This window comes from Pleurodeles waltl, chromosome 9, assembly GCF_031143425.1.
Source record: "Pleurodeles waltl isolate 20211129_DDA chromosome 9, aPleWal1.hap1.20221129, whole genome shotgun sequence".
In the NCBI taxonomy this organism is placed as follows: domain Eukaryota; kingdom Metazoa; phylum Chordata; class Amphibia; order Caudata; family Salamandridae; genus Pleurodeles; species Pleurodeles waltl.
This window is the reverse complement of record NC_090448.1, coordinates 593,406,822-593,478,910: the sequence shown is the minus strand read 5'-3', so window position 1 is coordinate 593,478,910 and position 72,089 is coordinate 593,406,822.

Here is a 72,089-nt window from a genome sequence, read left to right as displayed (position 1 = left end):
CAGAAAAGAGGGTTTGGCTACCTAGGAGAGAGGATAGGCTAGCAACACCTGAAGGAGCCTATCACAAGGAGTCTCTGACGTCACCTGGTGGCACTGGCCACTCAGAGCAGTCCAGTGTGCCAGCAGCACCTCTGTCTCCAAGATGGCAGAGGTCTGGAGCACACTGGAGGAGCTCTGGACACCTCCCAGGGGAGGTGCAGGTCAGGGGAGTGGTCACTCCCCTTTCCTTTGTCCAGTTTCGCGCCAGAGCAGGGCTAAGGGGTCCCCTGAACCGGTGTAGACTGGCTTATGCAGAATTGGGCACCTCTGTGCCCAACAAAGCATTTCCAGAGGCTGGGGGAGGCTACTCCTCCCCTGCCTTCACACCATTTTCCAAAGGGAGAGGGTGTCACACCCTCTCTCAGAGGAAGTTCTTTGTTCTGCCATCCTGGGCCAGGCCTGGCTGGACCCCAGGAGGGCAGATGCCTGTCTGAGGGGTTGGCAGCAGCAGCAGCTGCAGTGAAACCCCAGGAAGGGCAGTTTGGCAGTACCAGGGTCTGTGCTACAGACCACTGGGATCATGGGATTGTGCCAACTATGCCAGGATGGCATAGAGGGGGCAATTCCATGATCATAGACATGTTACATGGCCATATTCGGAGTTACCATTGTGAAGCTACATATAGGTAGTGACCTATATGTAGTGCACGCGTGTACTGGTGTTCCCGCACTCACAAAGTTCAGGGAATTGGCTCTGAACAATGTGGGGGCACCTTGGCTAGTGCCAGGGTGCCCTCACACTAAGTAACTTTGCACCTAACCTTTACCAGGTAAAGGTTAGACATATAGGTGACTTATAAGTTACTTAAGTGCATTGTAAAATGGCTGTGAAATAACGTGGACGTTATTTCACTCAGGCTGCAGTGGCAGGCCTGTGTAAGAATTGTCAGAGCTCCCTATGGGTGGCAAAAGAAATGCTGCAGCCCATAGGGATCTCCTGGAACCCCAAAACCCTGGGTACCTCAGTACCATATACTAGGGAATTATAAGGGTGTTCCAGTAAGCCAATGTAAATTGGTAAAAATGGTCACTAGCCTGTTAGTGACAATTTGGAAAGAAATGAGAGAGCATAACCACTGAGGTTCTGATTAGCAGAGCCTCAGTGAGACAGTTAGTCACTGCACAGGTAACACATTCAGGCACACTCATGAGCACTGGGGTGTGAGAAGGTAGCCTCTTTCTAGCCTTGTTACCCCCACTTTTGGCCTGTTTGTGAGTGTATGTCAGGGTGTTTGTCACTGTTTTCACTGTCTCACTGGGATCCTGATAGCCAGGCCTCAGTGCTCATAGTGAAAACACTATGTTTTCAGTATGTTTGTTATGTGTCACTGGGATCCTGCTGGTCAGGACCCCAGTGCTCATAGGTTTGTGGCCTATATGTATGTGTCACTGGGACCCTGTCACACAGGGCCCCAGTGCTCATAGGTGTGCATGTGTATGTTCCCTGTGTGGTGCCTAACTGTCTCACTGAGGCTCTGCTAACCAGAACCTCAGTGGTTATGCTCTCTCATTACTTTCAAATTGTCACTGACAGGCTAGTGACCATTTTTACCAATTTACATTGGCTTACTGGAACACCCTTATAATTCCCTAGTATATGGTACTGAGGTACCCAGGGTATTGGGGTTCCAGGAGATCCCTATGGGCTGCAGCATTTCTTTTGCCACCCATAGGGAGCTCTGACAATTCTTACACAGGCCTGCCACTGCAGCCTGAGTGAAATAACGTCCACGTTATTTCACAGCCATTTTACACTGCACTTAAGTAACTTATAAGTCACCTATATGTCTAACCTTTACCTGGTAAAGGTTAGGTGCAAAGTTACTTAGTGTGAGGGCACCCTGGCACTAGCCAAGGTGCCCCCACATTGTTCAGAGCCAATTCCCTGAACTTTGTGAGTGCGGGGACACCATTACACGCGTGCACTACATATAGGTCACTACCTATTTGTAGCTTCACCATGGTAACTCCGAATATGGCCATGTAACATGTCTATGATCATGGAATTGCCCCCTCTATACCATCCTGGCATAGTTGGCACAATCCCATGATCCCAGTGGTCTGTAGCACAGACCCTGGTACTGCCAAACTGCCCTTCCTGGGGTTTCACTGCAGCTGCTGCTGCTGCCAACCCCTCAGACAGGCAGCTGCCCTCCTGGGGTCCAGCCAGGCCTGGCCCAGGATGGCAGAACAAAGAACTTCCTCTGAGAGAGGGTGTGACACCCTCTCCCTTTGGAAAATGGTGTGAAGGCAGGGGAGGAGTAGCCTCCCCCAGCCTCTGGAAATGCTTTGTTGGGCACAGAGGTGCCCAATTCTGCATAAGCCAGTCTACACCGGTTCAGGGACCCCTTAGCCCTGCTCTGGCGCGAAACTGGACAAAGGAAAGGGGAGTGACCACTCCCCTGACCTGCACCTCCCCTGGGAGGTGTCCAGAGCTCCTCCAGTGTGCTCCAGACCTCTGCCATCTTGGAAACAGAGGTGCTGCTGGCACACTGGACTGCTCTGAGTGGCCAGTGCCACCAGGTGACGTCAGAGACTCCTTGTGATAGGCTCCTTCAGGTGTTAGTAGCCTATCCTCTCTCCTAGGTAGCCAAACCCTCTTTTCTGGCTATTTAGGGTCTCTGTCTCTGAGGAAACTTTAGATAACGAATGCATGAGCTCAGCCGAGTTCCTCTGCATCTCTCTCTTCACCTTCTGATAAGGAAACAACCGCTGACCGCGCTGGAAGCCTGCAAACCTGCAACATAGTAGCAAAGACGACTACTGCAACTCTGTAACGCTGATCCTGCCGCCTTCTCGACTGTTTTCCTGCTTGTGCATGCTGTGGGGGTAGCCTGCCTCCTCTCTGCACCAGAAGCTCCGAAGAAATCTCCCGTGGGTCGACGGAATCTTCCCCCTGCAACCGCAGGCACCAAAAAGCTGCATTACCGGTCCCTTGGGTCTCCTCTCAGCACGACGAGCGAGGTCCCTCGAATCCAGCGACTCTGTCCAAGTGACCCCCACAGTCCAGTGACTCTTCAGCCCAAGTTTGGTGGAGGTAAGTCCTTGCCTCACCTCGCTGGGCTGCATTGCTGGGAACCGCGACTTTGCAGCTACTCCGGCCCCTGTGCACTTCCGGCGAAAATCCTTCGTGCACAGCCAAGCCTGGGTCCACGGCACTCGAACCTGCATTGCACGACTTTCTAAGTTGGTCTCCGGCGACGTGGGACTCCTTTGTGCAACTTCGGCGAGCATCGTTTCACGCATCCTCGTAGTGCCGGTTTCTGGCACTTTTCCGGGTGCTACCTGCTTCCGTGATGGCTCTTTTTCTTGCTCGACGTCCCCTCTCTCTGCAGGTCCAATTTGCGACCTCCTGGTCCCTCCTGGGCCCCAGCAGCGTCCAAAAACGCCAAACGCACAATTTGCATGTAGCAAGGCTTGTTGGCGTTCTTCCGGTGGAAAAACACTTCTGCACGACTCTCCAAGACGAGAGGGATCCGTCCACCAAAGGGGAAGTCTCTAGCCCTTTTTGTTCCTGCAGAAACCTCAGCTTCTTCTGTCCAGTTGAAGCCTCTTTGCACCCGCAGCTGGCATTTCCTGGGCATCTGCCCATCTACGACTTGCTTGTGACTTTTGGACTTGGTCCCCTTGTTCCACAGGTACCCTAGATTGGAAATCCACAGTTGTTGCATTGCTGGTTTGTGTCTTTCCTGCATTATTCCTCTAACACAACTCTTTTGTCCTTAGGGGAACTTTAGTGCACTTTGCACTCACTTTTCAGGGTCTTGGGGAGGGTTATTTTTCTAACTCTCACTATTTTCTAATAGTCCCAGCGACCCTCTACAAGGTCACATAGGTTTGGGGTCCATTCGAGGTTCGCATTCCACTTCTGGAGTATATGGTTTGTGTTGCCCCTATCCCTATGTTTCCCCATTGCATCCTATTGTAACTATACATTGTTTGCACTGTTTTCTAATACTATATTGCATATTTTTGCTATTGTGTATATATATCTTGTGTATATTTCCTATCCTCTCACTGAGGGTACACTCTAAGATACTTTGGCATATTGTCATAAAAATAAAGTACCTTTATTTTTAGTATAACTGTGTATGGTGTTTTCTTATGATATTGTGCATATGACACTAGGTGGTACTGTAGTAGCTTCACACGTCTCCTAGTTCAGCCTAAGCTGCTCAGCTAAGCTACCATTATCTATCAGCCTAAGCTGCTAGACACCCTATACACTAATAAGGGATAACTGGGCCTGGTGCAAGGTGCAAGTACCCCTTGGTACTCACTACAAGCCAGTCCAGCCTCCTACATGGGGCCCTGGGTTACCAGGGTCCCAGTGACACATACAACTAAAACAACATATATACAGTGAAAAATGGGGGTAACATGCCAGGCAAGATGGTACTTTCCTACACAACCCCCCCCCAAACGAAGGACAATAAGACTAGCCATGACCTGATGAGTCTTTATTGTCTAAGTGGAAATATCTGGAGAGTCCATCTGCATTGGAGTGGCTACTCCCAGGTCTATGTTCCACTGTATAGTCCATTCCCTGTAGGGATATGGACCACCTCAACAATTTAGGATTTTCACCTTTCATTTGTTTTAGCCAAAGTAGAGGTTTGTGGTCTGTCTGAACAATGAAGTGAGTGCCAAACAGGTATGGCCTCAACTTCTTCAGAGCCCAGACCACAGCAAAGGCCTCCCTATCAATGGCAGACCAACGCTTTTCTCTAGGGGTCAACCTCCTACTAATAAAAGCAACAGGTTGATCCTGGCCCTCAGAATTAAGTTGTGATAGGACTGCCCCTACTCCTAATTCAGATGCATCAGTTTGGACATAGAATTTTTTAGAGTAACAAGGGCTTTTCAGGACAGGTGCAGAGCACATGGCCTGCTTCAGCTCCTCAAAAGCTTTCTGACAGTTTGCTGTCCATAATACCTTTTTAGGCATTGTCTTGGATGTGAGGTCATTAAGAGGGGCTGCAATGGAGCCATAGTTCTTAATGAACCTCCTGTAATACCCAGTGAGGCCTAGGAAGGCTCTTACCTGAGTCTGAGTGGTAGGGGGAACCCAATCAATAATTGTTTGGATTTTCCCCTAAAGTGGTGCAATCTGTTCCCCACCAACAAGGTGTCCCAGATAAACCACCTTACCCTGCCCTATCTGGCACTTTGAAGCCTTGATAGTGAGGCCTGCCTTTTGCAGGGCCTCCAAAACTTTCCATAGGTGGACCAGGTGATCATCCCAGCTGGAGCTAAAGACAGCTATATCGTCCAAATACGCTGCACTGAAAGCTTCCAGCCCTTGCAGGACTGTGTTCACCAACCTCTGAAAAGTGGCAGGTGCATTTTTCAAACCAAAAGGCATTACAGTAAACTGGTAATGTCCTCCAATGGTTGAAAATGCAGTCTTAGGTTTAGCATCTTCTGACAATTTGATCTGCCAATACCCTGCAGTCAAGTCAAAAGTGCTTAGATACTTGGCAGATGCCAGTGTATCTATGAGCTCATCTGCCCTGGGTATAGGGTGAGCATCAGTTTTGGTTACCAAGTTGAGACCTCTATAGTCTACACAAAACCGCATTTCCTTCTTTCCATCTTTGGAATGGGGTTTTGGTACCAGTACCACAGGAGAAGCCCATGGACTGTCAGAGTGCTCAACCACTCCTAGTTCTAACATTTTCTGGACCTCTTGCTTTATGCAGTCCCTGACATGGTCAGGCTGCCTATAGATCTTACTTTTGACAGGTAAACTGTCTCCAGTATCTATAGTGTGCTCACACCAAGAAGTGGTACCTGGCACAGTAGAGAAGAGTTCAGAGAATTGATCTAGGAGGTTTATGCAATTGTCTTTCTGCTCAGCAGTGAGACAATCAGCCAAAACTACACCTTCCACCAGAGCATCTTGTTCTGTGGAAGAGAAGAGATCAGGTAGAGGATCACTGTCTTCTTCCTGTCCCTCATCTGTTGCCATGAGCAGGGTGAGATCAGCCCTGTCATAGTAGGGTTTCTGTCCTGGTTGGTACTGAACCAAAACAGCCTTCTGATCATGCCATTGCTTCTGGAGCTCTTGGCTGGCCTGAAGGTTTTTACTGGCCTTTTTCATGTACTCAGCCATCCTTGATCTGAGGCCAAGTACATAATCCACAATATCCTGCTTAGGAGCTTTTAAAGGTTGTTCCCAACCCTCCTTTACAAGTGTGAGTGGACCCCTAACAGGGTGTCCAAAAAGAAGTTCAAAGGGGCTGAAGCCCACTCCTTTCTGGGGTACCTCCCTGTAGGCAAAAAGGAGGCATGGTAGAAGGATATCCCATCTCCTGCGGAGTTTTTCAGGGAGACCCATAATCATGCCTTTGAGAGTTTTATTAAATCTCTCCACCAGTCCATTTGTTTGTGGATGATAGGGTGTTGTGAACTTGTACGTTACACCACACTCCTTCCACATGGCCTTTAAGTATGCAGACATGAAATTGCTTCCCCTGTCTGATACTACTTCCTTTGGGAAGCCCACCCTGGAAAATATTCCCAGGAGGGCCTTTGCCACTGCAGGTGCTGTAGTGGTCCTTAAAGGAATAGCTTCAGGATATCTTGTGGCATGGTCCACTACCACCAAGATAAACCTATTGCCTGAAGCAGTAGGAGGGTCAAGGGGGCCAACTATGTCAACCCCTACCCTTTCAAAGGGAACCCCAACCACAGGCAGTGGGATAAGGGGTGCCTTTGGGGTGCCACCTGTCTTGCCACTGGCTTGACAGGTTTCACAGGACTTACAAAATTCCTTTGTGTCCTCAGACATTCTAGGCCAATGAAACAGGGGAACAAGCCTGTCCCAAGTTTTCATTTGTCCTAGATGCCCAGCTAGGGGAATGTCATGTGCCAGTGTTAGGAGGAACTTTCTGTACTCCTGAGGAATCACTAATCTCCTGGCAGCTCCAGGTTTAGGATCCCTATGCTCAGTGTACAAGAGGTTGTCCTCCCAGTAAACTCTGTGAGAGTCACTGACATCCCCATTAGACTGTTTGACAGCTTGCTGTCTTAGACCCTGTAATGTGGGACAGGTTTGCTGTGCCACACTCAGCTCCTCTCTGGCAGGCCCCCCTTCACCCAAAAGCTCAGCAGTGTCTGCTTCCAGCTCCTCTGGTGTAGGTTCTGCAGAGGGAGGGAATTCTTCTTCCTCAGAAGTAGAATCCACTGTAGAGGGAGGGATAGTAGGAAGTGGTTTGCTTCTACTAGCCCTAGCTTTAGGGAGCACTTGGTCCATTGTTCCAGGATCCAAGCTTCCCTGTCCTTTTTGCTTCTTGGCCTGAGCCCTTGTCAAAGCAAAAATATGCCCTGGAATGCCCAGCATTGCTGCATGGGCCTCCAACTCCACATCTGACCAAGCTGATGTCTCCAAATCGTTCCCTAATAGACAGTCTACAGGTAAATCTGAAGCTACCACAACTTTCTTTGGACCAGTAACCCCCCCCCCCAGTTGAGATTAACAACAGCCATGGGGTGGCTAAGTGTGTTGTTGTGAGCATCGGTTACTTGGTACTGGTGACCAAGTAGGTGTTGTTCAGGGTGGACCAGTTTCTCTATGACCATAGTCACACTGGCACCAGTGTCCCTGTAGGCCTGAACCTCAACACCATTTATTAGGGGTAGCTGCTTGTACTTATCCATATTAAGGGGACAAGCAACTAAGGTGGCTAAATCAATAGCCCCCTCAGAGACTAACACAGCCTCTGTGGCCTCCCTAACAAGGCCAACCCCAACTAAGTTACCAATAGTGAGCCCAGCTACTCCCTTGGATTGGCTATTAGTAGGTTTGCTCCCACCACCACTGCTATTAGTAGGGACACTAGGGGTAGCAGTAGGGGTTGTAGTGGTGGAAGAATTGGTGCTTTTCTTTGGACAACTGGGATCTGTTGTCCAATGGCCTTTTATTTTACATAAATAGCACCATGGTTTCTTTTCCTTGTTCTGATTAAAAGAGGATTTGGGCCCACCACCCCCACCAGAGTGTTTTTGTGGGCCTGATGAAGACTCATTTTTAGATTTGTCCCCACCCTTGTCAGAAGACTTACCATCCTTCTTTTTGTTGCCATCTTTGTCACCCCCTGTATGAACTTTTCTGTTCACCCTTGTTCTGACCCATTTGTCTGCCTTCTTTCCCAATTCTTGGGGAGAGGTCAGATCAGAGTCCACCAAGTACTGGTGCAACAAATCAGACACACAATTATTAAGAATATGCTCTCTCAGGATCAAGTTATACAGGCTGTCATAATCAGTAACTTTACTGCCATGTAACCACCCCTCCAAGGCCTTCACTGAATGGTCAATGAAATCAACCCAGTCTTCTGAAGACTCCTTTTTGGTCTCTCTGAACTTTATCCTGTACTGTTCAGTGGTTAAGCCATAACCATCCAGGAGTGCATTCTTAAGAACTTGGAAATTATTAGCATGGTTTTCTTTCACAGTAAGGAGCCTATCCCTACCTTTTCCACTAAATGATAGCCATAGGATAGCAGCCCACTGCCTTTGAGGGACATCCTGTACAACACAGGCCCTCTCAAGTGCAGCAAACCACTTGTTAATGTCATCCCCCTCCTTATAAGGGGGAACTATCTTGTGCAGATTCCTGGAATCATGCTCTTTTGCAGGATGACTATGGGGAATACTGCTGCTGCCACCATGGGTTTCTAAACCCAACTTCTGTCTTTCCTTCTCTAGTTCAAAAGACTGTCTATCCAAATCCAGCTGTTGCTTTTTAAGCTTCAGTCTGGTTTGTTCCACCCTCAACTTATTGAGTTCCCTCTCTAACATTCTGTCATCAGGGTTGGTGGGAGGGACATTCCTAGATACAGAGGTATGATGGGAATGAACAGAAGGAGACCTGTCCCTTACAGAAGCCACCCTAACAGCTTGGCTAACAGAAACATTACTACCAGTATGGTGAGAATAAATGCTTTTGCTATGATGTGAGACAACACTATTTGTATGGTGTGGCTCATCATCATTACCAACTATGCTAGACTGTCTAGTAATGGGCAGGCTAGGAAGTTTTTTTCCTGAATCTTTTCCTGGGGGAGTCCCTGAATCAGATTGGGAACTATTAGGTACTTTTTCAACAGATGGGGCACCTATAGCCTTATCTTGTTCTCTAAGCATGTTAATTAACAGTTCCAAGGAAGGATTCTTCCCTACACTCAAACCTCTCTCTATGCAGAGACTCCTTGCTCCTTTCCAGCTAAGGTGGTCATATGCAAGTTTGGACCGATCAACATTTTGGCCTGTGCCAGACATTTTTAGAGAGAGTTAAAGTGATAGAAAAAGAGAAAAAAGTTTTAAGAACTTTTTAGAAAGACAGAAAAAAACTTTTTAAACTTTTAAGAACTTTTTGAAAGTTTAGAAGTACTTTTCAGCACTTAGAAAAGAGTGAAAAGAGGAAATGCAAAACTTTTTGGCTATGTGTATATACACTGACCTTGTTTTGTATATTTTTCTCTTATGAAAAGTACAATGACAAGAGTGGTAAGTAGTCTCAAAGCACTTATCCCACCGCTGCACAACCAATGTAGGAGGCTGGACTGGCTTGTAGTGAGTACCAAGGGGTACTTGCACCTTCCACCAGGCCCAGTTATTCCTTATTAGTGTATAGGGTGTCTAGCAGCTTAGGCTGATAGATAATGGTAGCTTAGCAGAGCAGCTTAGGCTGAACTAGGAGACGTGTGAAGCTACTACAGTACCACCTAGTGTCATATGCACAATATCATAAGAAAACACAATACACAGTTATACTAAAAATAAAGGTACTTTATTTTTATGACAATATTCCAAAGTATCTTAGAGTGTACCCTCAGTGAGAGGATAGGAAATATACACAAGATATATATACACAATAGCAATAATATGCAGTATAGTCTTAGAAAACAGTGCAAACAATGTATAGTTACAATAGGATGCAATGGGGAAACATAGGGATAGGGGCAACACAAACCATATACTCCAAAAGTGGAATGCGAACCACGAATGGACCCCAAACCTATGTGACCTTGTAGAGGGTCGCTGGGACTATTAGAAAATAGTGAGAGTTAGAAAAATAACCCTCCCCAAGACCCTGAAAAGTAAGTGCAAAGTGCACTAAAGTTCCCCTAAGGACAAAGAAGTCGTGTTAGAGGAATAATGCAGGAAAGACACAAACCAACAATGCAACAACTGTGGATTTCCAATCTAGGGTACCTGTGGAACAAGGGGACCAAGTCCAAAAGTCACAAGCAAATCGGAGATGGGCAGATGCCCAGGAAATGCCAGCTGCGGGTGCAAAGAAGCTTCTACTGGACAGAAGAAGCTGAGGTTTCTGCAGGAACGAAAAGGGCTAGAGACGTTTCCTTTGGTGGAGGGATCCCTCTCGCCGTGGAGAGTCGTGCAGAAGTGTTTTCCCGCCGAAAGAATGCCAACAAGCCTTGCTAGCTGTAAATCATGCGGTTAGCGTTTTTGGACGCTGCTGGGGCCCAGGAGGGACCAGGAGGTCGCAAATTGGACCAGCAGAGAGAGGGGACGTCGAGCAAGACAAGAAGCCCTCTCTGAAGCAGGTAGCACCCAGAGAAGTGCCAGAAACAGGCACTACAAGGATGTGTGAAACGGTGCTCACCCGAAGTCGCACAAAGGAGTCCCACGTCGCCGGAGACCAACTTAGAAAGTCGTGCAATGCAGGTTAGAGTGCCGTGGACCCAGGCTGGACTGTGCACAAAGGATTTCCGCCGGAAGTGCACGGAAGCTGGAGTAGCTGCAAAAGTTGCGGTTCCCAGCAATGCAGCCCAGCGAGGTGAGGCAAGGACTTACCTCCACCAAACTTGGACTGAAGAGTCACTGGACTGTGGGGGTCACTTGGACAGAGTCGCTGGATTCGAGGGACCTCGCTCGTTGTGCTGAGAGGAGACCCAAGGGACCGGTAATGCAGCTTTTTGGTGCCTGCGGTTGCAGGGGGAAGATTCCGTCGACCCACGGGAGATTTCTTCGGAGCTTCTGGTGCAGAGAGGAGGCAGACTACCCCCACAGCATGCACAAGCAGGAAAACAGTCGAGAAGGCGGCAGGATCAGCGTTACAGAGTTGCAGTAGTCGTCTTTGCTACTATGTTGCAGGTTTGCAGGCTTCCAGCGCGGTCAGCAGTCGATTCCTTGGCAGAAGGTGAAGAGAGAGATGCAGAGGAACTCGGATGAGCTCTTGCATTCGTTATCTAAAGTTTCCCCAGAGACAGAGACCCTAAATAGCCAGAAAAGAGGGTTTGGCTACCTAGGAGAGAGGATAGGCTAGCAACACCTGAAGGAGCCTATCACAAGGAGTCTCTGACGTCACCTGGTGGCACTGGCCACTCAGAGCAGTCCAGTGTGCCAGCAGCACCTCTGTTTCCAAGATGGCAGAGGTCTGGAGCACACTGGAGGAGCTCTGGACACCTCCCAGGGGAGGTGCAGGTCAGGGGAGTGGTCACTCCCCTTTCCTTTGTCCAGTTTCGCGTCAGAGCAGGGGTCCCCTGAACCGGTGTAGACTGGCTTATGCAGAATTGGGCACCTCTGTGCCCAACAAAGCATTTCCAGAGGCTGGGGGAGGCTACTCCTCCCCTGCCTTCACACCATTTTCCAAAGGGAGAGGGTGTCACACCCTCTCTCAGAGGAAGTTCTTTGTTCTGCCATCCTGGGCCAGGCCTGGCTGGACCCCAGGAGGGCAGATGCCTGTCTGAGGGGTTGGCAGCAGCAGCAGCTGCAGTGAAACCCCAGGAAGGGCAGTTTGGCAGTACCAGGGTCAGTGCTACAGACCACTGGGATCATGGGATTGTGCCAACTATGCCAGGATGGCATAGAGGGGGCAATTCCATGATCATAGACATGTTACATGGCCATATTCGGAGTTACCATTGTGAAGCTACATATAGGTAGTGACCTATATGTAGTGCACGCGTGTACTGGTGTCCCCGCACTCACAAAGTTCAGGAAATTGGCTCTGAACAATGTGGGGGCACCTTGGCTAGTGCCAGGGTGCCCTCACACTAAGTAACTTTGCACCTAACCTTTACCAGGTAAAGGTTAGACATATAGGTGACTTATAAGTTACTTAAGTGCATTGTAAAATGGCTGTGAAATAACGTGGACGTTATTTCACTCAGGCTGCAGTGGCAGGCCTGTGTAAGAATTGTCAGAGCTCCCTATGGGTGGCAAAAGAAATGCTGCAGCCCATAGGGATCTCCTGGAACCCCAATACCCTGGGTACCTCAGTACCATATACTAGGGAATTATAAGGGTGTTCCAGTAAGCCAATGTAATTTGGTAAAAATGGTCACTAGCCTGTTAGTGACAATTTGGAAAGAAATGAGAGAGCATAACCACTGAGGTTCTGATTAGCAGAGCCTCAGTGAGACAGTTAGTCACTACACAGGTAACACATTCAGGCACACTTATGAGCACTGGGGCCCTGGGTTACCAGGGTCCCAGTGACACATACAACTAAAACAACATATATACAGTGAAAAATGGGGGTAACATGCCAGGCAAGATGGTACTTTCCTACACAACCCCCCCCCCCAAACGAAGGACAATAAGACTAGCCATGACCTGATGAGTCTTCATTGTCTAAGTGGAAATATCTGGAGAGTCCATCTGCATTGGAGTGGCTACTCCCAGGTCTATGTTCCACTGTATAGTCCATTCCCTGTAGGGATATGGACCACCTCAACAATTTAGGATTTTCACCTTTCATTTGTTTTAGCCAAAGTAGAGGTTTGTGGTCTGTCTGAACAATGAAGTGAGTGCCAAACAGGTATGGCCTCAACTTCTTCAGAGCCCTGACCACAGCAAAGGCCCCCTTTTAATGGCAGACCAACGCTTTTCTCTAGGGGTCAACCTCCTACTAATAAAAGCAACAGGTTGATCCTGGCCCTCAGAATTAAGTTGTGATAGGACTGCCCCTACTCCTAATTCAGATGCATCAGTTTGGACATAGAATTTTTTAGAGTAACAAGGGCTTTTCAGGACAGGTGCAGAGCACATGGCCTGCTTCAGCTCCTCAAAAGCTTTCTGACAGTTTTCTGTCCATAATACCTTTTTAGGCATTGTCTTGGATGTGAGGTCATTAAGAGGGGCTGCAATGGAGCCATAGTTCTTAATGAACCTCCTGTAATACCCAGTGAGGCCTAGGAAGGCTCTTACCTGAGTCTGAGTGGTAGGGGGAACCCAATCAATAATTGTTTGGATTTTCCCCTAAAGTGGTGCAATCTGTTCCCCACCAACAAGGTGTCCCAGATAAACCACCTTACCCTGCCCTATCTGGCACTTTGAAGCCTTGATAGTGAGGCCTGCCTTTTGCAGGGCCTCCAAAACTTTCCATAGGTGGACCAGGTGATCATCCCAGCTGGAGCTAAAGACAGCTATATCGTCCAAATACGCTGAACTGAAAGCTTCCAGCCCTTGCAGGACTGTGTTCACCAACCTCTGAAAAGTGGCAGGTGCATTTTTCAAACCAAAAGGCATTACAGTAAACTGGTAATGTCCTCCAATGGTTGAAAATGCAGTCTTAGGTTTAGCATCTTCTGACAATTTGATCTGCCAATACCCTGCAGTCAAGTCAAAAGTGCTTAGATACTTGGCAGATGCCAGTGTATCTATGAGCTCATCTGCCCTGGGTATAGGGTGAGCATCAGTTTTGGTTACCAAGTTGAGACCTCTATAGTCTACACAAAACCGCATTTCCTTCTTTCTATCTTTGGAATGGGGTTTTGGTACCAGTACCACAGGAGAAGCCCATGGACTGTCAGAGTGCTCAACCACTCCTAGTTCTAACATTTTCTGGACCTCTTGCTTTATGCAGTCCCTGACATGGTCAGGCTGCCTATAGATCTTACTTTTGACAGGTAAACTGTCTCCAGTATCTATAGTGTGCTCACACCAAGAAGTGGTACCTGGCACAGTAGAGAAGAGTTCAGAGAATTGATCTAGGAGGTTTATGCAATTGTCTTTCTGCTCAGCAGAGAGACAATCAGCCAAAACTACACCTTCCACGAGAGCATTTTGTTCTGTGGAAGAGAAGAGATCAGGTAGAGGATCACTGTCTTCTTCCTGTCCCTCATCTGTTGCCATGAGCAGGGTGAGATCAGCCCTGTCATAGTAGGGTTTCTGCCCTGGTTGGTACTGAACCAAAACAGCCTTCTGATCATGCCATTGCTTCTGGAGCTCTTGGCTGGCCTGAAGGTTTTTACTGGCCTTTTTCATGTACTCAGCCATCCTTGATCTGAGGCCAAGTACATAATCCACAATATCCTGCTTAGGAGCTTTTAAAGGTTGTTCCCAACCCTCCTTTACAAGTGTGAGTGGACCCCTAACAGGGTGTCCAAAAAGAAGTTCAAAGGGGCTGAAGCCCACTCCTTTCTGGGGTACCTCCCTGTAGGCAAAAAGGAGGCATGGTAGAAGGATATCCCATCTCCTGCGGAGTTTTTCAGGGAGACCCATAATCATGCCTTTGAGAGTTTTATTAAATCTCTCCACCAGTCCATTTGTTTGTGGATGATAGGGTGTTGTGAACTTGTACGTTACACCACACTCCTTCCACATGGCCTTTAAGTATGCAGACATGAAATTGCTTCCCCTGTCTGATACTACTTCCTTTGGGAAGCCCACCCTGGAAAATATTCCCAGGAGGGCCTTTGCCACTGCAGGTGCTGTAGTGGTCCTTAAAGGAATAGCTTCAGGATATCTTGTGGCATGGTCCACTTACACCAAGATAAACCTATTGCCTGAAGCAGTAGGAGGGTCAAGGGGGCCAACTATGTCAACCCCTACCCTTTCAAAGGGAACCCCAACCACAGGCAGTGGGATAAGCGGTGCCTTTGGGGTGCCACCTGTCTTGCCACTGGCTTGACAGGTTTCACAGGACTTACAAAATTCCTTTGTGTCCTCAGACATTCTAGGCCAATGAAACAGGGGAACAAGCCTGTCCCAAGTTTTCATTTGTCCTAGATGCCCAGCTAGGGGAATGTCATGTGCCAGTGTTAGGAGGAACTTTCTGTACTCCTGAGGAATCACTAATCTCCTGGCAGCTCCAGGTTTAGGATCCCTATGCTCAGTGTACAAGAGGTTGTCCTCCCAGTAAACTCTGTGAGAGCCACTGACATCCCCATTAGCCTGTTTGACTTCTTGCTGTCTGAGACCTTCTAATGTGGGACAGGTTTGCTGTGCCACACTCAGCTCCTCTCTGGCAGGCCCCCCTTCACCCAAAAGCTCAGCAGTGTCTGCTTACAGCTCCTCTGGTGTAGGTTCTGCACAGGGAGGGAATTCTTCTTCCTCAGAAGTAGAATCCACTGTAGAGGGAGGGATAGTAGGAAGTGGTTTGCTTCTACTAGCCCTAGCTTTAGGGAGCACTTGGTCCATTGTTCCAGGATCCAAGCTTCCCTGTCCTTTTTGCTTCTTGGCCTGAGCCCTTGTCAAAGCAAAAATATGCCCTGGAATGCCCAGCATTGCTGCATGGGCCTCCAACTCCACATCTGACCAAGCTGATGTCTCCAAATCGTTCCCTAATAGACAGTCTACAGGTAAATCTGAAGCTACCACAACTTTCTTTGGACCAGTAACCCCCCCCCCCAGTTGAGATTAACAACAGCCATGGGGTGGCTAAGTGTGTTGTTGTGAGCATCGGTTACTTGGTACTGGTGACCAAGTAGGTGTTGTTCAGGGTGGACCAGTTTCTCTATGACCATAGTCACACTGGCACCAGTGTCCCTGTAGGCCTGAACCTCAACACCATTTATTAGGGGTAGCTGCTTGTACTTATCCATATTAAGGGGACAAGCAACTAAGGTGGCTAAATCAATAGCCCCCTCAGAGACTAACACAGCCTCTGTGGCCTCCCTAACAAGGCCAACCCCAATTAAGTTACCAATAGTGAGCCCAGCTACTCCCTTGGATTGGCTATTAGTAGGTTTGCTCCCACCACCACTGCTATTAGTAGGGACACTAGGGGTAGCAGTAGGGGTTGTAGTGGTGGAAGAATTGGTGCTTTTCTTTGGACAACTGGGATCTGTTGTCCAATGGCCTTTTATTTTACATAAATAGCACCATGGTTTCTTTTCCTTGTTCTGATTAAAAGAGGATTTGGGCCCACCACCCCCACCAGAGTGTTTTTGTGGGCCTGATGAAGACTCATTTTTAGATTTGTCCCCACCCTTGTCAGAAGACTTACCATCCTTCTTTTTGTTGCCATCTTTGTCACCCCCTGTATGAACTTTTCTGTTCACCCTTGTTCTGACCCATTTGTCTGCCTTCTTTCCCAATTCTTGGGGAGAGGTCAGATCAGAGTCCACAAAGTACTGGTGCAACAAATCAGACACACAATTATTAAGAATATGCTCTCTCAGGATCAAGTTATACAGGCTGTCATAATCAGTAACTTTACTGCCATGTAACCACCCCTCCAAGGCCTTCACTGAATGGTCAATGAAATCAACCCAGTCTTCTGAAGACTCCTTTTTGGTCTCTCTGAACTTTATCCTGTACTGTTCAGTGGTTAAGCCATAACCATCCAGGAGTGCATTCTTAAGAACTTGGAAATTATTAGCATCATTTTCTTTCACAGTAAGGAGCCTATCCCTACCTTTTCCACTAAATGATAGCCACAGGATAGCAGCCCACTGCCTTTGAGGGACATCCTGTACAACACAGGCCCTCTCAAGTGCAGCAAACCACTTGTTAATGTCATCCCCCTCCTTATAAGGGGGAACTATCTTGTGCAGATTCCTGGAATCATGCTCTTTTGCAGGATGACTATGGGGAATACTGCTGCTGCCACCATGGGTTTCTAAACCCAACTTCTGTCTTTCCTTCTCTAGTTCAAAAGACTGTCTATCCAAATCCAGCTGTTGCTTTTTAAGCTTCAGTCTGGTTTGTTCCACCCTCAACTTATTGAGTTCCCTCTCTAACATTCTGTCATCAGGGTTGGTGGGAGGGACATTCCTAGATACAGAGGTATGATGGGAATGAACAGAAGGAGACCTGTCCCTTACAGAAGCCACCCTAACAGCTTGGCTAACAGAAACATTACTACCAGTATGGTGAGAATAAATGCTTTTGCTATGATGTGAGACAACACTATTTGTATGGTGTGGCTCATCATCATTACCAACTATGCTAGACTGTCTAGTAATGGGCAGGCTAGGAAGTTTTTTTCCTGAATCTTTTCCTGGGGGAGTCCCTGAATCAGATTGGGAACTATTAGGTACTTTTTCAACAGATGGGGCACCTATAGCCTTATCTTGTTCTCTAAGCATGTTAATTAACAGTTCCAAGGAAGGATTCTTCCCTACACTCAAACCTCTCTCTATGCAGAGACTCCTTGCTCCTTTCCAGCTAAGGTGGTCATATGCAAGTTTGGACCGATCAACATTTTGGCCTGTGCCAGACATTTTTAGAGAGAGTTAAAGTGATAGAAAAAGAGAAAACAGTTTTCAGAACTTTTTAGAAAGACAGAAAAAAACTTTTTAAACTTTTAAGAACTTTTTGAAAGTTTAGAAGTACTTTTCAGCACTTAGAAAAGAGTGAAAAGAGGAAATGCAAAACTTTTTGGCTATGTGTATATACACTGACCTTGTTTTGTATATTTTTCTCTTATGAAAAGTACAATGACAAGAGTGGTAAGTAGTCTCAAAGCACTTATCCCACCGCTGCACAACCAATGTAGGAGGCTGGACTGGCTTGTAGTGAGTACCAAGGGGTACTTGCACCTTCCACCAGGCCCAGTTATTCCTTATTAGTGTATAGGGTGTCTAGCAGCTTAGGCTGATAGATAATGGTAGCTTAGCAGAGCAGCTTAGGCTGAACTAGGAGACGTGTGAAGCTACTACAGTACCACCTAGTGTCATATGCACAATATCATAAGAAAACACAATACACAGTTATACTAAAAATAAAGGTACTTTATTTTTATGACAATATGCCAAAGTATCTTAGAGTGTACCCTCAGTGAGAGGATAGGAAATATACACAAGATATATATACACAATAGCAAAAATATGCAGTATAGTCTTAGAAAACAGTGCAAACAATGTATAGTTACAATAGGATGTAATGGGGAAACATAGGGATAGGGGCAACACAAACCATATACTCCAAAAGTGGAATGCGAACCACGAATGGACCCCAAACCTATGTGACCTTGTAGAGGGTCGCTGGGACTATTAGAAAATAGTGAGAGTTAGAAAAATAACCCTCCCCAAGACCCTGAAAAGTGAGTGCAAAGTGCACTAAAGTTCCCCTAAGGACAAAGAAGTCGTGTTAGAGGAATAATGCAGGAAAGACACAAACCAACAATGCAACAACTGTGGATTTCCAATCTAGGGTACCTGTGGAACAAGGGGACCAAGTCCAAAAGTCACAAGCAAGTCGGAGATGGGCAGATGCCCAGGAAATGCCAGCTGCGGGTGCAAAGAAGCTTCTACTGGACAGAAGAAGCTGAGGTTTCTGCAGGAACGAAAAGGGCTAGAGACGTTTCCTTTGGTGGACGGATCCCGCTCGCCATGGAGAGTCGTGCAGAAGTGTTTTCCCACCGAAAGAATGCCAACAAGCCTTGCTAGCTGTAAATCATGCGGTTAGTGTTTTTGGACGCTGCTGGGGCCCAGGAGGGACCAGGAGGTCGCAAATTGGACCAGCAGAGAGAGGGGACGTCGAGCAAGACAAAAAACCCTCTCTGTAGCAGGTAGCACCCGGAGAAGTGCCAGAAACAGGCACTACAAGGATGCGTGAAACGGTGCTCACCCGAAGTCGCACAAAGGAGTCCCACGTCGCCGGAGACCAACTTAGAAAGTCGTGCAATGCAGGTTAGAGTGCCGTGGACCCAGGCTGGACTGTGCACAAAGGATTTCCGCCGGAAGTGCACGGAAGCTGGAGTAGCTGCAAAAGTTGTGGTTCCCAGCAATGCAGCCCAGCGAGGTGAGGCAAGGACTTACCTCCACCAAACTTGGACTGAAGAGTCACTGGACTGTGCGGGTCACTTGGACAGAGTCGCTGGATTCGAGGGACCTCGCTCGTTGTGCTGAGAGGAGACCCAAGGGACCGGTAATGCAGCTTTTTGGTGCCTGCGGTTGCAGGGGGAAGATTCCGTCGACCCACGGGAGATTTCTTCGGAGCTTCTGGTGCAGAGAGGAGGCAGACTACCCCCACAGCATGCACAAGCAGGAAAACAGTCGAGAAGGCGGCAGGATCAGCGTTACAGAGTTGCAGTAGTCGTCTTTGCTACTATGTTGCAGGTTTGCAGGCTTCCAGCGCGGTCAGCAGTCGATTCCTTGGCAGAAGGTGAAGAGAGAGATGCAGAGGAACTCGGATGAGCTCTTGCATTCGTTATCTAAAGTTTCCCCAGAGACAGAGACCCTAAATAGCCAGAAAAGAGGGTTTGGCTACCTAGGAGAGAGGATAGGCTAGCAACACCTGAAGGAGCCTATCACAAGGAGTCTCTGACGTCACCTGGTGGCACTGGCCACTCAGAGCAGTCCAGTGTGCCAGCAGCACCTCTGTTTCCAAGATGGCAGAGGTCTGGAGCACACTGGAGGAGCTCTGGACACCTCCCAGGGGAGGTGCAGGTCAGGGGAGTGGTCACTCCCCTTTCCTTTGTCCAGTTTCGCGCCAGAGCAGGGTTCCCCTGAACCGGTGTAGACTGGCTTATGCAGAATTGGGCACCTCTGTGCCCAACAAAGCATTTCCAGAGGCTGGGGGAGGCTACTCCTCCCCTGCCTTCACACCATTTTCCAAAGGGAGAGGGTGTCACACCCTCTCTCAGAGGAAGTTCTTTGTTCTGCCATCCTGGGCCAGGCCTGGCTGGACCCCAGGAGGGCAGATGCCTGTCTGAGGGGTTGGCAGCAGCAGCAGCTGCAGTGAAACCCCAGGAAGGGCAGTTTGGCAGTACCAGGGTCTGTGCTACAGACCACTGGGATCATGGGATTGTGCCAACTATGCCAGGATGGCATAGAGGGGGCAATTCCATGATCATAGACATGTTACATGGCCATATTCGGAGTTACCATTGTGAAGCTACATATAGGTAGTGACCTATATGTAGTGCACGCGTGTACTGGTGTCCCCGCACTCACAAAGTTCAGGGAATTGGCTCTGAACAATGTGGGGGCACCTTGGCTAGTGCCAGGGTGCCCTCACACTAAGTAACTTTGCACCTAACCTTTACCAGGTAAAGGTTAGACATATAGGTGACTTATAAGTTACTTAAGTGCATTGTAAAATGGCTGTGAAATAACGTGGACGTTATTTCACTCAGGCTGCAGTGGCAGGCCTGTGTAAGAATTGTCAGAGCTCCCTATGGGTGGCAAAAGAAATGCTGCAGCCCATAGGGATCTCCTGGAACCCCAATACCCTGGGTACCTCAGTACCATCCACTAGGGAATTATAAGGGTGTTCCAGTAAGCCAATGTAATTTGGTAAAAATGGTCACTAGCCTGTTAGTGACAATTTGGAAAGAAATGAGAGAGCATAACCACTGAGGTTCTGATTAGCAGAGCCTCAGTGAGACAGTTAGTCACTACACAGGTAACACATTCAGGCACACTTATGAGCACTGGGGCCCTGGGTTACCAGGGTCCCAGTGACACATACAACTAAAACAACATATATACAGTGAAAAATGGGGGTAACATGCCAGGCAAGATGGTACTTTCCTACACAACCCTCCCCCCCAAACGAAGGACAATAAGACTAGCCATGACCTGATGAGTCTTCATTGTCTAAGTGGAAATATCTGGAGAGTCCATCTGCATTGGAGTGGCTACTCCCAGGTCTATGTTCCACTGTATAGTCCATTCCCTGTAGGGATATGGACCACCTCAACAATTTAGGATTTTCACCTTTCATTTGTTTTAGCCAAAGTAGAGGTTTGTGGTCTGTCTGAACAATGAAGTGAGTGCAAACAGGTATGGCCTCAACTTCTTCAGAGCCCTGACCACAGCAAAGGCCCCCTTTTAATGGCAGACCAACGCTTTTCTCTAGGGGTCAACCTCCTACTAATAAAAGCAACAGGTTGATCCTGGCCCTCAGAATTAAGTTGTGATAGGACTGCCCCTACTCCTAATTCAGATGCATCAGTTTGGACATAGAATTTTTTTAGAGTAGCAAGGGCTTTTCAGGACAGGTGCAGAGCACATGGCCTGCTTCAGCTCCTCAAAAGCTTTCTGACAGTTTGCTGTCCATAATACCTTTTTAGGCATTGTCTTGGATGTGAGGTCATTAAGAGGGGCTGCAATGGAGCCATAGTTCTTAATGAACCTCCTGTAATACCCAGTGAGGCCTAGGAAGGCTCTTACCTGAGTCTGAGTGGTAGGGGGAACCCAATCAATAATTGTTTGGATTTTCCCCTAAAGTGGTGCAATCTGTTCCCCACCAACAAGGTGTCCCAGATAAACCACCTTACCCTGCCCTATCTGGCACTTTGAAGCCTTGATAGTGAGGCCTGCCTTTTGCAGGGCCTCCAAAACTTTCCATAGGTGGACCGGGTGATCATCCCAGCTGGAGCTAAAGACAGCTATATCGTCCAAATACGCTGCACTGAAAGCTTCCAGCCCTTGCAGGACTGTGTTCACCAACCTCTGAAAAGTGGCAGGTGCATTTTTCAAACCAAAAGGCATTACAGTAAACTGGTAATGTCCTCCAATGGTTGAAAATGCAGTCTTAGGTTTAGCATCTTCTGACAATTTGATCTGCCAATACCCTGCAGTCAAGTCAAAAGTGCTTAGATACTTGGCAGATGCCAGTGTATCTATGAGCTCATCTGCCCTGGGTATAGGGTGAGCATCAGTTTTGGTTACCAAGTTGAGACCTCTATAGTCTACACAAAACCGCATTTCCTTCTTTCCATCTTTGGAATGGGGTTTTGGTACCAGTACCACAGGAGAAGCCCATGGACTGTCAGAGTGCTCAACCACTCCTAGTTCTAACATTTTCTGGACCTCTTGCTTTATGCAGTCCCTGACATGGTCAGGCTGCCTATAGATCTTACTTTTGACAGGTAAACTGTCTCCAGTATCTATAGTGTGCTCACACCAAGAAGTGGTACCTGGCACAGTAGAGAAGAGTTCAGAGAATTGATCTAGGAGGTTTATGCAATTGTCTTTCTGCTCAGCAGTGAGACAATCAGCCAAAACTACACCTTCCACCAGAGCATCTTGTTCTGTGGAAGAGAAGAGATCAGGTAGAGGATCACTGTCTTCTTCCTGTCCCTCATCTGTTGCCATGAGTAGGGTGAGATCAGCCCTGTCATAGTAGGGTTTCTGCCCTGGTTGGTACTGAACCAAAACAGCCTTCTGATCATGCCATTGCTTCTGGAGCTCTTGGCTGGCCTGAAGGTTTTTACTGGCCTTTTTCATGTACTCAGCCATCCTTGATCTGAGGCCAAGTACATAATCCACAATATCCTGCTTAGGAGCTTTTAAAGGTTGTTCCCAACCCTCCTTTACAAGTGTGAGTGGACCCCTAACAGGGTGTCCAAAAAGAAGTTCAAAGGGGCTGAAGCCCACTCCTTACTGGGGTACCTCCCTGTAGGCAAAAAGGAGGCATGGTAGAAGGATATCCCATCTCCTGCGGAGTTTTTCAGGGAGACCCATAATCATGCCTTTGAGAGTTTTATTAAATCTCTCCACCAGTCCATTTGTTTGTGGATGATAGGGTGTTGTGAACTTGTACGTTACACCACACTCCTTCCACATGGCCTTTAAGTATGCAGACATGAAATTGCTTCCCCTGTCTGATACTACTTCCTTTGGGAAGCCCACCCTGGAAAATATTCCCAGGAGGGCCTTTGCCACTGCAGGTGCTGTAGTGGTCCTTAAAGGAATAGCTTCAGGATATCTTGTGGCATGGTCCACTACCACCAAGATAAACCTATTGCCTGAAGCAGTAGGAGGGTCAAGGGGGCCAACTATGTCAACCCCTACCCTTTCAAAGGGAACCCCAACCACAGGCAGTGGGATAAGGGGTGCCTTTGGGGTGCCACCTGTCTTGCCACTGGCTTGACAGGTTTCACAGGACTTACAAAATTCCTTTGTGTCCTCAGACATTCTAGGCCAATGAAACAGGGTAACAAGCCTGTCCCAAGTTTTCATTTGTCCTAGATGCCCAGCTAGGGGAATGTCATGTGCCAGTGTTAGGAGGAACTTTCTGTACTCCTGAGGAATCACTAATCTCCTGGCAGCTCCAGGTTTAGGATCCCTATGCTCAGTGTACAAGAGGTTGTCCTCCCAGTAAACTCTGTGAGAGTCACTGACATCCCCATTAGCCTGTTTGACAGCTTGCTGTCTGAGACCCTCTAATGTGGGACAGGTTTGCTGTGCCACACTCAGCTCCTCTCTGGCAGGCCCCCCTTCACCCAAAAGCTCAGCAGTGTCTGCTTCCAGCTCCTCTGGTGTAGGTTCTGCACAGGGAGGGAATTCTTCTTCCTCAGAAGTAGAATCCACTGTAGAGGGAGGGATAGTAGGAAGTGGTTTGCTTCTACTAGCCCTAGCTTTAGGGAGCACTTGGTCCATTGTTCCAGGATCCAAGCTTCCCTGTCCTTTTTGCTTCTTGGCCTGAGCCCTTGTCAAAGCAAAAATATGCCCTGGAATGCCCAGCATTGCTGCATGGGCCTCCAACTCCACATCTGACCAAGCTGATGTCTCCAAATCGTTCCCTAATAGACAGTCTACAGGTAAATCTGAAGCTACCACAACTTTCTTTGGACCAGTAACCCCCCCCCCCAGTTGAGATTAACAACAGCCATGGGGTGGCTAAGTGTATTGTTGTGAGCATCGGTTACTTGGTACTGGTGACCAAGTAGGTGTTGTTCAGGGTGGACCAGTTTCTCTATGACCATAGTCACACTGGCACCAGTGTCCCTGTAGGCCTGAACCTCAACACCATTTATTAGGTGTAGCTGCTTGTACTTATCCATATTAAGGGGACAAGCAACTAAGGTGGCTAAATCAATAGCCCCCTCAGAGACTAACACAGCCTCTGTGGCCTCCCTAACAAGGCCAACCCCAACTAAGTTACCAATAGTGAGCCCAGCTACTCCCTTGGATTGGCTATTAGTAGGTTTGCTCCCACCACCACTGCTATTAGTAGGGACACTAGGGGTAGCAGTAGGGGTTGTAGTGGTGGAAGAATTGGTGCTTTTCTTTGGACAACTGGGATCTGTTGTCCAATGGCCTTTTATTTTACATAAATAGCACCATGGTTTCTTTTCCTTGTTCTGATTAAAAGAGGATTTGGGCCCACCACCCCCACCAGAGTGTTTTTGTGGGCCTGATGAAGACTCATTTTTAGATTTGTCCCCACCCTTGTCAGAAGACTTACCATCCTTCTTTTTGTTGCCATCTTTGTCACCCCCTGTATGAACTTTTCTGTTCACCCTTGTTCTGACCCATTTGTCTGCCTTCTTTCCCAATTCTTGGGGAGAGGTCAGATCAGAGTCCACCAAGTACTGGTGCAACAAATCAGACACACAATTATTAAGAATATGCTCTCTCAGGATCAAGTTATACAGGCTGTCATAATCAGTAACTTTACTGCCATGTAACCACCCCTCCAAGGCCTTCACTGAATGGTCAATGAAATCAACCCAGTCTTGTGAAGACTCCTTTTTGGTCTCTCTGAACTTTATCCTGTACTGTTCAGTGGTTAAGCCATAACCATCCAGGAGTGCATTCTTAAGAACTTGGAAATTATTAGCATCATTTTCTTTCACAGTAAGGAGCCTATCCCTACCTTTTCCACTAAATGATAGCCATAGGATAGCAGCCCACTGCCTTTGAGGGACATCCTGTACAACACAGGCCCTCTCAAGTGCAGCAAACCACTTGTTAATGTCATCCCCCTCCTTATAAGGGGGAACTATCTTGTGCAGATTCCTGGAATCATGCTCTTTTGCAGGATGACTATGGGGAATACTGCTGCTGCCACCATGGGTTTCTAAACCCAACTTCTGTCTTTCCTTCTCTAGTTCAAAAGACTGTCTATCCAAATCCAGCTGTTGCTTTTTAAGCTTCAGTCTGGTTTGTTTCACCCTCAACTTATTGAGTTCCCTCTCTAACATTCTGTCATCAGGGTTGGTGGGAGGGACATTCCTAGATACAGAGGTATGATGGGAATGAACAGAAGGAGACCTGTCCCTTACAGAAGCCACCCTAACAGCTTGGCTAACAGAAACATTACTACCAGTATGGTGAGAATAAATGCTTTTGCTATGATGTGAGACAACACTATTTGTATGGTGTGGCTCATCATCATTACCAACTATGCTAGACTGTCTAGTAATGGGCAGGCTTGGAAGTTTCTTTCCTGAATCTTTTCCTGGGGGAGTCCCTGAATCAGATTGGGAACTATTAGGTACTTTTTCAACAGATGGGGCACCTATAGCCTTATCTTGTTCTCTAAGCATGTTAATTAACAGTTCCAAGGAAGGATTCTTCCCTACACTCAAACCTCTCTCTATGCAGAGACTCCTTGCTCCTTTCCAGCTAAGGTGGTCATATGCAAGTTTGGACAGATCAACATTTTGGCCTGTGCCAGACATTTTTAGAGAGAGTTAAAGTGATAGAAAAAGAGAAAAAAGTTTTCAGAACTTTTTAGAAAGACAGAAAAAAACTTTTTAAACTTTTAAGAACTTTTTGAAAGTTTAGAAGTACTTTTCAGCACTTAGAAAAGAGTGAAAAGAGGAAATGCAAAACTTTTTGGCTATGTGTATATACACTGACCTTGTTTTGTATATTTTTCTCTTATGAAAAGTACAATGACAAGAGTGGTAAGTAGTCTCAAAGCACTTATCCCACCGCTGCACAACCAATGTAGGAGGCTGGACTGGCTTGTAGTGAGTACCAAGGGGTACTTGCACCTTGCACCAGGCCCAGTTATCCCTTATTAGTGTATAGGGTGTCTAGCAGCTTAGGCTGATAGATAATGGTAGCTTAGCAGAGCAGCTTAGGCTGAACTAGGAGACGTGTGAAGCTACTACAGTACCACCTAGTGTCATATGCACAATATCATAAGAAAACACAATACACAGTTATACTAAAAATAAAGGTACTTTATTTTTATGACAATATGCCAAAGTATCTTAGAGTGTACCCTCAGTGAGAGGATAGGAAATATACACAAGATATATATACACAATAGCAAAAATATGCAGTATAGTCTTAGAAAACAGTGCAAACAATGTATAGTTACAATTGGATGCAATGGGGAAACATAGGGATAGGGGCAACACAAACCATATACTCCAAAAGTGGAATGCGAACCACGAATGGACCCCAAACCTATGTGACCTTGTAGAGGGTCGCTGGGACTATTAGAAAATAGTGAGAGTTAGAAAAATAACCCTCCCCAAGACCCTGAAAAGTGAGTGCAAAGTGCACTAAAGTTCCCCTAAGGACAAAGAAGTCGTGTTAGAGGAATAATGCAGGAAAGACACAAACCAACAATGCAACAACTGTGGATTTCGAATCTAGGGTACCTGTGGAACAAGGAGACCAAGTCCAAAAGCACAAGCAAGTCGGAGATGGGCAGATGCCCAGGAAATGCCAGCTGCGGGTGCAAAGAAGCTTCTACTGGACAGAAGAAGCTGAGGTTTCTGCAGGAACGAAAAGGGCTAGAGACTTTTCCTTTGGTGGAAAAATCCCTCTCCCCATGGAGAGTTGTGTAGAAGTGTTTTCTCGCCGAAAGAACGCCAACAAGCCTTGTTAGCTGTAAATCGTGCGGTTAGTGTTTTTGGACGCTGCTGGGGCCCAGGAGGGACCAGGAGGTCGCAAATTGGACCAGCAGAGAGAGGGGACGTCGTGCAAGACAAGGAGCCCTCTCTGAAGCAGGTAGCACCTGGAGAAGTGCCAGAAACAGGTACTACGAGGATGCGTGAAACGGTGCTCACCCGAAGTCGCACAAAGGAGTCCCACGTCGCCGGAGACCAACTTAGAAAGTCGTGCAATGCAGGTTAGAGTGCCGTGGACCCAGGCTGGACTGTACACAAAGGATTTCCACCGGAAGTGCACGGAGGCCGGAGTAGCTGCAAAAGTCGCGGTTCCCAGCAATGCAGCCCAGCGAGGTGAGGCAAGGACTTACCTCCACCAAACTTGGACTGAAGAGTCACTGGACTGTGTGGGTCACTTGGACAGAGTCGCTGGATTCGAGGGACCTCGCTCATCGTGCTGAGAGGAGACCCAAGGGACCGGTAATGCAGCTTTTTGGTGCCTGCGGTTGCAGGGGGAAGATTCCGTCGACCCACAGGAGATTTCTTCGGAGCTTCTGGTGCAGAGAGGAGGCAGACTACCCCCACAGCATGCACAAGCAGGAAAACAGTTGAGAAGGTGGCAGGATCAGCGTTACAGAGTTGCAGTAGTCGTCTTTGCTACTATGTTGCAGGTTTGCAGGTTTCCAGCGCGGTCAGCAGTCGATTCCTTGGCAGAAGGTGAAGAGAGAGATGCAGAGGAACTCGGATGAGCTCTTGCATTCGTTATCTAAAGTTTCCCCAGAGACAGAGACCCTAAATAGCCAGAAAAGAGGGTTTGGCTACCTAGGAGAGAGGATAGGCTAGCAACACCTGAAGGAGCCTATCACAAAGAGTCTCTGACGTCACCTGGTGGCACTGGCCACTCAGAGCAGTCCAGTGTGCCAGCAGCACCTCTGTTTCCAAGATGGCAGAGGTCTGGAGCACACTGGAGGTGCTCTGGACACCTCCCAGGGGAGGTGTAGGTCAGGGGAGTGGTCACTCCCCTTTCCTTTGTCCAGTTTCGCGCCAGAGCAGGGCTAAGGGGTCCCCTGAACCGGTGTAGACTGGCTTATGCAGAATTGGGCACCTCTGTGCCCAACAAAGCATTTCCAGAGGCTGGGGGAGGCTACTCCTCCCCTGCCTTCACACCATTTTCCAAAGGGAGAGGGTGTCACACCCTCTCTCAGAGGAAGTTCTTTGTTCTGCCATCCTGGGCCAGGCCTGGCTGGACCCCAGGAGGGCAGATGCCTGTCTGAGGGGTTGGCAGCAGCAGCAGCTGCAGTGAAACCCCAGGAAGGGCAGTTTGGCAGTACCAGGGTCTGTGCTACAGACCACTGGGATCATGGGATTGTGCCAACTATGCCAGGATGGCATAGAGGGGGCAATTCCATGATCATAGACATGTTACATGGCCATATTCGGAGTTACCATTGTGAAGCTACATATAGGTAGTGACCTATATGTAGTGCACGCGTGTACTGGTGTCCCCGCACTCACAAAGTTCAGGGAATTGGCTCTGAACAATGTGGGGGTACCTTGGCTAGTGCCAGGGTGCCCTCACACTAAGTAACTTTGCACCTAACCTTTACCAGGTAAAGGTTAGACATATAGGTGACTTATAAGTTACTTAAGTGCAGTGTAAAATGGCTGTGAAATAACGTGGACGTTATTTCACTCAGGCTGCAGTGGCAGGCCTGTGTAAGAATTGTCAGAGCTCCCTATGGGTGGCAAAAGAAATGCTGCAGCCCATAGGGATCTCCTGGAACCCCAATACCCTGGGTACCTCAGTACCATATACTAGGGAATTATAAGGGTGTTCCAGTAAGCCAATGTAAATTGGTAAAAATGGTCACTAGCCTGCTAGTGACAATTTGGAAAGAAATGAGAGAGCATAACCACTGAGGTTCTGATTAGCAGAGCCTCAGTGAGACAGTTAGTCACTACACAGGTAACACATTCAGGCACACTTATGAGCACTGGGGCCCTGGGTTACCAGGGTCCCAGTGACACATACAACTAAAGCAACATATATACAGTGAAAAATGGGGGTAACATGCCAGGCAAGATGGTACTTTCCTACACCCGGGTACTGCCAAACTGCCTTTTCAGGGGTTTCACTGCAGCTGCTGCTGCTGCCAACCCCTCAGACAGGTTTCTGCCCTCCTGGGGTCCAGCCAGGCTTGGCCCAGGATGGCAGAACAAAGGGCTTCCTCAGAGAGAGGGTGTTACACCCTCTCCCTTTGGAAAAAGGTGTTAAGGCAGGGGAGGAGTAGCCTCCCCCAGTCTCTGGAAATGCTTTCATGAGCATTTCTGCATAAGCCAGTCTACACCGGTTCAGGGACCCCTCAGCCCTGCTCTGGCGCGAAACTGGACAAAGGAAAGGGGAGTGACCACTCCCCTGACCTGCACCTCCCCTGGGAGGTGCCCAGAGCTCCTCATGTGTGCTCCAGACCTCTGCCATCTTGGAAACAGAGGTGCTGCTGGCACACTGGACTGCTCTGAGTGGCCAGGGCCAGCAGGTGACGTCAGAGACTCCTTCTGATAGGCTCCTTCAGGTTTTGCTAGCCTATCTTCTCTCCTAAGTAGCCAAACCCTCTTTTCTGGCTATTTAGGGTCTCTGCTTTGGGGATTTCCTTAGATAACGAATGCAAGAGCTCATCCGAGTTCCTCTGCATCTCTCTCTTCACCTTCTGCCAAGGAATCGACTGCTGACCGCGCTGGAAGCCTGCAAAACTGCAACAAAGTAGCGAAGACGACTACTGCAACTCTGTAACGCTGATCCTGCCGCCTTCTCAGCTGTTTTCCTGGTGGTGCATGCTGTGGGGGTAGTCTGCCTCCTCTCTGCACTAGAAGCTCCGAAGAAATCTCCCGTGGGTCGACGGAATCGTCCCCCTGCAACCGCAGGCACCAAAGAACTGCATCACCGGTCCTCTGGGTCTCCTCACAGCACGACGAGCGAGGTCCCTTGAATCCAGCAACTCTGTCCAAGTGACTCCCACAGTCCAGTGACTCTTCAGTCCAAGTTTGGTGGAGGTAAGTCCTTGCCTCCCCACACCAGACTGCATTGCTGGTAACCGCGTGTTTTGCAGCTACTCCGGCTCCTGTGCACTTTCCGAGGGAATCCTTTGTGCACAGCCAAGCCTGGGTCCACGGCACTCTAACCTGCATTGCACGACCTCCTGAGTTGTCCTCCGGCGGCGTGGGACTCTCTTGTGCAACTTCGGGTGAGCACCATTTCACTCCACTTTGTAGTGCCTGTTCTGGCACTTCTGCAGGTGCTGCCTGCTTTTGAGAGGGCTCTTTGTCTTGCTGTGCGCCCCCTCTGTCCCCTGACACAATTGGCGACATCCTGGTCCCTCCTGGGCCCCAACAGCACCCAAAAACCCTAACAACAAGCTTTGCAGCTAGCAAGGCTTGTTTACAGTCTTTCCGCAGGAAAACACTTCTGCACGACTCTTCACGGTGTGGGACATCTATCCTCCAAAGGGGACGTTTCTAGCCCTTGTCGTTCTTGCAGAATCCTCAGCTTCTACTGTCCAGTACCAGCTTCTTTGCACCCACAGCTGGCATTTCCTGGGCATCTGCCCACTCTCGACTTGATCGTGACTTTTGGACCTGGTCCCCTTGTTCCACAGGTACCCTCGTCTGGAAATCCATTGTTGTTGCATTGCTGGTTTTTGTCTTTCCTGCAGAATTCCCCTATCACAACTTCTGTGCTCTTTGGGGAACTTTAGTGCACTTTGCACTCACTTTTCAGGGTCTTGGGGTGGGCTATTTTTCTAACCCTCGCTGTTTTCTTACAGTCCCAGCGACCCTCTACAAGGTCACATAGGTTTGGGGTCCATTCGTGGTTCGCATTCCACTTTTGGAGTATATGGTTTGTGTTGCCCCTATCCCTATGTGTCCCCATTGCATCCTATTGTAACTATACATTGTTTGCACTGTTTTCTAATACTATACTGCATATTTTTGGTATTGTGTACATATATCTTGTGTATATTTGCTATCCTCATACTGAGGGTACTCACTGAGATACTTTGGCATATTGTCATAAAAATAAAGTACCTTTATTTTTAGTATATCTGTGTATTGTGTTTTCTTATGATATTGTGCATATGACACTAGTGGTTCTGTAGGAGCTTCACTCGTCTCCTAGTTCAGCCTAAGCTGCTCTGCCAAGCTACCTTTTCTATCAGCCTAAGCTGCTAGACACCACTATACACTAATAAGGGATACCTGGGCCTGGTGCAAGGTGTAAGTACCCCTTGGTGCTCACTACAAGCCAGTCCAGCCTCCTACATTGGTTGTGCAGCGGTGGGATAAGTACTTTGCAACTACTTACCACTTTTGTCATTGTACTTTTCATAAGAGAAAAATATACAAAACAAGTTCAGTGTATGTACACCTAACCAAAAAGTTTTGCTTTTCTCCTTTCACTTCTTTTCTAAGTGCTGAAAAGTACCTCTAAACTTTCTAAAAAGTTCTTTAAAAGTTTAAAAAGTTTTTTTTCTGTCTTTCAAAAAGTTCTGAAAAACTTTTTCTCACTTTTTCTATAACTTAAACACTTTCTAAAATGTCTGGCACAGGCCAAACTGTTGATCTGTCCAAACTTGCTTATGAGCACCTTAGCTGGAAAGGAGCAAGGAGTCTCTGCATAGAAAGAGGTTTAAGTGTAGGGAAGAATCCCTCTAGAGAACTGTTGGTTAATATGCTTGTTGAACAGGATAAGGCCAGAGGTGGCACTTCTGTTGAAAAATTAGCTGATGGTTCCCAATCTGACCCTGGGGCACCCCTAGCAAAAGATTTAGAAAGGAAACTTCCTAGCCTGCCCATTATCAGACAACCTAGCATAGCTGGTCCTATTGTAGAGTCACATCATACTGATAGTGTTGTCTCACATCACAGTAAGAGTATTCCTTCTCATCATAGTAGAAGTGATGTTTCTGTTAGCTAAGCTGTTAGGGTGCCATCTGTTAGGGACAGGTCTCCTTCTGTTCATTCTCACCATACTTCTGTTTCAAGGCATGCCCCACCCACCCACCCTGATGACAGAGTGTTAGAAAGGGAGCTCATTAGATTGAAAGTGTAACAAACCAGGCTGAAGCTCAAGAAGCAACAGCTGGATTTAGATAGGCAGTCCTTAGAAGTGGAAAGAGAAAGACAGAAACTGGGTTTAGAAACCCATGGTGGCAGCAGCAGTATTCCCCATAGTCATCCTGCAAAAGAGCATGATTCTAGGAATCTGCACAAGATAGTTCCCCCTTATAAGGAGGGGGATGACATTAACAAGTGGTTTGCTGCACCTGAGAGGGCCTGTGTTGTACAGGATGTCCCTCAAAGGCAGTGGGCTGCTATCCTATGGCTATAATTTAGTGGAAAGGGTAGGGATAGGCTCCTTACTGTGAAAGAAAGTGAAGCCAATGATTTCAAAGTTCTTAAGAATGCACTCCTACATGGTTATGGCTTAACCACTGAACAGTACAGGATGAAGTTCAGAGAAACCAAAAAGTAGTCTTCACAAGACTGGGAAGACTTTGTTGACCATTCAGTGAAGGCCTTGGATGGGTGGTTACATGGCAGTAAAGTTACTGATTATGAAAGCCTGTATAACTTAATCCTGAGAGAGCATATTCTTAATAATTGTGTGTCTGATTTGTTGCACCAGTACCTGGTGGACTCTGATCTGACCTCTCCCCAAGAATTGGGAAGGAAGGCAGACAAATGGGTCAGAACAAGGGTGAACAGAAAAGTTCATACAGGGGGTGACAACGATGGCAAGAAGAATGATGGTAAGTCTTCTGACAAGGGTGGGGACAAATCTAAAAATGAGTCTTCATCAGGCCCACAAAAACACTCTGGTGGGGGTGGTGGGCCCAAATCCTCTTCAAATCAAAACAAAGAAAAGAAACCATGGTGCTATTTATGTAAAATAAAAGGCCATTGGACAACAGATCCCAGTTGTCCAAAGAAAAGCACCAAGTCTCCTACCACTACAACCCCTGCTGCTACACCTAGTGCCCCTAGTAATAGCAGTGGTGGTGGGAGCAAACCTACTAATAGCCAATCCAAGGGAGTAGCTGGGCTCACTTTTGGTAACTTAGTTGGGGTTGGTCTTGTTAGGGAGACCACAGAGGCTGTATTAGTCTCTGAGGGGGCTATTGATTTAGCCACCTTAGTTGCTTGTCCCCTTAACATGGATAAATACAAGCAACTACCCCTAATAAATGGTGTTGAGGTTCAGGCCTACAGGGACACTGGTGCCAGTGTGACTATGGTCATAGAGAAACTGGTCCACCCTGAACAACACCTACTTGGTCACCAGTACCAAGTAACCGATGCTCACAACAACACACTTAGCCACCCCATGGCTGTTGTTAATCTCAACTGGGGGGGGGGGGTTACTGGTCCAAAGAAAGTTGTCGTAGCTTCAGATTTACCTGTAGACTGTCTATTAGGGAACGATTTGGAGACATCAGCTTGGTCAGATGTGGAGTTGGAGGCCCATGCAGCAATGCTGGGCATTCCAGGGCATATTTTTGCTTTGACAAGGGCTCAGGCCAAGAAGCAAAAAGGACAGGGAAGCTTGGATCCTGGAACAATGGACCAAGTGCTCCCTAAAGCTAGGGCTAGTAGAAGCAAACCACTTCCTACTATCCCTCCCTCTACAGTGGATTCCACTTCTGAGGAAGAAGAATTCCCTCCCTGTGCAGAACCTACACCAGAGGAGCTGGAAGCAGACACTGCTGAGCTTTTGGGTGAAGGGGGGCCTGCCAGAGAGGAGCTGAGTGTGGCACAGCAAACCTGTCCCACATTAGAGGGTCTCAGACAGCAAGCTGTCAAACAGGCTAATGGGGATGTCAGTGACTCTCACAGAGTTTACTGGGAGGACAACCTCCTGTACACTGAGCATAGGGATCCTAAACCTGGAGCTGCCAGGAGATTAGTGATTCCTCAGGAGTACAGAAAGTTCCTCCTAACACTGGCACATGACATTCCCCTAGCTGGGCATCTAGGACAAATGAAAACTTGGGACAGGCTTGTTCCCCTGTTTCATTGGCCTAGAATGTCTGAGGACACAAAGGAATTTTGTAAGTCCTGTGAAACCTGTCAAGCCAGTGGCAAGACAGGTGGCACTCCAAATGCACCCCTTATCCCACTGCCTGTGGTTGGGGTTCCCTTTGAAAGGGTAGGGGTTGACATAGTTGGCCCCCTTGACCCTCCTACTGCTTCAGGCAATAGGTTTATCTTGGTGGTAGTGGACCATGCCACCAGATATCCTGAAGCAATTCCTCTAAGGACCACTACAGCTCCTGCAGTGGCAAAGGCCCTCCTGGGAATCTTTTCCAGGGTGGGCTTCCCAAAAGAGGTGGTATCAGACAGGGGAAGCAATTTCATGTCTGCTTACTTAAAGGCCATGTGGAAGGAGTGTGGTGTTACATACAAGTTCACCACACCCTATCATCCACAAACAAATGGACTGGTGGAGAGATTTAACAAAACTCTCAAAGGCATGATTATGGGACTCCCTGAAAAACTCCGCAGGAGATGGGATATCCTGTTACCTTGCTTCCTTTTTGCTTACAGGGAGGTACCCCAAAAAGGAGTGGGCTTCAGCCCCTTTGAACTCCTATTTGGACACCCTGTGAGAGGTCCTCTAACACTTGTTGAGGAGGGTTGGGAACAACCTTTAAAAGCTCCAAAGCAAGACATAGTGGACTATGTACTTGGCCTCAGATCAAGGATGGCTGAGTACATGAAAAAGGCCAGTAAAAACCTTCAGGCCAGCCAAGCGCTCCAAAAGCAATGGCATGACCAGAAGGCTGTTTTGGTTCAGTACCAACCAGGGCAGAAAGTGTGGGTCTTGGAGCCTGTGGCCCCAAGAGCACTCCAAGATAAATGGAGTGGACCCCACATAATTGTTGAGAAGAAGGGTGAAGTCACCTACTTAGTTGACTTAGGCACTGCCAGGAGTCCCCTTAGGGTGCTCCATGTCAATCGCTTGAAACCCTACTATGACAGGGCTGATCTCACACTGCTCATGGCAACTGATGAGGGACAGGAAGAAGAGAGTGACCCTCTCCCTGATCTCTTCTCTTCCACAGAACAAGATGCTCTCGTGGAAGGTGTAGTTTTGGCAGATTGTCTTACTGCTGAGCAGAAAGACCACTGCATAAATCTCCTAGGTCAGTTTTCTGAACTCTTCTCTACTGTGCCAGGTACCCCTTCTTGGTGTGAGCACACTATAGATACTGGAGACAGCTTGCCTGTCAAAAGTAAGATCTATAGGCAGCCTGACCATGTCAGAGACTGCATAAAGCAAGAGGTACAGAAAATGCTTGAACTAGGAGTGGTTGAGCACTCTGAAAGTCCATGGGCCTCTCCTGTGGTACTTGTACCAAAACCTCATTCCAAAGATGGAAAGAAGGAAATGCGGTTTTGTGTCGACTGCAGAGGTCTCAACCAGGTAACCAAAACTGATGCTCACCCTATACCCAGGGCAGATGAGCTAATAGATACACTGGCATCTGCCAAGTATCTAAGCACTTTTGATTTGACTGCAGGGTATTGGCAGATCAAATTATCAGAAGATGCAAAAGCAAAAACTGCATTTTCAACCATTGGAGGCCATTACCAATTCACAGTAATGCCGTTTGGATTGAAAAATGCACCTGCCACTTTTCAGAGGTTGGTGAACACAGTCCTGCAAGGGCTGGAAGCTTTTAGTGCAGCATATCTAGATGATATAGCTGTCTTTAGCTCCAGCTGGGATGATCACCTGGTCCACCTATGGAAAGTTTTGGAGGCCCTGCAAAAGGCAGGCCTCACTATCAAGGCTTCAAAGTGCCAGATAGGGCAGGGGAAATTGGTTTATCTGGGACACCTGGTAGGTGGAGAACAGATTGCACCACTTCAGGGGAAAATCCTAACTATTATAGATTGGGTTCCCCCTACAACTCAGATCCAGGTGAGAGCCTTCTTAGGCCTCACTGGGTACTATTGTAGGTTGATAAAGAACTATGGCTCCATTGCAGCCCCTCTTAATGACCTCACATCAAAGAAAATGCCTAAAAAGGTATTGTGGACAGCTAGCTGTCAGAAAGCTTTTGAGGAGCTGAAGCAGGCCATATGCTCTGCACCTGTCCTGAAAAGACCCTGTTACTCCCAAAAATTCATTGTCCAAGCTGATGCATCTGAATTAGGGGTAGGGGCAGTCTTATCACAACTTAATTCTGAGGGCCAGGATCAACCTGTTGCTTTTATCAGCAGGAGGTTGACCCCTAGAGAAAAGCGTTGGTCTGCCATAGAGAGGGAGGCCTTTGCTGTGGTCTGGGCACTGAAGAAGTTGAGGCCATACCTGTTTGGCACTCACTTCATTGTTCAGACAGACCACAAACCTCTACTTTGGCTAAAGCAAATGAAAGGTGAAAACCCTAAATTATTGAGGTGGTCCATATCCCTACAGGGAATGGATTATACAGTGGAACATAGACCTGGGAATACCCACTCCAATGCAGATGGACTCTCCAGATATTTCCACTTAGACAATGAAGACTCATCAGGTCATGGCTAGTCTTATTGTCCTTCGTTTGGGGGCGGGTTGTGTAGGAAAGTACCATCTTGCCTGGCATGTTACCCCCATATTTCACTGTATATATGTTGTTTTAGTTGTATGTGTCACTGGGACCCTGCCAGCCAGTGCCCCAGTGCTCATAAGTGTGCCCTGTATGTGTTACCTGTGTTATGACTAACTGTCTCACTGAGGCTCTGCTAATCAGAACCTCAGTGGTTATGCTCTCTCATTTCTTTCCAAATTGTCACTAACAGGCTAGTGACCATTTTTACCAATTTACATTGGCTTACTGGAACACCCTTATAATTCCCTAGTATATGGTACTGAGGTACCCAGGGTATTGGGGTTCCAGGAGATCCCTATGGGCTGCAGCATTTCTTTTGCCACCCATAGGGAGCTCTCACAATTCTTACACAGGCCTGCCACTGCAGCCTGAGTGAAATAACGTCCACGTTATTTCACAGCCATTTTACACTGCACTTAAGTAACTTATAAGTCACCTATATGTCTAACCTTTACCTGGTAAAGGTTGGGTGCTAAATTACTTAGTGTGTGGGCACCCTTGCACTAGCCAAGGTGCCCCCACATTGTTCAAGGCAAATTCCCCGGACTTTGTGAGTGCGGGGACACCATTACACGCGTGCACTACACATAGGTCAATACCTATGTGTAGCTTCACAATGGTAACTCCGAATATGGCCATGTAACATGTCTATGATCATGGAATTGCCCCCTCTATGCCATTGTGGCATTGTTGGCACAATCCCATGATCCCATGGGTCTGTAGCACAGACCCGGGTACTGCCAAACTGCCTTTTCAGGGGTTTCACTGCAGCTGCTGCTGCTGCCAACCCCTCAGAAAGGTTTCTGCCCTCCTGGGGTCCAGCCAGGCTTGGCCCAGGATGGCAGAACAAAGGGCTTCCTCAGAGAGAGGGTGTTACACCCTCTCCCTTTGGAAAAAGGTGTTAAGGCAGGGGAGGAGTAGCCTCCCCCAGCCTCTGGGAATGCTTTCATGGGCACAGATGGTGCCCATTTCTGCATAAGCCAGTCTACACCGGTTCAGGGACCCCTCAGCCCTGCTCTGGCGTGAAACTGGACAAGGAAAGGGGAGTGACCACTCCCCTGACCTGCACCTCCCCTGGGAGGTGCCCAGAGCTCCTCCAGTGTGCTCCAGACCTCTGCCATCTTGGAAACAGAGGTGCTACTGGCACACTGGACTGCTCTGAGTGGCCAGGGCCAGCGGGTGACATCAGAGACTCCTTCTGATAGGCTCCTTCAGGTGTTGCTAGCCTATCTTCTCTCCTAAGTAGCCAAACCCTCTTTTCTGGCTATTTAGGGTCTCTGTCTCTGGGGAAACTTTAGATAACGAATGCAAGAGCTCATCCGAGTTCCTCTGCATCTCTCTCTTCACCTTCTGCCAAGGAATCAACCGCTGACCGCGCTGGAAGCCTGCAAAACTGCAACATAGTAGCTAAGACGACTACTGCAACTCTGTAACGCTGATCCTGCCGCCTTCTCAACTGTTTTCCTGGTGGTGCATGCTGTGGGGGTAGTCTGCCTCCTCTCTGCACTAGAAGCTCCGAAGAAATCTCCTGTGGGTCGACGGAATCTTCCCCCTGCAACCGCAGGCACCAAAAAGCTGCATTACCGGTCCCTTGGTTCTCCTCTCAGCACGACGAGCGAGGTCCCTCGAATCCAGCAACTCTGTCCAAGTGACTCCTACAGTCCAGTGACTCTTCAGTCCAAGTTTGGTGGAGGTAAGTCCTTGCCTCACCTCGCTAGACTGCATTGCTGGGAACCGTGACTTTTGCAGCTACTCCGGCCCCTGTGCACTTCCGGCGGAAATCCTTTATGCACAGCCAAGCCTGGGTCCACGGCACTCTAACCTGCATTGCACGACTTTCTAAGTTGGTCTCCGGCGACGTGGGACTCCTTTGTGTAACTTCGGGTGAGCACCATTTCACGCATCCTTGTAGTGCCTGTTTCTGGCACTTCTCCGGGTGCTATCTGCTGCTAAGAGGGCTCTTTGTCTTGCTCGACATCCCCTCTACTTCCTGGTCCAATTTACGACCTCCTGGTCCCTCCTGGGCCACAGCAGCGTCCAAAAATACTAACCGCATGATTTGCAGCTAGCAAGGCTTGTTGGCGTTTTTTCGGTGGGAAAACACTTCTGCACGACTCTCCATGGCGAGAGGAATCCGTCCACCAAAGGGGAAGTCTCTAGCCATTTTCGTTCCTGCAGAAACCTCAGCTTCTTCTGTCCAGTAGAAGCTTCTTTGCATCCACAGCTGGCATTTCCTGGGCATATGCCCATCTCCGACTTGCTTGTGACTTTTGGACTTGGTCCCCTTGTTCCACAGGTACCCTAGATTGGAAATCCATTGTTGTTGCATTGTTGGTTTGTGTCTTTCCTGCATTATTCCTCTAACACGACTTCTTTATCCTTAGGGGAACTTTAGTGCACTTTGCACTCACTTTTCAGGGTCTTGGGGAGGGTTATTTTTCTAACTCTCACTATTTTCTAATAGTCCCAGCGACCCTCTACAAGGTCACATAGGTTTGGGGTCCATTCGTGGTTCGCATTCCACTTTTGGAGTATATGGTTTGTGTTGCCCCTATCCCTATGTTTCCCCCTTGCATCCTATTGTAACTATACATTGTTTGCACTGTTTTCTAATACTATACTGCATATTTTTGCTATTGTGTATATATATATCTTGTGTATATTTCCTATCCTCTCACTGAGGGTACACTCTGAGATACTTTGGCATATTGTCATAAAAATAAAGTACCTTTATTTTTAGTATAACTGTGTATTGTGTTTTCTTATGATATTGTGCATATGACACTAAGTGGTACTGTAGTAGCTTCACACGTCTCCTAGTTCAGCCTAAGCTGCTCTGCTAAGCTACCATTATCTATCAGCCTAAGCTGCTAGACACCCTATACACTAATAAGGGATAACTGGGCCTGGTGCAAGGTGCAAGTACCCCTTGGTACTCACTACAAGCCAGCCCAGCCTCCTACATTGGTTGTGCAGCGGTGGGATAAGTGCTTTGAGACTACTTACCACTCTTGTCATTGTACTTTTCATAGGAGAAAAATATACAAAACAAGTTCAGTGTATATACACATAACCAAAAAGTTTAGCATTTCCTCTTTTCACTCTTTTCTAAGTGCTGAAAAGTACTTCTAAACTTTCTAAAAAGTTTAAAAAGATTTTTCTGTCTTTCTAAAAGTTCTGAAAACTTTTTTCCCTTTTTCTATCACTTTAACTCTCTCTAAAAATGTCTGGCACAGGCCAAAATGTTGATCTGTCCAAACTTGCATATGATCACCTTAGCTGGAAAGGAGCAAGGAGTCTCTGCATAGAGAGAGGTTTGAGTGTAGGGAAGAATCCTTCCTTGGAACTGTTACTTAACATGCTTAGAGAACAAGATAAGGCTAAAAGTGCCCCATCTGTTGAAAAAGTAGCTAATGGTTCCCAATCTGATCCAGGGACTCCCCCAGGAAAAAGTTCAGGAAAGAAACTTCCTGGCCTGCCCATTACTAGACAGTCTAGCATAGTTGGTAATGATGAAGAGCCACACCATACAAATAGTGTTGTCTCACATCATAGCAAAAGCATTTATTCTCACCACAGTGGTACTGATGTTTCTGTTAGCCAAGCTGTTAGGGTGCCCTCTGTAAGGGACAGGTCTCCTTCTGTTAATTCCCATCATACCTCTGTATCTAGAAATGTCCCTCCCACCAACCCTGATGACAGATTGTTAGAAAGGGAACTCAATAAGTTGAGAGTGGAACAAACCAGACTGAAGCTTAAAAAGCAACAGCTGGATTTGGATAGACAGTCTTTAGAATTAGAGAAGGAAAGACAGAAGTTGGGTTTAGAAACCCATGGTGGCAGCAGCAGTATTCCCCATAGTCATCCTGCAAAAGAGCATGATTCCAGGAATCTGCATAAGATAGTTCCCCCTTATAAGGAGGGGGATGACATTAACAAGTGGTTTGCTGCACTTGAAAGGCCTGTGTTGTACAGGATGTCCCTCAAAGGCAGTGGGCTGCTATCCTATGGCTATCATTTAGTGGAAAAGGTAGGGATAGGCTCCTTACTGTGAAAGAAAGTGATGCCAATAATTTTACAGTTCTTAAGAATGCACTCCTGGATGGTTATGGCTTAACCACTGAACAGTACAGGATAAAGTTCAGAGAGACCAAAAAGGAGTCTTCACAAGACTGGGTTGATTTCATTGACCATTCAGTGAAGGCCTTGGAGGGGTGGTTACATGGCAGTAAAGTTACTGATTATGACAGCCTGTATAACTTGATCCTGAGAGAGCATATTCTTAATAATTGTGTGTCTGATTTGTTGCACCAGTACCTGGTAGACTCTGATCTGACCTCTCCCCAAGAATTGGGAAAGAAGGCAGACAAATGGGTCAGAACAAGGGTGAACAGAAAAGTTCATACAGGGGGTGACAAAGATGGCAATAAGAAGAAAGATGGTGAAAAATCTCAAGATAAGCATGGGGATAAGGGTAAAACCAAAGATCCCACTTCAAATCTTAAACACTCTTCAGAGGGTGGGGATAAAACAAATTCTTCCTCTTCTTCTCAACCTGCACACATTAAAAAGCCTTGGTGCTTTGTGTGTAAAAACAGAGGCCATAGGCCAGGGGATAAGTCCTGTCCAGGTAAACCCCCTGAGCCTACCACCACTAATACATCAAGCTCTAGTGCCCCTAGCAGTAGTGGTACTAGTGGTGGGACTGCTGGCAACAGTCAAGCAAAGGGTGTAGTTGGGTTCACTTATGGGTCCATCATAGAAACTGGGGTAGTCAGTCCCAAGACAGTTTCTGTCACACCTAGTGGCATTGGCCTTGCCACACTGGCTGCTTGTCCCCTTGCAATGGATAAGTACAGGCAGACAGTTTGAATAAATGGGGTTGAGGCCTTGGCCTACAGGGACACAGGTGCCAGTATCACGTTGGTGACTGAAAACCTAGTGCACCCTGATCAACACATCATTGGACAACAGTATAAGATTATTGATGTCCATAACTCCACTAAGTTTCTTCCCTTAGCTATAATTCAGTTTAGTTGGGGTGGAGTTACTGGCCCTAAGCAGGTGGTGGTATCACCTAGCTTACCTGTAGACTGTCTCTTAGGTAATGACCCAGAGGCCTCAGGTTGGACTGATGTAGAGTTTTATGCCCATGCAGCCATGCTGGGCATCCCAGAGGAATTGTTCCCTCTCATTTCTACTGAAATGAAAAAGCAAAGGAGAGAAGGCCTGAAAACTCAGGATCCCTCTCCATCAACAGGTAAAAAGGGTATCACAGTATCCCCTAACCACCCTACCATTCAGGATACCATTCCTGTGGTGGGAGAAACCTCTCCTGGGGTGGCACCTGTTCTAAGGGAATCATCAGTTGACAAAACTGTACTCCCTGAGGTAGAAGTACCTCTCTTTGGGATAACTAACATTGGTGAGAAAAAGAGCACCATTTTAGTCAACATGGAGCATCCCTCCAACCCTCCCAATCAATCAATCAATCATAACATTTGTAAAGCGCACTATGTACCCGTCAGGGTTTCGAGGCGCTGGTGGGGGGGGTGGGGGGGGGTGAGCTGTTAGCGGTCGAAGAGCGAGGTCTTGAGGAGTCTCCTGAAGGCGAGGAGGTCCTGGGTCTGGCGCAGTGGGGTGGGGAGAGAGTTCCAGGTCTTGGCGGCGAGGAAGGAGAAGGATCTGCCGCCGGCGGTCTTGCGCTGGATCCTGGGGACGATGGCGAGGGCGAGATTGGCAGAGCGGAGTTGACGAGTGGGGACGTAAAAGTTGAGTCTGGAGTTGAGGTAGGTAGGTCCGGTGTTGTGTAGAGCCTTGTGAGCGTGGGTGAGGAGTTTAAAGGTGATCCTCTTATCCACGGGGAGCCAGTGGAGGTCCTTCAGGTGAGGGGAGATGTGACATCGGCGGGTATGTCAAGGATCAGGCGGGCGGATGCATTTTGGATACGCTGGAGTCGTTTGATGTCTTTTGTTGGGATGCCTGTGTAGAGTGCGTTGCCGTAGTCAAGTCTGCTACTGACGAGGGCTTGGGTCACCATCTTTCTGGTTCCTGTTGGGATCCACTTGAAAATTCTGCGGAGCATTCGAAGGGTGTTGAAGCAGGAAGAGGAGACGGTGCTGACCTGTTTGGACATGGTGAGGGCTGAGTCCAGGATGAAGCCGAGGTTTCTTGCGTGGCTGGCTGGGGTGGGTGGGGGTCCGAAACCGGTGGGCCACCAGGAGTCGTTCCAGGCCGAAGCACAGAGAAACTTTAGTGCAGAAACTCTGCACTGCCTCACAACACTTAGGACAGCATCCCTGCCCTAGTGTGGAGCTCATAGGACAGCATCCCTGCCCTGCTCCAACTCAAGAGAAGCAGCATCTTGTTCTCTCTTCCAGCCATATGGACAAAGTTTTTGCCCAGCTATGGCTTTTCTGAGACAGCATCCCTGTCTGGCATTTCCATCACTACAAATAGGTTCAGTGGACAATTCCCACTGCTCTAAACTAAAATTTACTGATAGAAACTCTGAAAATACATCTTCACATTGCTGCTTAGCTAAAAAACTTCAAACAGGGTGGTTTACATCCCCACAGGGAAGTAACCATATAGTGGATGATAAAGGGAGTAACCAGTCTATTGCAGAGCTACTCTCTACTTATCACCTCTTAGACAATAAAGTCTCAACTGGCCAAGGTTAGCCTTATTGTCCTTCGTTTGGGGGGGGGGGGTTGTGTGAGAAAGTAGCCTCTTTCTAGTCTTGTTACCCCCACTTTTGGCCTGTTTGTGAGTGTATGTCAGGGTGTTTTCACTGTCTCACTGGGATCCTGCTAGCCAGGGCCCAGTGCTCATAGTGAAAACCCTATGTTTTCAGTATGGTTGTTATGTGTCACTGGGACCCTGCTAGTCATGACCCCAGTGCTCATAAGTTTGTGGCCTATATGTATGTGTTCCCTGTGTGGTGCCTAACTGTCTCACTGAGGCTCTGCTAACCAGAACCTCAGTGGTTATGCTCTCTCATTTCTTTCCAAATTGTCACTAACAGGCTAGTGACCAATTTTACCAATTTACATTGGCTTACTGGAACACCCTTATAATTCCCTAGTATATGGTACTGAGGTACCCAGGGTATTGGGGTTCCAGGAGATCCCTATGGGCTGCAGCATTTCTTTTGCCACCCATAGGGAGCTCTGACAATTCTTATACAGGCCTGCCACTGCAGCCTGAGTGAAATAACGCACACGTTATTTCACAGCCATTTTACACTGCACTTAAGTAACTTATAAGTCACCTATATGTCTAACCTTTACCTGGTAAAGGTTAGGTGCAAAGTTACTTAGTGTGAGGGCACCCTGGCACTAGCCAAGGTGCCCCCACATTGTTCAGGGCCAATTCCCCGGACTTTGTGAGTGCGGGGACACCATTACACGCGTGCACTACATATAGGTCACTACCTATATGTAGCTTCACAATGGTAACTCCGAATATGGCCATGTAACATGTCTATGATCATGGAATTGCCCCCTCTATGCCACCCTGGCATAGTTGGCACAATCCCATGATCCCAGTGGTCTGTAGCACAGACCCTGGTACTGCCAAACTGCCCTTCCTGGGGTTTCACTGCAGCTGCTGATGCTGCCAACCCCTCAGACAGGCATCTGCCCTCCTGGGGTCCAGCCAGGCCTGGCCCAGGATGGCAGAACAAAGGACTTCCTCTGAGAGAGGGTGTTACACCCTCTCCCTTTGGAAAATGGTGTGAAGGCAGGGGAGGAGTAGCCTCCCCCAGCCTCTGGAAATGCTTTCTTGGGCACAGATGTGCCCAATTCTGCATAAGCCAGTCTACACCGGTTCAGGGGACCCCTTAGCCCTGCTCTGGCGCGAAACTGGACAAAGGAAAGGGGAGTGACCACTCCCCTGACCTGCACCTCCCCTGGGACGTGTCCAGAGCTCCTCCAGTGTGCTCCAGACCTCTGCCATCTTGGAAACAGAGGTGCTGCTGGCACACTGGACTGCTCTGAGTGGCCAGTGCCACCAGGTGACGTCAGAGACTCCTTCTGATAGGCTCCTTCAGGTGTTGCTAGCCTATCCTCTCTCCTAGGTAGCCAAACCCTCTTTTCTGGCTATTTAGGGTCTCTGTCTCTGGGGAAACTTTAGATAACGAATGCAAGAGCTCATCCGAGTTCCTCTGCATCTCTCTCTTCACCTTCTGCCAAGGAATCGACTGCTGACCGCGCTGGAAGCCTGCAAAACTGCAACATAGTAGCTAAGACGACTACTGCAACTCTGTAACGCTGATCCTGCCGCCTTCTCAACTGTTTTCCTGGTGGTGCATGCTGTGGGGGCAGTCTGCCTCCTCTCTGCACTAGAAGCTCCGAAGAAATCTCCCGTGGGTCAACGGAATCTTCCCCCTGCAACCGCAGGCACCAAAAAGCTGCATTACCGGTCCCTTGGGTCTCCTCTCAGCATGACGAGCGAGGTCCCTCGAATCCAGCAACTCTGTCCAAGTGGCTCCCACAGTCAAGTGACTCTTCAGTCCACGTTTGGTGGAGGTAAGTCCTTGCCTCACCTCGCTAGACTGCATTGCTGGGAACCACGACTTTTGCAGCTACTCCGGCCTCCGTGCACTTCTGGCGGAAATCCTTTGTGCACAGCCAAGCCTGGGTCCACGGCACTCTAACCTGCATTGCACGACTTTCTAAGTTGGTCTCCGGCGACGTGGGACTCCTTTGTGTAACTTCGGGTGAGTACTGTTTCACACATCCTCGTAGTGCCTGTTTCTGGCACTTCTCCAGGGGCTACCTGCTGCTAAGAGGGCTCCTTGTCTTGCTCGACGTCCCCTCTATCTCCTGGTCCAATTTGCGACCTCCTGGTCCCTCCTGGGCCACAGCAGCATCCAAAAACTCTAACCACACGATTTGCAGCTAGCAAGGCTTGTTTGCATTCTTTCAGCGGGAAAACACTTTTGCACGACTCTCCACGGTGAGAGGGATCCGTCCACCAAAGGGGAAGTCTCTAGCCCTTTTTGTTCCTGCAGAAACCTCAGTTTCTTCTGTCCAGTAGAAGCTTCTTTGCATCCACAGCTGGCATTTCCTGGGCATATGCCCATCTCCGACTTGCTTGTGACTTTTGGACTTGGTCCCCTTGTTCCACAGGTACCCTAGATTGGAAATCCATCGTTGTTGCATTGTTGGTTTGTGTCTTTCCTGCATTATTTCTCTAACACGACTTCTTTATCCTTAGGGGAACTTTAGTGCACTTTGCACTCACTTTTCAGGGTCTTGGGGAGGGTTATTTTTCTAACTCTCACTATTTTCTAATAGTCCCAGTGACCCTCTACAAGGTCACATAGGTTTGGGGTCCATTCGTGGTTCGCATTCCACTTTTGGAGTATATGGTTTGTGTTGCCCCTATCCCTATTTGTCCCCATTGCATCCTATTGTAACTATACATTGTTTGCACTGTTTTCTAAGACTATACTGCATATTTTTGCTATTGTGTATATATATATCTTGTGTATATTTCCTATCCTCTCACTGAGGGTACACTCTGAGATACTTTGGCATATTGTCATAAAAATAAAGTACCTTTATTTTTAGTATAACTGTGTATTGTGTTTTCTTATGATATTGTGCATATGACACTAAGTGGTACTGTAGTAGCTTCACACGTCTCCTAGTTCAGCCTAAGCTGCTCTGCTAAGCTACCATTATCTATCAGCCTAAGCTGCTAGACACCCTATACACTAATAAGGGATAACTGGGCCTGGTGCAAGGTGCAAGTACCCCTTGGAACTCACTACAAGCCAGCCCAGCCTCCTACAAGCCCCTCCACTACCAGCTGCAAAGCACCTTCCTGCCCATGCTCACAAGTCCCAGAGCCTCCTTGCTGTCTTGCAAGGCACTTGTCTGGCAGTGAAGTCCAGATCTTCCCCCAGTTTGTCCTTAGGAGGTATAGGGGGCCAGTGCCACTGACCCAGGAGAGTCCCATATGGTCCTGGGGGTTGTGGTGTAGTCACCATTGAGGTCCAGGGTCTTGTTCACTGTCAAACCCTTGTGCAGTGTGGGTGGAATGTTCTAGATACCAGGCTTTTCTGGTCAATTTTAGGAAGCCACATCATCCCTCCATCCCATACCAACAACCCCTGCACAGCATTCTATGGCAATCCAGTATGGTGCGCTCAGGTTTTCTCTGCAAAGAGCTCCTCTGAATGCCTTAGCTCGTCCCCAAGCTGACATCACTGGCAGATACCATCCCCCCAAAACTTGTGTTGCCTCCAAATATCTGAGCTTCCTTCTTTGTTCAGTAATCCTGGGCTGACCCAGCCCAAGTGCAGTGTGACACCTAATTATCAGTTGCAGATGCCCCTTCCCATCCCTTCTTTGCAGGAGTGAGTCAATCACTGATAACTGCTCCCTTTATGAAAGGAGGGCTTTGCTGTGTCTGCTGCGCCAGCGGGGGGACAAAAACTCTGGAATCCCATTATGAGCTGAGGAGGAGAAATCTGACAATTCTTGACAAAGCATAATATGTGTATATATGATTTTACAGCCAGCAAATTCACACTCACATGCATGTTTACTCCAGTTTAACACCTTGCTGGACTGTGTAGGCTTAAGTGGAGTAAAACTACACATTAAGGCAGATTTCACCTATGTGTATAATACAGTGATGCACTACAGATTTTCCAGTAACCCTACTGACTTATCTAGGCATACCGCTAAGATGTCATAACTTAGGCCAGCAGCTTTTCTGCCAGGGGCTAGGTTACAGGTGCACAATTAACGGTCTGCACATGTTGGTAGTCTCACAAGCATGACTTGCACACATGTGCACATGTGTATGCACACACACATGTTGCTGTGTAACTAAGCCCAGTGCCCCTATCTTCAATACTGTCATTCAGGACGCTCAGCCCAATTACTATGAAATTGTTGTGAGCGATACTCATATCGTGGGATTTACTGATAGTAAAGTCTAAAAAACAGGTGATCAAAAGTGAAAAATCCAGGTGGACTAAATGGGGGGGGGGGCATTTTGTCATCAGTATATAACCAAGATATAATATAACCATATAATACATCAACCCCATCTTTAAAAAACTAAATTACAATAAATACTGATGCAAAACCTTATGTAATCTTAGGAATGTAAACTATGCCTATTCTAATAACTATTTATATGATAATATAATTTAACAAATCCCCCCCACACATCAAAACTGTAACTAAATCTACACACACACACAAACATCAATCCAAATAACTAAAACTACTCTATACATAATATATTACACATAACATTTAACATATATTACTGTAATAACCCTTCTCTATCATCAACACATGTCTAACATATTAATAAAGTTATTAAGAAAAATGCAATTGAAACTTTCTAAAGTATCCTAAACTGATTCTAATAAACGTTCAACTAAGCAAACTTAAACTAACTCATTAAAATTATACTTCTTCTCTCATCCCAGGCAACAACCCTTTAAGTAGAAAAAATGAAGATTGTCTATTTACAATTGTCAGACAGTTATGTATAGGACTTCTTGGCACCATAGCACAATTATTGTCATTTTCTTAACTGACTATTTGTACAATGTGCATAGTAATCCAGATTTTGTATTCTGTGGGGATTTCTTAGTTCCAGCAAGTAGTAGCACAGTTTATGTGTCTAGGTTGACTTTGGTGTCCTTGTTGTTTTACTGGTGTTGTTGTTGGGGTTGCTGGTGTTGGTGATTGTTGTGGTGGTGGCAGTGCAGCCCCCGAGAATCTTGCTGTTCTTTGTTGCCCCCTGGTTCTTTAAAATATAATGCTCATCCTCCTAAAACTGCAATCCATTGTGTCAAAGCAATTTCACCTCACGTGTCTATTCAATGGCTGCCTTCCTTGGTTATTATCCAATTTAGCAATAAACACGTAAAAACATAAATATCTCTTCATAATATTTTTTTATATTTTATTTATTAAATTGTTTTCTAAGAGTTGTACTCTCTAACTGAAAACCTCACATTTATTAAAGAAATATTATATATTTCTTTAATACCATGTAATGAGGCAGTATATGTTAGTAACAGTGCATGACATGCTCGAATTGCCAGGCTATTCGTAATAGTTTAGTATGCACTATATTTAAAAAAAATCCTTATAGCATACATAAATACTGACTAGTAGTTCACAAAATATTGCTCTCATTTGCTAAATGTGAACATATTTGTGTTAGAAAAAAACGTATTTGTCATTGAATATTTTATGCATGGTTTACAGCTGTCTCCATCTGAATTTTGTGCCTGGATTCATTTATGGAGTACTTTGGCTTTCTATTCTTTAAAATCTACCTACAATCTAACTCTGCATGTTTGCAAACGGTAACATAGTTAGAGAAACGCCTGGGCCAGAGTCAAGCACTTGAAGAGTCTCACAAAGTATGCGCTCACTAGTTCTAAAGTTGAGCATTGTCTCTGTCATAGGTTTATATATAGCATGGTGTTAGCAGTGTTATGTGATTTGTGAATCTCAAGATGTGATTTGACCATGTCTTTGTTTGAAATGAGTGGTGGCATACTAACCTAATTGATTAACAGTCCACTGCTATATGACAACTAAGAAGCAGCTTAAATAATGAAGTATCAGGGCAATCAAAGAATTCCCCTGCCAGCACCTTGACTCTCTGCTGAAACTCCTGCCCTGCCAAGTGGTGCCCTATCGAGTCCCTGGACCCTTGAAAGGTGATGTTGGAAGACAAAAACTGAAAATCGACGCACACAACGCTGTGCAGGGAAATTTTCAAAGCACCTTCCTCAACGCGGCTGATAAACGATGAGCTGCAGTGGGAGAAACGACTCACAACACCCACTTACAGAGGCTGATAATGACGCAAAGCCCATGCAGCGCGGTTTCTGATACCAAGCGACCGGATTTTCCACGCATCGTCCCTGGGTGTCCAAGTCAACCCAACTCTGCACAGATCCGAGGTGTCCAGTCTGGAAATCGACACATTGCTCTCTTGCGAGGAAGAAAATGGAAGCTCACCCGTGCAGCTTTATTTTTGATGATAACCAGATACTTTTTGTAACAACAGCATTCTTGCTGTCTTCTAAGGATTAAGAATCCTATTCTTTTGAAAATTCATATCTTGACTTGTGTATGTTGGATTTTTTACATTTTAGTCTTGTTTGATTTAGATAAATATTGCCTATTTTTCTAAACTTGTGTGGTGTCCATTTTGTAGAGGTTTCACTGAATTACTGTGTGTGTTGGTACAAATAATTTAATAATTGCTTCTGAAGTTGAGCCTGCCTGCTTGTGCCAAGCTACCAAGGGGGTGAGTGGAGGTTAACTGTGGGTGATTCTCCTTTATCCTCGCTAGAGTGAGGGTCCTTGCATGGACAGGGGGTAACCTGACTGCCAACCAAATTCCCCATTTCCAACACTGGTGATCAGCGGTGAGGATTGGACTTGTATTTGTAGTTGACATACAGTGATTAAGTGTACACTAGCGTTTTCCAAAAAGACCATTATGTGACCACATACAGCTTGATTTTGCTTTTTCACTTTCTGGATTTCTTTTTCCCCTGCTTCCATATTTTTGGTGATCTTTGATGGATTTTTGAACTTCATTGGGAACTTCTTTTCTGCCTTGGAACTTTGCACATTAGTTGATTCCTGATCTTGTCCCAATCTGGAGATGCATCAGATGGAGCTGCTTCTGACTTAGGGAAACTGGAGAGCTACACAGTTGCTCAGGTGAGGAAGTTCTGCAAGAATCTTGCCTGTCCCATTAAGGGTTCCACCAGGAAGGAGAAGCTGCAGAAGGACCTGAGGGCCTCGGTGACAGCCAAGGAAACTGAGGGGTACACAGAGAAGGAGGAGTGGAGGAGGAGGATAATGATGAGGAGGTACAATCCATTCACAAAGGTATAGTGGGTGGGCCTGTTATGTCCAAGGAGAGGGTCTCCAGGGCAGGTGACAGTGTTTCATCCAAGGGTCTGACTTCTGAAGAGTTGCAGGACAGACAGGCAGAGAGTGCTCACGAGTTGGAGCTGTTAAAGTTTAGGATGGAAGAAAGGGGGATCGCCTTAAAGGAGAAGAAGTTACTGCTGGCTCATGAGCTCAGCTTGAGGGAGCTGGGTCATAGGAGCCAGTCCAGTAGGGTTGGTGGCAGCAATATCACAGTGTAGCCTGAGAGGAGGGTGCACATTCCTAAAGACCTTGTGAATGATTGCAAAAGGGAGGATGACATATTCTTGTGGTTCATGGGGTATGAGTCTGCTCTCCGTATGGATTTGGTCCCTGAAGCTCATTGGGGGGTGAGTCTGTGGAAGCACTTTGAGGTAGAGAGGAGAGATACTCTGACATCCTTAGGGAATCCTCAGGGGCTCACTTACTCTGTCATGAAGGACACCCTACTTACAAGGTATGGACTCACCCCTGAGCAGTATAAGGACAGGTTTAGATCCCATAAGAATAAGGAATATCAAACATGATTGGAATGTGTTGATTGTTTTTGTAGGTCATTGGATGGTTGGTTGAATGGCAGTAAGGTGACAACGTATGAGGGGCTTTACAACTGAATTGCTTGGGAGCCCTTGTACAGGTTATGTTTTTCAGAGCTGCGCAAGCACCTGATTGACAGCAAGCTGACTGACCCCAGGAAACTTGCGTTGGAAGTGGACCATTGGGAGAGCACCAGGGTCCAGAAGAGATATGTGCAGACCACGCCAAGGGTGAGCAGGGTCCCTCTCAGAAGAAAGGGTGGTAAGGGTAAACAGGGGGAGTTCTCTAAGGGGACCAAACCTAGTTCCCAGGGTAAGGATTCCCAGCACCCCAGTGAAAAGAAACTCCAAAGGGAAACATGTGGAGGGGGTCCCCTCGCAATTGTTATGCATGTGACCAGGTGGGCAATATGAGGGGGGATCCCAAATGTCCCAAGGGTACACCGGCACCCATTGGCGCTCAGACACGGGGTTTGGCCAGTGTAGAGCCTGGGTAGGAGTTGGTTCAAGGTAGGTGGGAGCAAGCTGAGATGGCCCTTGTCTCACTAGGGGACAGTCAGATGGTCCAGAGAACCATTGTGCCTGAGAACACTAAAAAGTTCAGGCAGTGGGTGACCATTAATGAGCAGAGGGTGGAGGCTCTGAATGACGCAGTAGCCAGTGTGATTACAGTGAGGAGTCACCTGGTGTCTGAAGAGAAGATAGATCCCCATGTACTTCACCAAGTAATTACAGTGGACAACTTAGAGCGTCTGTGCAGATTGGCATAGGTTCCCTTTGAATGGGGGGGTCTCAGGTTCCTTGAAGGTAGCTGTGAGTCCAACCATGCCATGCCTGTGGATTGTTTGCTTGATAATGACCTGGAGGATTCCCCTTGGAAGGAGATTGAACACAGGTCACACTTGGAGATGTTGGGTCTACCTGGGTGGGTATGTATATCCACCCGGTCAATGGCAGCCCACCAGGGTAGTCAGATGCCCCTTGAGCATAAAACAGTGGCCCAGGGGACTGCCAAGAAGAGGTAGGACAAGGGGCACAGGGAACCGTCCCCAGAGCTCCCACTGTCTGGGAGGAGGCAGATCCTGGGGGTGACACCCACGAGCATACAGGGGAACAAGTGACTGAGTTGGGGGAGGTCCATGAGCTGTCACAGTGGCAGCGGGAAGTGGGACCCACCAGGGAAGCATTCTGTGAGGCACATAAGACATGTCCTACTTTTGAGGGTATGTGGCAGCAGGCTGCAGACCAGGCAGCTGGCAAGGGGCCAGGATCTCACCTGATTTATTGGGAGGACTGCCTCCTGTATAGTGAGCCTAAGGCTGCTGAACCTGGGTCAGTCTGTGTGTTGGTGGTACCCCAGTACTTCAGAGCCTTCCTGCTGAGTCTGGCTCATGATGTGCCTTTAGCTGGACATTTGGAACAGGACAAGACCTTTGAACCGCTTGTCAACCACTTTTACTGGCCCCTAATGCGCAGGGACTCGGATGCTCATTGTAGGTCTTGCCAAACTTGTCAGGCAAGTAGCAAGAGTGGGGGTAAATGCAGGGCTCTCCTCCAACCTTTTCCAATGGCCAGTACCCCCTTTGAAAGGGTTGGTATTGACATTGCAGGGCCTCTGGATCCCAAGACAGCCATGGTCTACTGGTTCATCTTAGTCTTGGTGAACTATGCCACCCAGTACCCAGAAGCCATTCCTCTGAAGTCAATCACTTTCCCTGTGGTGGGTCGTGCATTCATGGTGTTTTTACCCGCATGGGGTTCCCCAAGAAAGTGGTATCTGATAGGGGTATCAACTTCATATCTACTTATAGGAAGTCTCTGTGGCAGGAATGTGGGGTAAAGTATAAGTTCACCACTTCTTACTACCCCAAAAGCAATGGTCTGGTTGAAAGATTCAATCGCACCTTAAAAGGCATGATCATGGGCCTGTCAGAGCCCTTGAGGTGGAAATGGGACGTCCTCTTTCCATGCCTTCTGCTCACCTACAGGGAGGTGCCTAAAAAATGGCTTGGATTTAGTCCTTTTGAGTTACTCTATGGCCAACCTGGCAGGGGACCTTTGAGTCTGGTGAAGAAGGGCTTAAAGAAAGACCCTGGTAAACCTCCCCAGGATGTGTTTAGTTGCATGCTGGCCTTCAGAAACCAGACTGCCCACTTCAGAGCTCTTGCACAAGAGAACCTAGAAGCAAGCCAGGAAGACATGAAACAGTGGTATGACGAGAGCGCCACTATGGTCGAGTTTCAGCATGTGTAAAAAGTGTGGGTAATGGCGCCAATGGAGCCTAGGGCACTCCAGGACAAGTGGACTGGGCCATTTGAGGTGATGGGGCGCAAGACCAAAGTCACCTACCTGGAGGACTTGCGGACTCCCAGGAACCCCTTGAGGGTTCTGCATGTGAACCGTCTCAAGCCACACTTTAAGCGGACTGAATTGTCCATGCTCTTAGTGACAGATGATGGGGTGGAGGAAGAGAGTGAGCCTCTTCCTGACTGCCTGTCTGATGGAGAGAAAGATGGATCTATGGAGGTAGTGAACCTCTCCCCCTCCCTGACCTAAGATCAACAGAGGGACTGTCGCCAGGTATTGGTTCAGTTTGCCTCCCTGTTCTCCCTGAACCCAGGGGTCACACACTTTTGTACACATGACGGACAAATTCATACCTACTTCAAATCTACTCTTGCTCAGTCCATTGCCAAATGTCATGTTCTATGAAAGTTACATCATTGCATTCCAATTACAACACAGCATGTTGCGTAGCTATCATATCTCTAAAATATAACCGTGTCTTAAACATTCACAAATGCAAATGACTCAGATGCATCTACACCATTTGGCAAATCCTACACTATTTGGCATATTTTGAAGTAAAATAGACTCCCAAATCATTTCTCCAACACATGCATCAACTGTATTTTTGCAAAAATCAGCACAGACATTCAGAACCTAATCATCCTAGTTATTCTCACATAGAAACAAAAGTCATGTACATCAATTGAGGTCTACTTAGCACACAGGATACACCCACAGACAACCACAGGGAGCATACCAACACCTTCAATGTAATGGGCACCTGTTATGTACATGAAGGCCACATACAATTCCAGTAATCATGCTGAGTAGCAACCTCAAGATGTCTAGAACAAATGACCAACATCACTATTAACATTACAGACATGAGTCACCTTACGTCTTTAAAGTATAATTACACTGACATAAACCACTTCTAAAGTACCCATGATTGACTCATACACAACATACACAGAGCCCAGCAATTAGACTGACAACATATACCCTGCTACCAACATGTAATTGTCAACTACAACACATGCAACACTATGTAGTCATGGTAAAATGAACATCTCCATATTAAAATACTTTGAAACCCACTTAGAATAGTAAAAGTAAGTGTGCCAAACCAAAATGTAAAATCTTTCAAATGGCAGGAGGTACCAAACTACACATGATGCTGGCAGAAAACAGTGGTTGTAGTACCTACATAGGACATGTCTTGCTCTTTGTAGCATGGGCAACACACATTGGCTAAGTGAATAGCAGGCTAGCCAATTACCATCTCAATAACATGTACATGGTACAGATAGTCTGAAATCACATTTATGATATGTCTTGCACTAGGAATGTATAATTACCACCATGCATTCCATCATGTATCCTGTCAACCATGAGCAAACATCACATTTGCCAATGTACGGTCAACACTCGCAGAGGGATTTGCAATGTCCGTAGTCGGTACTTACCCCCTTGTGGCCGCTGTGCTGCCCTTAAACATCCATTCAATTCAGGGTAGTCCAAAGCCAAAATGCAGGCTATGAGGGGATTCAAGGTCTGATGGGCACCCTTCCCTAATTGGGAGGACATCCCCTTCTGGGCCTCTGCTGTATTCCGGATCCAACATCTCAGGTCCTCCCTCTGCTTCCTACAGTGGGTGCTCCTCTAGCTGTGGACCCCCAAGGTCTGCACTTGCTTGGCGATGACACACCAGATTCCCTTTTTTTGATAGGCATTGACCTGCATGGATGACACAGTAGGCAATCATCTTCATCCTGTAAGTTCAAACACCTTCACAATTTAGTATCTGCAGGCAGCCCATGTGTGAAGTGGAGTGTCACATACAACATGCATGATTAGTGCCTGGTGTTGACTACACACATATGTCCAGTCCACATGATTTTCCTCATACAGAGTGTCTAAAAAACATTTCTAACACCATCATTATTGTCCATGCTCCAATCTATGCTGTGTATGAAGGAAGTTACATTGCACACTCTCTACCATGTGACACTACTGTATGTCTGCCTATGCACATGTACACATTTCCATACACCTAGACATGAGTTGCGAAACCTTCACTGATTCACATTTCATGTACACCATCATACACTCCAACTTTCACACATCTGTAAACCACTGGACTTACCTGCTCCTCTGGTGCACCATATAGCTGTCCATACAGAGGTAGGACCTCCTCAACAAGCTTGTCGAATTCTTCTGGGGTAAAGACTGGGGCCCAATCACCTGCAGACATGGCATGGTAGCTCCCAGAAGCAGTACACAGCAGCTCAGGTAGTGGAGGCCTTGCTGGCAGCAGTGTCACGAGTCAAGTGAACAATACTGCAAAAAATGGCAGTCACATCTGCCATGTACAGGACCGTTACCGCCGGCAGATATCCCCATTGGCCCAAGTCCGCCAAAGGCAGCAATGTGTTCCAATAGCAATGACCACCGCGGTTTTAACCGCCTATCGCCATGATGACATCCGCCGGTGGAGTGAGTTTGCTTCCTCATGTCCCGTACTGTGGGTAAGGCAGCTGCCATTTTGATGCAATTATATTTATGGAAATCTGCATCATTAACTATTCCCCATATTGTGCAAAATATCAGTGAGTGCTGCCTTCATGTTTAGGAGTGTAATTGTGCATGTGAGTAGTAAAAGATGTGTGACAGAGGGAATGGTGGAAATGGAAGAGTACACCTAGTCTCAACATCTTATGTGCTTCAGTAATGTAGCATAGGTGCTACAAATATGTTTCACATGTACACTGAGTTGGACTATCAAACACTGACAGTCACAGATAAGTATGCATGTATAGTGCATTAAAGGATTCAGGGAATGTGAACCAGGGGAAGTGTCATAGGATGCATAGCAAGATGCTGTACTTCTGATGACATTTGTTATCTCTGACAGCGACAGCAGATATGTCTGACTTGCATATGAACATATTCATTATGTGTACACTGTAAAAGCCAGCTACAATCTATTTGTTTTCCACATAGTTACCCCGGCATGAGGAGAGGAAGACAATTTTCAGTGTACCGCACCCTGGTAGTCCTGCACACCATGGAGGAGAGGCATATCATACAGATCTATCACCTGAATAGGAAGACAATCATGGACCTTTGTGATCAGTTGGAGACAGATCTAATGCCTGCCATTCACAATCCCAATAGCATACCTCTCATTGTTCAAGTAATGTCAGTGCTACACTTCCTGGCCACTGGGTCCTTTCAGAATACAGCGGCACTTACTGCAGGGATGTCTCAGCACATATTCAGTCTAGTTTTGAAGGAGGCACTGTGTGCATTGTTGAAACACTTGGACAGCTACATCAGGTTTCTCCAGCATGCTGATTTGGCCCATGGGACGGCTATGCAACAAATTTCACACGTGGTTGGAGCCATAGATGGTCCCCATGTTGTCTTGGTCCCCCCCAGTGCCAATTGACAGGTATACAGGAACAGGAAACAATACTTCACTCCATTAACGTCCAAGTGATGTATTTGGTGGACCAATACATTTCACAAGTCTGTGCGAAGTATCCAAGATCAGTCCACAATTCCTTCATCATGTGCAACAGCAATATCCCACTGCTAATGACACAACTCTACACAGAGATGGCCTGGCTGGTTGGTAAGTCACATTTGACATGTGTGTTTGCTAAGTTTCTCTCTTGCTATCACAAATGTACATGTACCAGATATATGTTTGGTGTTGCTATACCTATTCCTTACAGCGGACTCAAGCTATCCAAACCGTCCTTTGTTGTTGACACCAGTGAGGTACCCAACCACACCAGGGGAACTCGGCTACAATGAGTCTCACTGAAGGACACAGTGTGTCATTGAGGGGACTTTGGGCTCCAGAAAGCAAGGTTTTGCTGCCTGGATATATCTGGAGGAGCCCTCCTCTGCTCATCTAACAAGGTATGTGAAATAATTGTTGCCTACTCCACAACCTTGCCCTGAGACTTCAGATACCATTCATACCAGATGAGGGAGAGGCAGCAGAACCTGAGGGTGGAAATGCTGATTTGCAAAGTAACGATGAGCCAGATTAAGATGAAGCTGGAGACTCCAGGCTAGATCTCATCAATTAGTACTTCATCTGACTCAAGGTATGTGATGTCTTCTTCATGGTGAGATTTCATTTTGTAACCTAGAATTGATGACTGGGATGTCACCTCCTATTTAACATCATGCTTGAGGTCTTAGGTAGCTCTGATGTCAATGAGTCAATTGTGCATGCTGTTTGTAAATTGGTATTGTATCCAGAATAGAGTGGTATACAGTGTCCTTCTTTGATATTGAACCTGTAAAGTCACACTTGTGAAAATGACTCGTCAGAACTCGTGTATGTTTATAGCTCTGTCCTATCTCTCATCTCTGTCAATCACAGATTTGCTGAGTTTCTGTTTACCTCTTCTTCATTGGCAAGTTACAGACAGTGTCGAAGGTAGATGGGAATTACAGGCAGCCTTGAGAAGTGGACATGGATGAAAGCAGATACTGATCGGCATGATTATGTGGAGTGTAACTAATATGGCCAGACTGTCAGGACACTGGTGAAAATTGTGTTTTTCCATCAAGAATACCTGTTTGGTACTGGAGGTGGTCAAATGATGTCATGTGTGTGTCCATATGTGTGACACATGTAAAAATGTTGAACCAGACCCTGTATCATCATAATGGATTCTGTTGTATGTGACCTACCATTAACATAGCTGTCAGTGTGTTCCTACTTTGCAGACCAATGTGCATATCTCTGTTGACTGACATAGGTGAGTGGCAAGCCTACATGTACATGACTAATGTAAGTGAAAGGTCCCTGGAACGGGGACATCAGTACTGATCTGTGTCTGTATACGGAGGTATGATTATTAGGAAGCTAAGGTATGGGTATGTGATAAGGCTTTACCTGGTGTTACAAAGGACCAAGCTGTATGCTTCCTGGCTTGTAGGAATAATGACATGTCCCTAACTTCTCTATCCTGTGGGTTAGTAGTGTATGACACCGAAGCTGACAATCATAAGTCACTATCAGTACCATTCTATCTGCTATTTGCTATTCTAGGAATAAATGTGCGGAGATGTAGAATACAGTTGCATTGGCTTCTGTCTGTGTTATGATCCCAATGTAATGAGTCTTCTGGTGATAGAGTACATGTGTTATGTCCATAACAAAGGTCGTACAATAAAGAGGGACATATTAACACTATGGTTGGCATACATGACAGATGTATCTGGTTGATGAATGGCACATACACAGAAACTGTGTTAATGTGTTATTTATTGGGGAGTGTGAAACAATATGTGTGAATACAAAAAAAAAATACACAAAGTGAACAGTGAAAGGTTCAGTCATGGTGGCTGAAATCATCAGGGTAGCTGCTACACCATTAGGAAACACAAGTTGAGTGTCCTTGTGTCGCGTAGGCTCTCATTATCCTAATAAGACTTCTGGATTTGAATAGCAGAATCGCCTGCGGTGTGGGGAACTGAGTCTAACCCACTACAGGTGACACCTGTCGGCCTAATCCAGGTTTTTGTTCCGGCTAACTAGCAGTGCCTCATCTCCACCCAAGAGCAGGGATGATTGAGCAGCCGAGCGCATGACCCAATTGACTACTCAGGAAAATTGTGGTCCCTCAGATCACATCTGTTTCTCTCAGTTACATTAGTCTCACATATACAAGGACAAGCGGAGGCAGTATATGTTTCAATAAGGTTTTAATGAAGCAACTGCCTCTTAGATACTAAAGCATGTACTACAATAACCAGGATGATAAACATGACAGGGTTAAAATAGTGACGAGGAGAGTAAAGCATATTGTCACTAGAATCAATAGACTAATTCCTATCTAGGCTTTACTAGAGCACAGCATGTTGTGCTCTATTTCTGCCATTTGGGTTCCCTTGGGAAGACATCATCCCCCATACCTGAGCAAAGCCCTGAAGGCTGCATAAGCAGCTGTAGTGAACCGTTCAGCAATCAGCATACAGTCCTGGTCATCTGGCTGGAATCTCCCTCTAATATGTATGGGACATGGTAGTATTTTGATAGTAAAGCAGCTGATGTTCTGAGAAATGTCCCTACATAAGGATGTGTATATTTCAATGAATACCAGACACAAAGGGAGTCATTACAACATTAGCGGTAAAAGTTATTTACCGCCGTGCAGAAGACCGCCAACACACCACCGCGGCGCAGAATTCTGCCACGGTCATTATGAACCACAGCTCGGAATCCACCAAAATCCAGACACCCACACAAGTCCGCCACACCAAAGGTCAGTGATAAACTGGCGATAACAAAGCCTTCACCGTCACGGCAACAGTAATACGCCCACACTATCACGACCCACGAATCCACGCAGCGGTCTTTCAACCGCGGTATTCCATTGGCAGTACACACTGCCGCGTTCAAAGTACACATACATTTACAAAACACTACCACAATGGACAATTCCAAATACACACACCTGATACACATACACACACACCACTCCCACACACCCAATACAATATAAAACACACACCCACATCACCCACAAACCCTTACGTCAATAATTGCGACTGAAGGCCAGAGAGAGACAACACCATCTACAAACTAGCATCCACAGGCACTCAACACCATCACTCACACAACATCCAAGCACCTCACACAACACACCTCTAAATATCACCCCACACATCACAACACACATCACCCACACCACCCCATGGCCCCGCAAAGACACCCCAGGTTTTCTGAGGAGGAGCTCAATGTCATGGTGGAGGAAATCATCCGGGTAGAACAACAGCTATTCGGATCACAGGTGCAGCACACCATCATAGCTAGGAAGATGGAGCTATGGCAAAGAATCGTGGACAGGGTCAACGCAGTGGGACAGCACCCAAGAACATGGAATGACATCAGGAAGAGGTGGAATGACCTACGGGGGAAGGTGCGTTCCATGGTCTCAAGACACCACCTTGCGGTTCAGAGGACTGGCGGCGGACCCCCACCTCCTCCCCCAGAACTCACCACATGGGAGGAGCAGATCTTGGCTATACTGCATCCTGAGGGCCTCGCAGGAGTAGCAGGAGGAATGGACTCTGGTAAGTCAAACCTTTAACTACTTCATCCCCCAACCACCTGCATGCTATCACATACCCCTACCCTCGCCCTCACCCCCATCACTCCAACTCCTCACGTATGTCCCAATATCACAAACCACACATCCCAAACCCAAGCCCTGCATGTAACACCAAAGCATGGACACCCATCACCAAAGCATGGCCACTGCACATACCCATACACCCCCCTAAACCATTATCACACAAGGTCCTACACAGGAATGCAAACACGGTCACCCACCCATTGCACACCATGGCACACACAGATGCAATAATCATGCCTTTACACCCCTGCAGGACCAATACTCAACGTCACTGGACAGGACAGTCCATATATCTCCACTCCACCCACAGAAGAGGCCCACAGTGATGACAGCAGCTCTGTCCAACTGGATCAAGATGACCAGCCGGCCTTGTCCCCAGGACACGTCAAGCAGCAGTGTGTCCACCACTACAGGGAACCCAGGCTAACCCACCACCCCAACAACACCAGGGACCAGGGGGCAGTGGTAGTGGGCACACGATTCAGGGGCAGAGGCCCAGGAACACAGGGGAACAGGGAGGACAGGCCTAGGGAACCCACTCTCCACGAGGCCCTCTCGAACATCATGGGAGCCTACCACCATTCCCAGGAGACGATGGCAACGGTACTGGCCAAGTTTCAGAAGACCCAGCGGCTGCAAGAGGAACAGTATTTGGACTTCAGGGAGGAACTCAAATCCATCAATTCCACCCTGGGCACCATTGTAGGGGTGCTGAAGGAACTCGTGAATACCAGGAGGGACACTGTGGCACAACAAGGGGCCCCTGACACTAGCCTGGATGATGAACTGCCCACCACCTCCGCCGGTGCTAGTGGACAGGAGGCACTGCCACAGGACCACCACACCAGCACCCCACCCCCTGCAGATGGCGAACCACCCCGCTAGCAGTCCCTGAGATCCAGGACAAAGACAGAGAACAATGCCAAGACCCCCACCAAGAAATGAGACCACCCTGATTGTCATCCTTCTGTCCCACTTTATCATCCTGTCCATACTTAAACTGCCCTAGTTCCACTTCTTATGCCTCTTTGGATAATGCACCTGTGAGACTAATAGACTGGACTCTGCCATGGACATTCCTCCACCATCACCCCTGACCATTTTACAACCCCCTCCACTATTGAGCACTTAAATAAACACCCTTAAATCACAAAACAATCAGGAGTCTCTCTGTGCTTTTGAAAATGTGTATTAGCAATAACAGTGGCAAAATGCTATATCAAATGTAATGTCAACATACCTATGTCACACAGCTCTAGTCCATGCAGAAACAAAGCAGATGTCACACAGTGGGACCCACTTCTGTGAAATCGTAAGGGAAAGTGACAACTCAGTGACCATACACTGGGTGAAAATGACAGAGAGATGAGAGGTAGTAGAATTAAATCAGATATAGCAGGCAGTGTTGTAGCAGGGAGTGTTGTCTTCTTACCTGTGTCTCATTGGAAGTATTGCAGGATCACCGCGTTCCTGTTGTCTATGTCCTCTTCTTCTGCTTCCTCGTCTTCACTGTCCACAGGCTCCACAGCTGCCATAACACCTCCATCTGGACCATCCTCCTGCAGAAAAGGCACCTGTCGTCGCAAAGCAAAGTTGTGAAGCATACAGCAGGCCACGATGATCTGGCACACCTTCTTGGAGTAGAATAGGGAACCACCTGTCATATGGAGGCACCGGAACCTGGCCTTCAGGAGGTCGAAGGTCCGCTCTATAACCCTCCAAGTTCGCCCATGGGCCTCATTGTAGCGTTTATCTGCCCTTGTCCTGGGATTCCTCACTGGGGTCAGTAGCCATGACAGGTTGGGGTAACCAGAGTCACCTGCAAATTTCGAGGGACAACTGTTAGACACACACTAACTCATAGGGACATCCCCAGACACCTAGTCACACTGTATTGGGTCCATGTCCTCACCTAATGGCCACACACGGTACCTCTGGAGTTGCCCCATCACATAAGGGATGCTGCTATTCCGTAGAATATTAGCGTCATGCACTGAGCCAGGAAATTCGGCATTGACATGAGAGATGTGCTGGTCTGCCAAACACACCATCTGCACATTCATCGAATGGTAACTCTTCTGGTTTCTGTACACCTGTTCACTCCTGCGGGGGGACCAAGGCCACATGTGTCCCATCAATGGCACCTATGATGTTGGGGATATGTCCCAGGGCATAGAAATCACCTTTCACTGTAGGCAAATCCTCCACCTAAGGGAAAACGATGTAGCTCCGTATGTGTTTCAGTAGGGCAGACAACACGATGGAAAACATATGCTGGGACATCCCTGATGCTCTGGCCACTGTAGTTTGAAAAGACCCACTTGCTAGGAAATGGAGTACTGAGAGCACCTGCACTTGAGGGGGGATTCCTGTGGGATGGCGGATAGCTGACATCAGGTCTGGCTCCAACTGGGCACACAGTTCCAGGATTGTGGTACGATCAAGTCTGTAGGTGATGATCACATGTTGTTCCTCCATTGTCATTACCCTTCAAATTCTTTAGAAAAATGTATGTTTAATCATAATTTAGCACATAAATAAGTTCATTTAATACAATTCATAACCTACCACTCTATCATAGAAAAAGGAAAGACCAGTGTAAAAGACATAAAGTGCTCATGTGCAATAGTAAGAAAAGAAGAGGAAATGAAACCCTCAAACCATTCCAAGAAACAACTTTTTTTTTAAAAACACTTAAAAGACAAAAAGCCTGTTGGTAAAATTTTTCACCATACTGAATCAGCATATTACTTCTTCCAGATACCAAACTTTTTTACAAACACGGAGTCCCATCCCCCATTCTCAATTCTCTCCACTGAAACTATATTTCTACGTTCCTCCAGACAAACAGGTAAGTACACTGTGAGCATGCTGTATGGGCAATGTCTGTGTGGAGTGGTGTGGATGAAAGATGGGGGGGTGAGAATGAGGCGTGTATGAAACGACGGTGAGTGCATGTGCGTCATGGCAAGGGTAGGGATGCGGGCCAATGACTGTGACGGTGCAGTTGGTAATTACTTCTCCTTTTCCCCTGTACTATTCCTGTAGGTCAGCGCCCACCAGAAGAGGACATTTGGCATGCCATTGCCAAGGAAGTCCGGACCCTGGGGGTCTACTACAGACGGAGCACCTACTCCCGGAAAAGATGGGAGGACATTCGTCGCTGGAGCAAGAAGACAGCGGAGGCCCAGCTGGGGATGGCCTGCCAATGTAGGAGGGGTGCCCGTCCCTCCATGACCCCTCTGATGTTCAGGATCCTCGCGGTGGCGTACCCGGAGTTTGATGGGCGCTTGAGGGCATCACAACAGACACAAGGGGGTGAGTACACTCTCATTCTGCTGATTCAGCTCGCATTGTAGGTGTCTGGGTGGGGGAGGTGGGCTGTGGGTTCCCCTGGGCCACGGCAAGTTTAGTAGGCAAGGACCCTTCTTGAGGCAGGCCCTGTGGCACCCCACCCCACCTGTGTACAGTGCCAACTACACCTAGTCAGGCTCCTGTGACATCCATGTGTGCAGAAATCGGGCATAGCCTTGTAACCCATGTCCCTGGGATTGAATAGTGGACTCCAAGTGCGCGGTGTAGTGCAGGGGGCTTCTGTGTCTGTCGTGTCTGCCAACGGTAGCGGTATTGCATGCACTCCACATGTCTTTCTTCTGTCTCCCCCTCCTTTTTGTGGTCTCCCTGTTCTTGTGTGCATTAGCTTCATCAGGCGGAGGAGCAGTGGCACCGGAGCAGGAGGGAGCTGCATCCCACATGGCCCTGGAGGGAGACACTACGGAGTCTGAATTCACCAGTGGGATGGAGGGCGAGGGGAGCTCCATGGCAGGGACAGGAGCTGACACCAGCGATACGGACTCCTCCTCTGATGGGAGCTCCCTTGGGGTGGCGGGCCCATCTGTGCCCCCGCATCTACAGGTACAGCCGAACCCCCCCTACCAGCACCGCCCTCCCAGCAGCCCCTCAGCGTTTGGCCCGTGCCCGCTCACCGAGGAGTGTGGGCATCACCTTCACCACAGGCACCTCAGGCCCTGCCCCAGTAACCCCTGCTGCCCTCAGTGAGGAGGCCATTGACCTCCTCAGGTCCCTCACTGTTGGGTAGTCTACCATTTTCAATGCCATCCAGGGTGTAGAGAGGCAGTTGCAACAAACCAATGCATACCTGGAGGGTATTCACTCTGGTCAGGCAGCAATTCTTTTTAGACTCTGGCCTCAGCACTGCTGCCAGCCATTGTCCCTGTCTCTAGCTTTCCCCCTCCAACTTCCTCCAGCCAGACCCACACCCCTGTATCTCAGCCTATCCCAAGCACACCATCAGACCAGCATGCACACACCTCAACACACAAGGGAAGATCTGGCAAACATAAGCAACACACATCCCACAAGCACTCACACAAGCATCAGACACATGCAGACACACCAACATCCACTGCCTCCACTGTGCCCCCTCCTCCTCATCTCCCTCCTCCCTCCCTGTCTCGTCTCCACTTACATCTGCATATGCACTACATCCTCAGCCACTACGTCCATCACCAGCACACCCACCACCACACACCGCTCACGTGCAGTCACCACCCCCACTACCATTCACACATCCCATGTGTCCTGTACCAGTGTGTCTGTCAGCCCACCTCCCAAGGTACACAAACGCAGCCACACACCCACCCAACAGCCATCCACCTCACGACAGCCTCCAGCCCATGCACCTTCACCCAAAGTCACCAAACATACACCTCCTACAACCACTACCACTTCCTCCACTCCCAAACCCCCTCCATCTACCCGTCCCAGTGTTCCCAAAAAACCTTTCCTGTCCAACCTTGACCTCTTCCCCTCACCTCCCCCACCCCTTCAGTCTCCTAGGCCAGCCTCTCCAGGTCCCAACCCAGCACCTCAGCCACAACATCTGCGGGACCAGTGGTGCCAGTAGTAACCGGCTTCTGGAGTGCGCCAGGCAGCAGGGCAGCCAGTGTGGCATGGAGCGAGAGCACGGACAGTCCCACACATGTAAAGCACAAAAAGTTGGCCAGTGCCCGGTGGGAGAGAGGAAAGGAATCAGCCACCAAAGCCGCTCCCAGGGGTACAGTTGGGAGTGTGGAGACAGCTGCGCCACCATCCAAGGTGGGTAAGGGGCACAGTAAAACCGGCAAGTCTGGGAAAATCTGCACGGCGGACAAGACCGCCACCAGCCCCGCACCCCAGGACACTGCCGCCACCAGCCCCGCTGTCCAGGACACCGCCGCCACGAGCACCGCTGCCCAGGACACCGCCACCACCAGCACCGGTGCCCAGGATACCGCCGCCAACAGCACCGCTGCCCAGGACACCGCCGCCACCAGCACCGCTGCCCAGGACACCACTGCCACCAGCACCTCTGCCCAGGACACCGCCGCCACCAGCACCGCTGCTCAAGACACCGCCTCAACAAGCACAGCTGCCCAGGACACCGCCGAAACAAGCACCCCAGGCCAGTGAGCGCCAAAGATTCCGACGCTACTGAGGCCACCACGAGCAGGATGAAGCACTCTGGGAACAAAGCCCCCTCCAGAACCAGTGGAGAAAGGCATCCACTACCTCTGTCCTTGGCAGGATGAAGCACTCTGGGCACAAAGCCCCCTCCAGAACCAGTGGAGAAAGGCATCCACTACCTCTATCCTTGGCAGGATGAAGCACTCTAAGCACAAAGCCCCCTCCAGAACCAGTGGAGAATGTTATCCACTTGAGAGACTGTGGCTTTGCACTCCCCAGGATTGAACAGTGGGCAAACCACCCACTGTAGAGACTTGAGAGACTGTGGCTTTACACTCCCCAGGATTGAACAGTGGGCAAACCACCCACTGTAGAGACTTGAGAGACTGTGGCTTTGCACTCCCCAGGATTGAACAGTGGGTATGGAGCCCCCTCGTGGATCTGGCATTGTGCACTCATCCGGCTGAGGTGCCCCCCCTTCCATTTCCTCTGAGGTGCCTGGTTTTTTTTTCTATCTGATGCCCCAGCAGTGTTCTCTCCGTCTTGTTCGGGTATCTTGTGTGGGCCTCGCCCATGCCTTTTGGGCCCAGTGGTCCACGGACTATGATGGTGGAATTCCTTGGACTTGTATTATTGGTGTATATATTTGTTTATAGTGTACATATCTTTATATATGTATATATTTTTGATTACTGTATTTGAATATATTACAATCATTCGACTCATTTTCTTTTGTCCTTGCATTCTTCCAGGGGGGGTTGAGGGGTGTAACTGTAATGCATCATGATGTATTAGTGTGTGTGTTGTCGTGGGTTAGGGTGGGGGTGGGGGTTTTGCATGTTGCGTGTGTGTGTCACTGTTTTTCCCCTCCCCTTCCCCTGTGTCGTAGGTGCAGTACTCACCGTGGTCTTCGCCGCCGGCGTTCGTGCTCCTGGTAGAGGAGCAGGAAGATAAAGGCTGGAAGAATCTGGAGCTCAGGTTCCATGGCGTCCTGGTTCCTCGTGGGGTGTGTAGAGGTGAGCGTTTCACCTTCTAAGTCCTGTTTCTGCCATTTTTTTGTTTGCGGGGAATATGCCTCGGAAAAGGTGGTGGATTGGACTGTTGTAATTCTGTGGGTGGTACATTGTCCTCCGTCTGTCTGTTGGCGGTTACCGCTGCAGTGTTTGTTTGTACCGCCTTGGCGGTCATAGTGTTAAAGTGGCTGTCTATGTTGGCGGTTTCCGCCACGGTCGTAATTAAATTTTTATTTTTCCGCCAGCCTGTTGGCGGTTTTACCGCCGCTTTAACACCGACCACCAGGGTTGTAATGACCACCAAAGTGTTACCACGTTTATCGGCTACCTATCTTACTGTAGCCTTGAGAGAAGCACAGAGTGAAAGTAGTGTCTTGTATAAGAACATAGTGCTGGCCTAGGCAAGGAACAGCTAGATAGAGAGAAATAAAACAAGACCGCAAACGTGGCTATTGTTAAAAATAATAAACAAAGAATAAAATATGTCTAGGTTAAAGTGCACAGTGGCAGGCCTAGTGTGCTAAAATAACGTGCATTGAGCTATAACTAAAATGGCTACACAACACTTGGACCACAGGAAAATGGAGTTAGGTTTCAGAGCAGTCAACAGGGTGTATCTGTGGCACACAAGGGGAACCAGTCTGGAGAGGTTTACTTTCTGGCAGTGGGTTTGGTCTTGGCATCTGTTCCTCCTGGATGTCTGGGTGGGGGTCCACATCTGTTATAGAGGGTGAGGTGTCTGAGGCATGTCCTTCCCCTGGTAGGTCTTCCATTCCACTAGCAGCCGCTGCGGTTGAAGGGCCTGAAGAGTCATTACTAGTGGAAGAGACCTGATGTTGTGTGGTAGGCCTGCTCAGGGTAGGATTGCCGGAATGGAAGCTGGGATGGCATTTTGTGCCTGCCACTGCTGCATGACTTCCTGGTGGTTGTCCCTTTGCAGCTGTTGGATTTCCCCCATGATGGTGAATACCTGGCCCATCATGCCTTGGGGGTTTTGTTAGACTGCCAAGACTTGGGAGATGTTTTCCTGGCCTGTATTGTTCCTTGGAGGTCTCATCCTCTGGCCCACACCCTCCCTCCCATACACCCTACCTCCATGTGCCTGTGTCCCTAGTACAGTGTGCCCACTCCCAGTGGTGGCAAGGCCATCATTGTCAGGGGTGGCAGGATGAGACTCAGGTACCAGTACTGGGGGGCATGCAATGGATGAAACAGTCCTTGGGACATAGGTTTGGGGCGAACGGTTGCCTGTGATGTTGAAGCAACAGGGCTGGGAGGAGTCACTGTGGGACGAGTGAGGCTGATAGTTGTTGACTGACTAGGTATCCCTGATGGGCCAGCTTCGTCCTCAGTGTCCACACATCCAGGGGCATTGTCCTCACTGGGGCCTTTATCCAGAGGGGTAGTGGCAGTTTCTGCTATCCATGGTGGCAATGGAAACATTACCTGTGGGAGAAGTGGAACAGAGCTGCAGTAAGTGGTACAACATGTGATGTTTCATTTTGAGTATTAGTGATGTTGTGTGAGATGCACACAGTGCCTTAACAAGATCCCCAGAAATGACAATGACAGCTGCTGCAAAACATTTTTTAGTACAACATGAGACTCTGTAAGTTCAATACCATACACCATGCTTATAGTTGGTAAACTATGCTGGTAGTCATTAGACTGCTAACACCATCTTATGTTGTCTGACTATTGACATAGGTGTTCACCTTTGTTACCTAGTAAAGTATCTGGCATGATACAAGGCACAATAAATGCTGGGCACTGCACATTAGTGTCAGAGTTGGGACACAGTATGGGAGTGAACAGTAGACATTGACCTCTATCTGGATGTGCTGTATATGCATCCACTTTAGCATCTGGATTTCCAGCCCAGGTGGGTATATTTCAATCTTATGTACATATTTGTTCCAAGGACACTTTGATGGAGCACTCAGCCATAGTTATGTTAAGCTTGTAATGAGAGTAGTAGTGGGCCATTGCATTGCTGTCACTGCCATAAACTTTCACATTTGGACATTCATGATGGTTTAGATTGGTAATTAGTTTCACATGCATGACAACTAACTTTTGGTGCACTGTTCAGGTTTTCATAATGATGGGATATTGCCTTCTGGGAGTTGTAGTGCTACCAGTTCCCATTGCCAAGAGCTGTGGTGCCAGATGAGTTTAGTGGACATGTGGCTTGCCAGTGAGGGGTATTAGGACATTTGGACTGAAAGGTGGTAGGTGGTTTGTTAATTGAGGTGGGCTTTGGTGGTGTGGGAGCATGCATGCAGGATGAAATAATTGGATGACATGAATGTTGTGGGGACTTACCAGACTCCACTCATCACAGGTACTCCTGTCAGGCCCCCAGGATGCAGTATGTCCAAGACCTTCTCCTCCTAAGATGTGAAAGTAGTGGTAGGAGGTGGGGCCCCACCGCCAGTCTTCAGTACTGCGAACTGGTGCTTGGATGCCATGGAACACACCTTCCCCCGGAGGTCATTCCACCTCTTCCTGATGTCCTCCCTCGTGCATGGATAGGTGCCTACAGCATTGACCCTGTCGACTATTCTTTGTCACAACTCCATTTTCCTGGCAATTGATGTTTGCTGTACTTGTGCTTTGAACAGGTATGGCTTTACCCTGACAATTTCGTCCACCATTACCCTCAACTCATCATCTGTGAAATTGGGTGTTTTTGTGAGGACATGATAGTGGTGGTAAAGACAGTGAGGTAGTGTTTAAGGATAAAGACTTCAAAAACGTGAGTGATGTGGTGTAGGTGCTGTGATGTGAGTCTGTGATAGTTGTTGTGCATCCTGTGTGATTGTAAATATTGTGCTGTGTACATTGTGCAGGTGTGGGATGTATGAGTGGTGAAATGCATATGGATGTAAAAAGTATTTACAGAGAAATCTGTGATTGTTGTTACTCCTCAGTGACTGTGATTGGTGTTGTTTGCAAAGGATTGTGGGGTTTGTACCGCTGTGTTATATACTGAGGTGTGTAAGTGTGTTGAGAGTGTGGATGTGTGTCAGGTGTGGGCCACTTAAACTATCCAATGTGGTGTTCTGTTCAGAGTGATCTGATTTGAAACCGTCATGGTTTGCACTGCCAATGATTTTCCACCATGGAAGAACCGCTGTTGTGATCCGTGGATCGTTATCTGATGGGTGGATATTTGTCCGGCTGGTGGTGGAACCACCTCTTTTTCCTCCTCCAGTGCCTGGTGGTTTTCGAAAATTGGCTGTTTTTTGGTGGACTTCACTGTGTAACTCTTAATACAGCAGTCAGATTACCACCAACATGACAGTTTTTTGGCTGCTGCCACCACTGCAGTCTTCCCAAAAGGCCACCAAACTCATAATGACCCTATTAATCCTTAGTAGATACCTGCAGTATTGAAGTTAACTTTGATTTCTTAGAATCTGTCAATACATTGATATTTAACAGTATTTTTTAGACAGCACTAGAACAAATGACTAGATATACATGCATTGTTAAATGATAATATTCTGCAATTAAAACATGCCCCTTCATTTTGGATTAATGGCAACTTTTGGTTCGTATGTATGTGCTTTACTCTTACAGTTGGGGTATCAGTAAACAATCTTCAAGGTAAAGCAGTTTCGCTATGTGCAGTAGTTACACAGAGCTAGTCAAATGCCTACATGGCATTTTAGGTCAGTGTATTAATCCTGAAAAATGCCTTACTCGAACACACTATTTTTTATATACAGACCTTGATTTCAGAAACACATGCCTCATAGTATGCCCCTCTAAATAGGTGCCAATGTTGACTAACTGGTATAATTTCAAACCATGCCTGGATGAATAATCACAAAGGTGATGCTTGCTGGTATTGTTTTTCTGTGCCTCATTTCTTATATTCACTTAAGTTTAATCGAGCTCACTATTGGCCTTCTTAGCTTTTGCCTCTCCCTTTCACTTTGGGCCTCTCTTTTGCCTCTCACTCGTGCCCTTTTCTCTCAGCTTTATGATTCACTACACCCTTTTCTTTGCCTCTTTTGCCTTTTTGATTTTCCTCTCCCCTGTTTGATGCTCTCACAGCATTTCAACCACTCCCCCTGCTCCTCACATGTTCTCCTGCACATCTATCTGCCTCTTTTTCCCTTCCTGCAAGCCCTGACCACCTCCCAGGAACTACTTGATGGTTTTCACAGTGCAACACCATTGAATGGGTGCCCTATCCCAGCTCCCCAAGGGTCCTCCAAGTAGTCAAGGCCCTTTTAGAATTAGCTTTGCGTTCCTACTGCTGACCCCTCACTCTCTCTCGCTCACCCTTCTCACTCTTGCTCTTTTTTAAGCTTTACCTTTCTGTGTCTCTCTGTGCCCCTTTTTGCCATTCCACCTGCGTTTTCATTGCCATCACCCTTGCTCTTTCCAGCTTTTGAATCTCTTTGCCCCTCTGTGTTTCAGTTTTTGCATTCACTCGTGTTTCATTGTGCTCACTCTTGCCCTTCTCCTTTTGTGCCTCTCTCTGTCACTTTGGGCCTCCCTTTTGCATTCTCCTCATCCCCTTTTCCCTCAGCTTTTTGACTCCTTTGACCCCTTTTCACCTCTTTTGCATTTTTTCTATTCTTCACCACTTTTTGCTGCTCCCATCACCAATCATCCACTGCTCCCTCCAGCAGGTCACTTGCACAACCCTCAACATGCTTTCGCAAATCACTCTACCGATCTGGAATCTCATCGACTTCCTTGCTCTAGATGTCCTCTTCCTCACAGACACCTGGCTTAACCTATCATCTACCCCAGCATTGCTATAACCGTATGAATGAATGAATAAGAGAATGAATACAATATCACCCACCACAACCATGTCAAAAACCAGCAGGAGGAATCACCATCATCCACAGAGACACCATGTAATGCACCTTCTCCACAGATGATACCACCATAGCCATAGAACACATGAAATTCAAACTCAATCAATGTAACAACAACGATCAAGGGAACCCTCATGTACTGCCCACTGGAACCATGAGCCAACTTCACAAATCTCATCTCAAACCTCCTCATCCTCCTCATCATCGAACTCAAAGATTACATGGTCCTCTGTGACCTCAATTTCCAGCTAGACAACCTCATGGACCCCAGCCTTAAGGACGTTATCGACTGCCTAGACTACATTGGACTCTTTCAACTAATCCACGACCCATGCATTCCACAGGACACACCCTTGGCCCCATTTTCAGCTTCAGAATCATATACAGTCACACCACAAAGCTCACCAGACAG